Source organism: Sorex araneus, chromosome 1 (assembly GCF_027595985.1).
Source record: "Sorex araneus isolate mSorAra2 chromosome 1, mSorAra2.pri, whole genome shotgun sequence".
Taxonomy (NCBI): domain Eukaryota; kingdom Metazoa; phylum Chordata; class Mammalia; order Eulipotyphla; family Soricidae; genus Sorex; species Sorex araneus.
The window spans coordinates 139064151-139136239 of record NC_073302.1 but is presented as its reverse complement, the minus strand read 5'-3'; the positions used below and the strand labels follow the sequence as shown (position 1 = coordinate 139136239).

Below are 72089 nucleotides of genomic sequence, written 5' to 3'. Positions count from 1 at the left end.
ATGTCCTTTATATTTGCCCTTGCTCAGGTGCTTCAAGATATTCTTGATCTCCTGGAACAAAGAGACTGAAAATAGCTTCTAGGCCTTTCCTCTGCCAGCCCCTGGGGGAGACTGACTTTGTCATTAGCGGTCCCTTTAAATGAGTTGGCCTTCCCACTGAATTGAAGCTGTCATAGATATTTTCTCTCCTCCATCTCCCTCTTTCCCTCATCCCTAATGTCCTGTTGGTCATGTTTAATTTTTTTCTTATCAGATAATTAAGTTAAAAGTGTATATAGCCTAAACAAATTCTGCCAGATGAGGCCATATGACAAAGGACTACAATTTTGAGAAATAATGACCAGAAGAGGACACGTCCTGCACACTTCACTTTTGATTGATCGCCTTCATTATTGAGCTCAAGCCATGAAAAAGCCACAAGCACGAAGCAATCTGTGTATGCTGCTCTGTTAGGACTACCTTTGTTAAACATTTGAACAATTGGCATCGTTTTCAGTTGTAGAGAAGAGAATATGCAGAAAAAATAAAATAGAGATAAAGCAAGACTCGTTTTGCAGAAAGGGAGATTCAAAGGGGCGCTTTGAAGAAATACTTAGATTTTAAAAAAATAAACAACCTTGTGATGGTAGTTCAGCAAACTTGGCATTGGCCTTGCATGGCCAGTTTAGTTTGGATCCGCACACCATATGGTTAACTGAACACTGCCAGCTCCCAGACATGATTTCTGAACACAGAGTCAGGAGTAAGCCCGGAGTATTAATGGGTGTGGCCACCAAACAAACAACAAAAAATATGTTTAAATTTAAAAATAATCCCAGGGTTTTTATTGGTAAAGTGCCTCACATGTGGGAGACTAAGTTTCAAATCTTGGCACAGCAACAGAAGCAAGAAAATAATAAACTTTATATTGTTACTTTTAATAAGAAAGGCAAAATAAGGTGTAGATCACAATAAAAAAAGGACAAGATACAATAAAGTGTACAGAGTTCTGATCTTGGTAAACCATCGATTTACTATGACCTTAGGGAAACTGCATAATATTTCTGAGATTCATTGTTCTTCATTTCAAGATATGGGAGTCTCTTGAGATGATCTATAGTAAAACAATCTTAACAAGACTCTGGTTTCAGAATAACCAAGTTTAGATATCACCTCAATTTTATTATTGACTCTTAAAATCTTTGATTAAAATTTAACTTTATGATATGTTTATATCATATGTTCATCTGTAAAATAAAATTGCAACAGCCTTCTGTATCATGAGGTGGCAGCTGAATTAAGAAAGAAAACTGAGGCTATGAGGTAGCTCAAAGGGCTTGTAAGGAGCGGATTTATTCCTGACACCTTGAGGGATTCACTTCCAGCACCAACAAGTGTGACCTAAAATACAAAACAAGCAAAAAAAGAAAATGAACCGAAAACCTGATTGTGAAATCTAGGTTCAGAGGTGCCCCAATGCAATAACGGATTCTAGTCTTCTCAAAACACCTGGGAAGAAAAAAAAAGCAAATTTGTATGTACTTGCTGGATGAACTTCAGATCTCCTCACTTAATATCCAGGAAGCATATGAATAGGTAAAGCTATGAAATATATTCCTTTTCCTAAATTTGAAGTGTGACAATTGATATGCCAGTGTAGACTAGAGTGAAGCCGAGCCTGAGGCAACAGCTCCACACTTCCTTCAGCTTCCTCTTCCTGCCTTTGACAGCTTCTGGGCTTCTGAAGAGGGCCCCTCAGACCCAGCCTGCCATTGTCTCTATCACTAACAGGAATTTAGAAAACATGCGGCAATGGATCCCTAATTTTGCAGTCTTAACTATTCACTAAAGCCAATCTATCCTTCAGAAGGGAAAGCACTACAGGACGACGGGGCTTTGGTTTCCATGGCAACAGCATAGGTCAATAGCGGCACTCACACCTTCTCTAGTCCTGATTACATCTGGCAATTTACCATCCTTAAAGATTCCTTTTGTTTGAGCCTCTCTCATTTGCGTAATTCACATCTCTATTGGGAGAATCACAAAATAAAAAAAAAAAACTACAGGAGCTGAATTTAAATTACATGCTATGAAAGCCTTATTTAAAAAACAGTATAGGGGCTGGAGAGATAGCATAGCGGTAGGGCGTTTGCCTTGCACGCGGCCGACCCGGGTTCTAATCCCAGCATCCCATATGGTCCCCTGAGCACCGCCAGGAGTAATTCCTGAGTGAAGAGCCAGGAGTAACCCCTGTGCATCGCCAGGTGTGACCCAAAAACCAAAAAAAAAAAAAAAAAAAAAAAAAAACAACAACAAAAAAAAACAGTATAGGTCATTTTATGACTCATAGAAATGAGTTTCTGGAATTCACGTCCTGTGATTTGAATCTTGGAATATTGTTTCTCGCATCTTGTTGGAATTTAGAAATTATTTTGTCTGTAAGACATTTTGTTTGTGAAAGATCAGTATCATTTCTGTTTCTCAGATCATATTTTGATATGACAGTTGCCAGCTCAATTAAGATAAAAAATCCAAATTCCGCAACCTGTCACATGAAGTCCTGTCATCTTTGCTCCTAAGTACTGTGTTCATTGGTCCTTCTCCAATACAAGCTACACTATTTTTTTTTTTGTCATACCTGGATGTTCTCAAGGCTTACTCCTGGCTCTGTGCTTAGGGATTATTCTTGCTGTGGTTTGGGGACCACATGAGGTTCTGGTGATTGAACTTGTTCAATCCATGGGCAGCCATGTTCAAGGCAAGTGCCCTACACACTGTACTGCTGCTCCAGCGCACAAATCTTCTTCTCAGTTCTTTAATGCACCCTTTTTCAGCCCCCACATACGCTGACCTTTCATTTTAGAAAATTATTTCCTCAGCCTCTTTATCTGATTTTCTCCTTCTTGTCTTTTAAGTCTGTTTAGCTGTAACTTTCTTCAAGAAAACTTTCTTAAACCTTAACCCAAGAGTTAACCCAACTCTGATTACTATTCTATTACACTGTGCTTCCTTGTTACATCATATCTTAATACAGTTCAGGAGCTTGTATTCTCACCAGAACTCCTTTGTACTGTCAGCTTACGGTGGTCAGGTCTGGGTCTACTCCCTCCACACACTAACCTATCCCCTGCATTCCCTGTATAATCTCAGTGCTTGACACATCACAGGCACTTGACAAATACTTGCTATATGACAGAAATCACTTAACCCTATTAGATTATTAATGTTTCTTGCTATGGGATCCAGAAAATGTATCAGTGACTTAAGGCACTTGCTTGGAAAGCACAAAGTCTTAAGTTCAAACCCTAGTGCTATTTATGCTTTAAGATGACAGGGCAGTTTTGCAACTTGTGATCCTTGGTGACAAGGGACCCAGAAGATGGCTCGAAGATTGTGGAAATAGGGCAAGCATGAGTAGGGTAACCCTAGTATGACACATGTACTGAGGCAATCCTGGTCACCTTAAGGTCTGGGGTCTCCAGTGAGGGAAGAAAGAAAAGTTACTTATGCTCTACATCACTAATCATCAGGGAGATGCAGATCAAAATAACCATGAGATACCACCTCACACCACAGAGACTAGCACACATCCAAAAGAACAAAAGCAACCACTGCTGGAGAGGATGTGGGGAGAAAGGGACCCTTCTACACTGCTGGTGGGAATGCCGACTGGTTCGGCCCTTTTGGAAAACAATGTGGACGATTCTCAAGAAATTAGAAGTTGAGCTCCCATTTGACCCAGCAATACCACTTCTGGGAATATATCCCAGGGAAGCAAAAAAGTATAGTAGAAATGACATCTGCACTTATATGTTCATCGCAGCACTGTTTACAATAGCCAGAATCTGGAAAAAACCCGAGTGCCCTAGAACAGATGACTGGTTGAAGAAACTTTGGTACATCTATACAAAGGAACACTATGCAGCTGTTAGGAAAAAATGAGGTCATGAATTTTGCATATAAGTGGATCAGCATGGAAAGTATCATGCTAAGTGAAATGAGTCAGAAAGAGAGAGACAGACATAGAAAGATTGCACTCATCTGTGGAATATAGAATAACAGAGTAGGAGGGTAACACCCAAGAATGGTAGAAATAAGTTCCAGGAGCTTGATTCCATGGCTTGGAGGCTGGCCTCACATTCTGGGGAGAGGGCAACTCAGAGAAAGGAACACCAAGTAAAAAGTGGTCAGAGGCCATGCGTGGGAAGGGTGATACTTGCTGAATGTAGACTAGAGACCAAACACAATGGCCACTCAACACCCTTATTGCAGACCACACCACCTAATTAGAGAGAGAGAACAAAAGGGAATACCCTGCCACAGTGGCAGGGTGGGGTGGGGGGGAGATGGGACTGGGGAGGTGGGAGGGATGCTGGGTTTACTGGTGGTGGAGAATGGGCACTGGTGAAGGGATGGGTTCTCGAACTTTGTATGAGGGAAACATGAGCACAAAAATGTATAAATCTGTAACTGTACCCTCACGGTGATTCACTAATTAAAAATAAATTAATTAATTAAAAAAAGAAAAGTTATTTATAAAATGTATGACCGTGATACTCTGTCTACATGTAGATGTGTTGATATACTAATATGTATTTAAGTACCTTCTAAAAGGTGCTTTTATTTACTATATATTTGAATCTTCCCATTTTTCACAGGGATAGAAGAGCAAAGGTGATACCACTTGACATCTGTGACTAGGGACCACAAAGACTAATTTTGAGTTAGACATGGGTATTAACACAATCATTCAGCACATGATACGCTGATCCCATGATAGTTTGATGCTGATCATTCTGACAATGTGACATTTCAAACTGTCAGCTTTTTAAGTATGCATGCTATGATTCACTCCCTTCATCTCTGACTTTTGTCTAATTGTTAACTTCTGGGTTCTTGTGAATTGAGTGTAATATTAACACACCAACCACCATAAGTCTTCAATTCTGAGTTATTTCAACAACTCTATTTCACAGCACATGTGGGTATATCTATGCAGGGTGCAAAAACTTCTGTGCATATCTGTGCATCAGAGACAGCATGGGACATGTTCTATATTGCTGAAGTTTTGATAATTTGCCCCCTACTACTTCTTGTGTAACACTATGCCAAAACTAATTCCATTTCTATTACTGAATGCCACCAGATATTGAAATTGTTTTTTAAAATTTCTCACGGAGGGGTTGGAGCAATAGTACAGCGGGAAGGATATTTGCCTTGCATGCAGCCACCCGAGTTTGATCCCCAGCATCCTGTATCGTGCCTTGAGCACTGTCTGGAGTGATTCCTGAATGCAGAGCCATGAGTAATCCCTGAGAATTGCCTAGTATGGCCCCAAAACTGTAAAAAAAGAATTTTCTTAAAGAAAATTCCAGACTCTAATGTGGTCTCACTGCTGTATTCTACTAAACACTTATGAAAGGGAGAAATGATATTGATTCTATATTACCTCTCTGTTCTTTTTGAGTTAGTAGAGATAAGTTTTCGCAAACAGTAGTCTTAAAAATGAAAGACAGTTCATACTTGTTCCGTTTTGCAGTACTCATGTCTCAAGAGCAGCAAAAATAGACACTGTAATTTTACAACAAATTTATTTTCACCAAAAGAGCAAAACACCATCCTGAATTTGTTCTAGAATTCACCATTCATCGCAGAAAATTTATAGGGCAAGACACATTTTAAAATAGTTATCATTCATCTTCTAGAGAAGAAAAGGATTTATTTTGCTCACAGCTTCTTGATTGGTCCTAGAAGCTGAGAGGATGACTAAAAAAAAAAAAAGCATCCTTTATTTAATCCCCCATTCCCTTAATTGTTTTTCTTGTTGAGGAAGGTACAATCTGGCTGTGGCATGTACAAATTTATCTGTGGTGCTTGCCAGGGACCTCTAATCCATTGGTAGTGCTCCCATGCTCAGCGACGATGCTCCCCAAAAGTTATTTCTCTGTTGCCTTGGTGCTCACAGGGCCTGCACTTCCTAGTTGTGGTGCTTGCACAACACTGAATGGTGCTTGTTCATGGTTCTCATACCCCTTTTATTTGTGGTGTTCACGTGTACCTGCTATAGTGTGTCTGGAAAGGAACCATTTTGGTGCCAGGGATCAGAGACAGCAGTGCTGCCAGGGACAGAGAACAGAGTTGCCTTGCGCATGTGTGATGCCTTTGCTACCATCAGGGGCTGGAACTGACCTTTTGCTTGCAAGGTATATAATGTAAGTCAATTATTACCCCAGGCCCAGATGGTTATACTTTAAGGCTTAAAATACAAAAGTTATTTTTTGTGTGATAAAAATATACATGCAGATATTTCCTACAGATAACCAAGCATAAGCATTGAAAGGATTCTGGTAGATATACTACCAAAGCCTATATATTGGCGGGATCCTGTAAACCAGACTAGAGCAAAGAAAGCAATTAACTCAGAACAGGTGAAGTGGTATTATCTACGGGAAGAGAGATTTACCATTGATGTGATGAGCCAGAGGATGGAAAGAGGGATATGGCAGTAACTGCAAGCTGATAAAACAAGGCTTCAATGAACTAAGCAGAGCCCATTCGCAGTGGAGATCAATAATAGATTGAGGCATTGCACCCTACTCTTATTATCCTTATATTGAGTAAAGATCCGATTAAAGTGAAATAGCTCAATTTTAAGACTGAGCTCAAGGTCAAGACACCAGGTATTTATTATTGTAGGATGTTGGCCTTGGAGTCTTAACAGAGTAGTAAGAAGTCAAAGGATGTTAAATTGCCTATATTTCTATGAATATACACAAAGACACAGTCATTAGATTTGATAAAGCACCTCCTTTCCTCCACCCTCCACATCCTTCTTCTTTTGATTGTGGTACATGTGGTTAATTTTGCTATTAAAATAACATGGAGAGCTATAAACTGCCGCCCCCAACAGGTATAGACAAATTTCACTATATCTATCTCTCAAGGACAATGCTTTTGAGGTTTTTAAAAAGAAAGATAAACATTATAAAAAAGGACACATGTAGGAGACCAGAATATAATGCTAGGGTAGGGAGAAGGAGAAGGAGGGAGAAGAGGATAAATGAGGGAGAAAAGAAGATATAAGAGAAGAGAGAAAGGTAATAGGACATGGAGGAGAATAAAGAATGGAGATCGATGGGGGCTGGAGAGATAGTACAGCAGGTCAGGCCCTTGACTTGCTCTAGCCAGAGCCAAATTTAGTCCCAGGCTCCCCATTTTGTTTCCCAAGCCAATCAGCAGTGGTCCCTGAGCACTTTGTGTGTGTACCTCCCCCCTGCAAAAAACTAGATAAATAAATAAAATAAGGAGTATATACACAGAAAAAGTAAAGTGGGACAACAATTTCCTTTATTTATCTCTGACCCTCCTCTCTCACAAACTAAGAACTGCTGTTCAGGTAACTAGGAAAACATTTTCAAGTGACCAAGAACAAAGAATTTTTATTTCATCTTAATTTTTTAGCAGGTACCAGGAATCGAATCTAGGACTTCACGTATGTAAATGTAAGTGCTATATTCCCAACCCTGAAGAACTAACTTAAAAACATAAAGTCAAATTAAGAACTAGAAGGTGTCAGGGAATTATCTTATGCCTCCCCAGGAAGTCAGCTGAGCAGCGCTACTCTCCTGCTGAGCAGAGTTAGAGGGGCATGACAGGTATACCCGGTTAGTGTCCCCATTTCTTTACCTTGTCCTCTGAAAAAACAAATCAGGTGAAGGATGATTGAACTAAATGTCTCTACATAGCTTTGGAAAATCTTTTCTGATCAAAAATAACAATAAGCAAAGTGCACATATTCATCATGATTAATGATAAAGGTAAATATATCAACCATTATCAACCACTCAAGTTCATAGGAGAATTTACCTCTCTTTTCATTGGCCACTCTTTCTCAATCTGCTGGATTCTCCATAATGAAATGTTGCAATGGCTTGGGGCGGAGCTTGGGGTGAAAAAGGACTTCTGAATTCCTCCCCTTCTATCTCTCTTGGTTCCCAATAGTCTCTTCCCACTTGGGTGTTAATATATATATATATTTATACATATGTATATATGTATTTGTATATATATACATATATGTAAGTACCACATATATATGTACTATTTAATGCTTCACTGTATCACTGTCATCCCATTGTTCATAGATTTGCTTGAGTGGGAGCCAGTAACGTCTCTATTCGTCCCTGTTGACTGTTAGTGTAGCCTGATGGCATATTGGGGGCTCTGTCAGGATTGGGGGAATGAGGACTGTTGTTTTTACTGTTTTCGGCATATTGAGTACACCATGGGTAGCTTGCCAGGCTCTGCCATGTGGGCGGGATACTCTCAATAGCTTGCTGGGCACTCTGAGAGGGATGGAGGCTTTTGAGGAGGCCTCTAATCACCTTTAAAGGTGTTCCAGTTTACCGAATGTAAGCATTCAATGCTTATGGAGTTCAAATTCATATACTCATCTAGGATTGCTTCTCTCAAAATCCAAACTAAATATTTCTACTTGGGTCTCAGGACTTGTCAAGATAAATTTTCAGAACTGATTTTTATCCTTCTAGTAAGTGCTATAGTTTGATTTAACTAAATTCTAGTTACAACAGCCCTTTTCATATGCCTTTCTTTCAATAAGGCTGTCAAAAGTAAAAATCAATGTCCTATTATTCATACTGGCAGTATCCATGTGATACATTTTCGGACAGTTAGACATAGTTACCTCTTGACCTTGTCTTTTCCTCTACAAACATGGATAAAATTCTTGGAGGTTCAGCAATCACAACGTGGCTGTGAGTTAATACAATTGAGAATAAAAGCTATGAGACTGGGTGTCAGAGAGAGTACAGTGGATGGGGTCTTGCAATGCATATATATGGCCAACCCGAGTTCAATCCCCAGATCCATCCAAGAAAGGATTGTATTTAGCAGAAAATCCAAGAAAGGATTGCATTTAACAGAAAAAAATTATATAGAATTATCCTCTCCCCACAACCCCCGCCCCAACAACCTTAGACTAAAAAGACCAAAGAAAACATTTAGGTACCATGGTGATAAATCTACAGAAATCAGCCACTGTACCTAGGATGGGATTATAAAAACCGAGAAGATAATTTATAAACTGGCACTTGAGAGGGTCATTTGTCTTCTGTCAGTTTCTTAGAAGCTTGGAGGAGGGCTCTGGGGAACCAATTTTCAGATTCTAAGAGGCAACTGCCTAGCTGGTATGAAGATCTCTATCTGGTAGCAATGAAGCTGGTTCTTCAAGTTATGGAAGAAATAGCAACCTACCAGAACTGCTGGTGTAAGTTGCATTTCAAAAGTGCCTGCTGAAACCTGCTGAGGACAAGGAGAATGAGCCCCTAAATCCCCCATCCCTCTTTAATACCCTCTGCTGGCATTACTTAACATGGGTATACCTGGTAAAGGGAAAATATAATTTGCAGAGTTCTAGCCCCCAGAAATTTAAAGCTACATTATTCAAGGGTTAAGAGAAACATTGTTGGGTTTAGGGAAAACACTGTTTAATAATAAATAAAGCATTTACTCGTTTGTTTATGGTCTTATTTTTAAAAGTTATTTATTTTTTGCTTTTTGGGTCATACCGAGCGATGCACAGGGCTAACTCCTAGCTCTACACTCAGGAATTACTTCTGACGGTGCCTGGGGGACCATATTGGATGCTGGGAATTGAACCCGGGTCAACTGCGTGCAAGGCAAATACCCTACCCGCTGTGTTATCGCTCCAGCCCCATGGTCTTATTTCTTATCGTACAGTACCTGGTTTACTTGGGCTGGAACAATAGCACAGCGGGTAGGGCGTTTGCCTTGCACGCGGCTGACCCGGTTCAATTCCTTTGCCCCTCTTGGAGAGCCTGGCAAGCTACCAAAAGTATCACACCCGCACGGCAGAGCCTGGCAAGCTACCCGTGGCGTACATGATATGCCAAAAAAGTAACAACAAGTCTCACATTGGAGATGTTACTTGTGCCTCTCGAGCAAATCGATGAGCAATGGGGTACAGTGATCTGGTTTACTCATTTTGTAATACTATTTTACCCATCTCCATATGCAAAATACAATAAAAATTAGGTACTCAAAAATATTACTTGGATGAATGAACTTATTAGATTTTTCTCCACACTACTTAGCAAGATATGCAACTTCTTGTTACTTGAAACTTACTGAGTTTCTCATATGATGGTCCAGGCTTTGAGTTAAAATATGAACCAGAGGCACTTCTTAACTATTTAGCAAGAAATGTAAGGCATTTTCAGATGAAATTAAGTCACAAAATGCCCCAGAAAACATTCATACACTTAAATGACCCTAGAATTAACCAGAGAGCAAATTTATAAAGGAAAAATTTATTTGGAATGATACAAAAGATTTACAGACAAAGTTACCATAGGAAGTATGAGAGGGGACAGACAAACTAAGCTGTGGGAAGCAGAATTTTGGATAGATTTAGAGATGATTCCAATACAACCAGAAAGGTGAGTAATTAAGCTGAAGTAATTGGAAAGTAAATTGGAATCAACTGTGAAAAATTGTAAATTCTGTCTGAAGTCAGAATTATGAGTATTTTGCAAAGGGGATGTTTTAGATAAATTTGTTTGTTTTCAATGAAAATATTTGAAGGTTTTAAGCAAAGGAGTGATGTGACTTTTGGGAATACTTTCTGAATATCAATCTGTAAGAATCATGGAGAAATCGTTGAGTAGGTAGAAACTGAAGTTTGAAAGATTAGTTTAGTAATGTGACAATAACCCTGAGTCAGAAAAAGATGATGAAGATAGAAATAAAAGAAGATAGATCAATATAACATAAAGTAGGTTCACTACAGAGACATGAGGGCTGCCCAAATTTAATAGATTGAAAAACACAGAGAATACAACCCATCTTCAAAAGGTGAAGGTAGCAATCCATTGAGTTTTATCAGGGTAACTTGAGTAATAATGATATTAGTACAATAAGGAGCCAGTGACTATTTCCTGTTAGATAGTTAACTTCAGTATTAGGCATCTAATACTTATCAGGAAGAATATATATGTCTTCATCTTGGCAGTCTTCAGAAGCACCGGACTTCTGGGAGTTATTATAATCAAATGGTGCCTCATTTCCATAGATGTGGTCCTCAAAATTGGACTGCTGAGAGTTCTCATAAAGTTTATCATCCTTTCCTTCTTCAGTATTAAGAGGACCCATCTTCAAATTTTCATAGCATACCTCTATCTTAGACTCTCCACCCGCAAATATGTAGTCTTCAGTTTGAACTGGTGGTTTCTGACTTTGGTGTGTAATCTTGGAAGTAGAAGAGAGTTTTCTGCTTCTTCCTATTTTCAAAATACTTGGTAGGGTAAATTTTCTTATACTGCAGCGTTTCCGGTGCCAAAAGCATCCAATTACACACATCACCAACAATATAAAAAGAGAAATTCCTATATAAATGGTCACTGAAGTGTTTTCATAGCTTCTTATCATTTTAGCACAAGCAGTGTTATTGAATGATATATTCCTTAATTAATTCAGATATAGATCAATGAAATTCCCTGTATAATATGGTTCAAAGTTGATTTTGAGATTTTTTTACATATTTATTTTTCAACAGTTAGAAGATCATCTGGCAAAGTGCTGATACAATTAGAGGTGAGATTGGGTAGGTTTAGTTTTGGAAGGTGGAGGGGGTCCTCACTCTCTTTGAATGTGACGCTTTTTACTAAATAATCTTCGAAGTATAATTGTACTGTCTCAGGGTGATGTTATTTAATTCCACTTCCTTTGCAACTGTTGAATCACAAAATGAAGCAGCAGTGAGTTAGTAGAAGATCAAAACAGAGTAGAAAACAAAGCAGTATGGAAGACAAGAAAGGTTAAATGATCTGCCATCCAGATACCTGCTTTAAATGGAAAGCATTTTACTTTATACATCTTGTATGCCATAAAACAAGTTTTCTTTTCTACACATTTCTATTCATTCACTAAACAAAAACTATAAGAGAAAAGGGCCAACTACATGCATGAATAATTATTTATATTGTCTAGCCCTCTTCTGTAAAGAGCTGTCCATTCTATTTTGGAATGGTCAGAGATCACGTCTTTAATCACTCCTTCTACTGTGTTTTCATACTAGTGAATCATTCTCTATTATACTATAATAATCCAAATTACATGAACTTGGATGTATTCTTACCTAGCTAAATAGTGATCTGGAATTAGGTGTTTTCATCTTTGTATTTCTGGACAATAACATAATACCCCAGGAAATGTACTAAGTCAATCAATATTTGCTGGCTAAATTATAAATTAAATAATATTTTAAGCCTCAGAATTGAACTGCTTAAGTCAATAGTTTAAAACTCAAGATAACTTCTAAAGTATATGGTTTATACCTGAAAGGAGAGGACATTGACATAATAAAATATCTAAAAGTAAAGTATCTAAAAGAAAATTTCAAAGATTTCCCATTATCATTATTTTTACAACTCCCAGCTTATAACTTTCATTCAATTAAGATAATTTTATGTTTTCTGTAACAATAGTCCAAAATGGAAAAGAGAGGGGAACTAGAAAATATTAAGCTAGACAGAATATTGCATTATGATTTTATCAATAAAACACTACTGTGATTTGAGCCTAGACATGAGAAGTTACAAGCAATATTATCTTGTTATTATCATTAATTCAATTGAGATGTAACTGACATGTGGTATTGCATCAGTTAAAAGTAAATAATATAATGTTTAATATATAGAGACTAAAATGATTTGAGTTAGCAATTTTTTGTTATGAGAATTTTTTACATCTTAGCACCTTTCACAAATAGTATACAGTATTGTCAACAGTTTGATAGTGTTTGTGGAATGATTACTATCTATTGAATAGTAGATGAATGGTATTGATAATTGATTAAAAGACATTTGGGGGCTGGAGCAATAGTACAGTTGGTAGAGTGTTTGCCTTGCACACAGCCAAGCTGGGTTCTATTCCTGGCATCCCACATGGTTCCCCTGAGTACTGCCAGGAGTAATTCCTGAGTGCAAAGCCAGAAGTAACCCCTGTGCATCGCAGGATGTGACCCAAAAAGAAAAAAAAAGAGAAAGACATTTGGGCAAAGAAATATACAGTATCAAACAATGTAAAGCCTTTGGTTTTGGATTACAAATCTTGGATTTAAAAAGTGGGAGTTAGGGCAAGAAAAGAGAAAAGGTAGGATGAAGATCAGAGATGATATTGAGACAGCAGTGGTTGCTGGTCATGGAACCTTTGGTGGTGGTCTTTCGTGTAATAACTTTAATACCATAAACCTTAACAGTACTGGAAACATAGCACATCAACCATAACTAAAACATTTTAAAGGATGCTTTTAGTCAGCTTCTAGTTATTTTTGTATACATGATCTCATTTCTAGATACCTTACCTCATTTAATCCTCAGCTTCCTTATGAAGTATATTCTAAGGTAATATTCATTTTGTAAATTAAAAATTAATTCAAGAGATTAAGGACTTCTTTAACATCTAAGAAGTCCTTGAATTATGAATCAAATAAAGTTTTTTCCACAACGTTATTCTTATATTAGCACTGTACCACTGCTGTCCCCACTGTTCGATTTGCTCTAGTGGACATTACTGAAGCAGCTGTAATGTCTCCATTGTGAGACTTGTTGTTACTGTTTTTGGCATATTAAATACTCTTGGTAGTTTGCTGGACTCTCCAAGAGGGACAGAGGAATCAAATCCGGGTCGACCGTGTGCAAGGCAAATGCCCTACCCGGTGTGCTGTCGCTCCAGTTCTTACATTAACTTCTGTAAATGTATTTCAAACATATCCATCACTCAATTTTATGGCTATTCTTGTTCTGTGAAACTTGAGGAGAATAATACTTTATTTATCTGTATCTTATCAGCATCAGTACCAGAAATATAATATCAAATTTGTTAAATATTTTTCATAAATTAAACTGGAATTAAGATAACAATAACAACAATAATCTCTTCCCCAATAAAAAAATATTAAGGTTATCTGCTTTCACTAAGTATTTCTGCAGCATAGTAAACCTTTTGTTTGTTCAAAGCAACAATATGTTATTGCAATTTTTAATTGGAATTTTATATTGAAAAAAATATTTACTATGACATGCAGTTAATGTATATATTTATTGAATATAGACACCCCTGAACTAGACATATGTTAATTTTTTTGGAACTTTTGTAGGAACCCTTCTGTACAAAGCCAGATACAATGCTTGTGTTCAAGAAAGCTTAGCAAATGACTCTACTGGAATTCCATTTCATTTCTGAAACAGAAATGAAATAATTATACGAAAGAAATTTTATGAGATTATTTCAGCAATTATTTGTCAGCATGTTTTGAATTAAATTTCAGTTAAAATTAATCAGTTATTTTTTAAATTGCAGGGCTTACGATAGAAGTGGAGTTGATTATTGTTCCCTGAGGATAATAAATTGTTCTCTGTTTCAAGGAGAATTTACTTTTACTATCTCTGCTGTTATCTGTAAAATATGTGTTCCAGTATTCAAAATATTAAAGCTTTCAACAAGAAGTACTCACCGACATAAAGACAATGTTTTCATAGAAAAATAAATGTGAACTTCTCTTTCTCAAACAATAGGAAAGACCTTAAGAATCATAAACAATGAACTACCAAAATGAAAAACTTGTATGAAGCAGCAGTTCTTCAAAATCAATTTAATATATAATCAAGTTTCACTTTGCCAATTTGGAAAAGGCTGCTTTTATTTTGGAAAACAATTCACAGTTCCTATAGATTGTATAGGAATAATTAGTTGTCTAAAAACGACAAATTGTTGTCAAACTTCTAGAATTTTCAAAATCAGATATGCCCTTCTATTTTAAAATAATAACAAAACACACTCATATTTGTGAACATATGTCCAGTAAAGGACATCAGCATCATCCAGTTTATAAATTGCATCGTATGCTCTATTGTCACCTAAAAGCTGTTTGGAATAAGCAAGTCTTTGACTATTAAAAATAAAATTGCTCTTTCTTACAGTTTTTCTTTTATTATCAATATACCTTAAATCAGATTCTTACCTTGAAATCGGTATGCCAAGTCTTCCTTTGTTATTTTGGCTATGCTTTAAGTATGGCTTACTTTAAATTTTTTTGCGCTTTTTTCAGTTTGGTCAGTTACTTCCCTGACCTCCTTCTTTCATGTCCTTTCATAATTGAAATGTTTGCTAACTCTATCTAAAGGAAATTCTTATCAGATATAGCAGAATTTAGATAAATGATCCAAGTTTTTGAATAAGGAAGTGAGTCCTTACATCTTCATTGAGCAACATTTCTCCAGTGATAACATTAACTAATGTATGATTTCTAGTTCATGCTTTCTTTTTTAAACTCTTGGGGTTTTAGGGCGGCACCCCACGGTGGTTAGGGGCTTCTGCCCTTCTGTGCTCCTGGAACCAGGTGGTGCCAGAGACCAAATTACAGTCAGCTGCATGGAAGGCTTTAACCCTTGTATTATTTTTCTAGCCTCTAGAAGGTTTCTCATTTGGTAATAGTTAAGGTCCTTACATTAAAATAAATAAAACTCATTTTGTTTACATTTCAAGAATGTTAAAGGGTATTTCTAATGATGCATAGGTATTATTTATTTGTTTTGTTGATTTATTCGTTTGCCTATATAACGGCAAGAATGTTTCATGCACAATTCCCTAACACCCCAAGTTACACCTATAATATTAAATTTGTTCCCCAAATTTGTCCAGAAGATGTAACTATACTTTTAAATTGATAACATAGAATTTAACTAAGAATATACATACATGTATATTTTAATATGCACATATACATATATAATATGCATATATAGTTGAATATGTATATATGCACACAATTTTGAATATATATGCCCATATATTTATGTTTTAGGGCAACACCTGGTGATGTACAGGGCTTATTCAAGGCTCTGTGCTTAGGGATTACTCCTGGAAGGTCTCAGGGGACCACATATGTGATGCCAAAAGATCAAACCCAAGTCATCTGCGGGCAAAGCCAATACCTGCTACTCTCTCTGGGCCTTCCCCAAGAATATTTTGAATTGCAACCAGTTCTAGGATATTTCTAGTAAGACTTCCATTGGGGAAATTTGGGAAATGCCTCTTACTTTGAGATTTATGTACATTCAGCATATTAATTGCTGTAAGAAATCTAGCAAGCATGCAAAAAAACAAAATATGAACATCATTTTAAGTTCATTAACTAATGGTAGCCAGAAAAATTCTGAGCACTTATAGTGTATTCTAAAGTCTTTATGCATTATTCAGTAAATCCTGTCAACCTGATTGTTGAAGACTTCTAGCCATCATTTTTCACAGAAGAGAAAATGGAATCTGAGTGCAAGTAATTGTTCCTCAAAAATGGTCAGCCTATATGCAACTGTATACTAAGGGTGTGGGGAGATAATGCAGGGTTCATGGTGCTTGCCTTGAGTGCGACTGACCCTCATTTAATCTGTGGTACAGCACATGATCCCGTGAGCACTTTCCGGAGTGATCCCTGAGTATGGAGTCAGGAATAAGCCCTGAGCATCTCTAGGTGTCGCTCCAAAACCAAAACTAGCAAACAATTAAAATGAAATAAACCATATGCTAGCTATCTTGGTAGGTGGAATAACACATTTTCACACAGAACTGCTTAACTTATCACACAGACTTCCCTGTGCAACAGTAAATGGAAAATGCTGAATTAAACATATGAAATGACAAGGTAATGAAAAATTTGCCTTTTAAATTGTATGAGAACTTTTAATATCACAGAGGATTAATTCTGAATGTAAGTCAGAATTAATTAATTAATTAATTAAGGTTTAAAAGAGTGCTAATGAAATACCAAATAGTAATCAAACAATAATGACCATATAGATTGGCACTGAAGTTGTGCTAGGAGCTGTGCTAACCAGTGAGTATGCAATAATAAATCTGCGTATTGTACCTAAAACCTACCGTAAGAAGCTGCCATCTAAGTAAATCCCTTCAGATACAGGTGATTAGGGCTAAGAGAGACATGGTTATGCAGAGTAGGGTGGGGCTCAGAAAGATCCATTTAGCTGAGGGTGATGAGAGAAAAGAAGACACATTTTCCTAATTAATAACACATTCACACCCACAATCTATTGTGTAATTAGTAAAAACAGTATATATATATACTGTTTTTATATATATATGTTACTGTTATATATACATAAAAACAGTAAATATCCCGTTGCTCATCGATTTGTTTGAGCGGGCACAAGTAACGTCTCTTATTGAGAGACTCTTATTGTTACTGTTTTTGGCATATCCAATACACACGGGTAGCTTGCCAGGCTCTGCCGTTCGGGCTCAATACTCTCGGTAGCTTGCCGGGCTCTCCGAGAGGGTCGGAGGAATCGAACTTGAAAGGTGAACGCCCAACCGCTGTGCTATCGCTCCAGCCCCAAAACAGTAAATATACTATTTTTATATATATACAACTTATATATATAAGTTGTTATACTCTAGAAGTCAGAACAAATAGATGCTTATAAAGATTTAACTTTCAAACTTAGAAAAATTATTTAAGTCTTTATCACTAGTTTGGAAAATGAATTTTTCTTGGCCCTAGTCTCTAGTTAAAAAGAAATGACATATATTTTCATTCTCTGAGGTCATATGAGAAATTCTGTACATATTCAAAATGTATTATTGCAGTTATCACTTGTATAGATCAGATATTATGTCTTGAGTTCTATGTTCTCCTGCTTCCCTATCTTTGGCTTAGCAAGAGACATTTTTGTCTTCTCATAATTCTCTTTTGAATCATTAGATATGATTTTCTTTTCCTGCTTTTCCTTTTCCTTTGTGTTTAGGGTAACCAGAGGTTTTGGAGGCAGTCTATTTTTCTTGGTTGTAATTTAGATCAGATGGTTTAAGGAATGGAGGAATGGGAGATTGAACAAACTCTGGAGGCAGATAGAGTTTGGGTTATTTTTTAAAATATGATGTATTATTGGTTTGTTTGTTTTTTTTATTTAGGCACTGTGATTTACAACATTGTTAAAATAGTGTTTCAGGCATACAATGCCCAAAGTAACAGTGTCTATACACTAATATCTCAAGTTCACCACACACCTCTCACCACCATGTACATGTCAAACTTAGTTCTGGAGGCCAACTCTCAGGATCTATTGCAGCTGGCCAATTGTTATTCCCATATATATTTTCTTTTTACCCACATATAAGAGATATCATTCTTTATTTCTTCCTTTCTCTCTCACTAAATGACACATTACCCTCCAATTCCATCTATAGAGGAGAATTTTTTAAAATGAGTCAATTAAAAAAAATTAAGCCAAATAGTATTACATTCAACAAGCTATCCATTTGATCCTTTATTCTGGAGAGATAGTAAAGCGAGTAATGATCCTGCCTTGTATGCAACTGAGAGAGGTTTGATCCTAGACATCCCATATGATCCCTTGAGACCACCAACAATGATCCCCCAGTGCAGACCCAGGAATATACCCTGAGCACAGCAGGGCATGATCCTCCCGCCCACCTCCCCCTAAAAATTGAGTCCATTTTGCGAATTGCTTATTAATTAAAAATAATTTGGGAATAAGTGATAAGATAGTTCTTTTAACAGTTATAAAAATGGGATAACTGACTTATTTTTTGTTCATTCAGATGACAATCTTCTTTGATAAACAGGTTAACTAACGGGTAGAGAAGTACATGATCAAATTGTAGGCAGAATTTGAGTTGGATGGATCATAAATTTCTCTGTAGCTTCTGAATCTGCAGATTGATATAACTGATGGAAAGATATTAGGGTGCTATTAATCAACCTTGAGGTTCCACCCAGTCAAAGCGGGGTGTGGGGGTTCTACTTTTCTATGATTAAGGGGTTCTATTGATGCAATTTGTCTTAAGGAATGTATTGCTATCAAATCATGTTCAACCTGAAAACATATGGGCATAAAACAATGTTACCAAAAATAAATAGTTCTGGCGCCCTGGGCAAGTACCACAGCTTCTAAATCTTGTTTTCTTGTCTGTAAGGCAAAAAATGGATTGGGTGATCCAAGGATTATTTCAAATTCTGCCAAGAACAAATGAATAATATGAAAATATTCATTATGTACAAAAGAGGTTGTTTAAATAGGTTATCAAGGTTAATATATACTTCCTCTTAGCCCAACTCCCTTTTTTTCATCATAAGTATTTCTTAATTGTTACACAGATCAGATAACAGGACTTGAAGTTGCTTCAGCTTCAGTTAAACAACACTGCTTCTCCTTTTTCCATTCTTTCCCCTTTTCTTCCTTCAGATTGAATTAAATTATCTTTAAGAAACTTAGTCATCAAAAAATGCGAAAATAGTGGAAGAAATTTTATTTTATGAATAAAATTGAAACCTCCTAATTATCATTCCTATGGAGGATATAACATTTATCTTAGACTGTTTATACAATTTCATAAATCAGATCATTGATATTTCAAAAATTATTTTACTCATTTGAAGTGAAAAGTACTATAAATTAAGATTAAAAATAGAGACCAAATGAATCAGTTTGAGTCTGACAGCTTTTCCAGCAAATATTGGGAAGCATGATTACTATTACTATTTCAAATCTAGCAGAGAACAGAGAGTAGGGGAACTAACACAACTAAAGAAAGTACTATTTTAAGCCCTTTGTTTTAAACTCATGCTTGATCTCAGTTGTACACTGATTCTGAATATATAATTAGGGCAGGTAGACAATAATAACTGTCTTTGATTTGCTTTGTTTCTGAAGCAAATATTGATATTTCAAAAATTATATTATTCATTTGAAGTGAAAAGTACTATAAATTAAGATTAAAAATGGAGACCAAATGAATCAGTTTGAGTCTGACAGCTTTTCCAGCAAATATTGAGAAGCATGATTACTATTACTATTTCAAAGAGCAACCTGTGAAACTATTTCTAGAAGGTATAGTTAAGGGTGAGAAAAAGAAACACTAATAGAGTTAGTAGGGCAGAGGACTAGTCTACAAGTGTCATGTTAACTAGTGTCCCCTTTTCTCTCTGTGGAAATATAATATACTTTAGAGCCTATTCATCTTCAGATGAACACTGGACATTTACCCAGAAGTTGAAGGCATTGGGTGGGAGACATAAATGTTTACTGCTGCCAGTAATCAGGATGATTCTCCAATTACACCTGGTTCACTGAAAACCGCTTTTGGTGCTTCCCTACAGACTGTACCACCTTTTCTTCAGTTGCACTAATAGTACATGAAGCTAAAGTCACATTTTCTTTTTTTTTCCTCTAAAGACACTTAAGTATGACTATGATGTGTAATTTTTATTAGTTGATTTACCAGAGTTTTATTACATTTTATTTTTTGTGTTTGGGTCACACTCAGTGCTGCTTAGGATTTACTCTTGGCTCTACACTCAGAGATCACTCCCGTGGGCTCAAGATGGCCGTATTTGCAAGGCAAGTGCCCTGCCTGCTGTATCATTTCTCTGGCCCCAATTTACCAGAATTGTGAAACTATCTCTGACTTTTCTTAAAAATATATCCCTATCTCTAATATTAACTACTTGGGCCAGTCATTATTTGAGGTGAGCCTTCAATTTCTTAAACTATAAAATGAATTTTAATTGGTTAAGTGTTCTTAAATCTAGTTCATCAACAAAATATCCTGAGGAGCTTTTAAAAATGATGATTTGTGGATTTCATGTCACAAAAATTAAAGCAAAACTTTTGAGGGTACAATGTATATTATCAGCTTTGTAGTTTTTTGTATACTGAAAAATCTCCAGCAAGCTATGATTGCCTGGATTTTTAACTAATCCTCTATTTTAGAATTTTGTGTCTATACTCTATGATTTTTAAGTAAATTAACTCTTTTCTTCAGCATTTTTACCCAAAAAGGGAATGTTACAGATAACATCTCAAACAAAAATATTCTGCAAAATGCTTAGGCTCATCAGAGAAATATGTTATCAAAACAGGAAATTTCATGCTAGCTAAAATGACACTAAAAATTTACATCAAGGGCTAGAAAGATAGTTCAATGAGCTGAAGGTCTCGGTTTGATTCTTGCTTGCATGATTCCCCAAGCATCCTGGGAGCACCTGTAAGCACAGAACTAGGAGTAGCCCCTGAGCACTGTTGAATGTAGCCTAGAAGCAAAACAAAAATTTCATACTGATGACACTCTTGAAACTGTATCAGACTATTCTTGAATACTCTCTATAGATTCACTTCTTATTTATATACATAGGTAGGGACAGATATTATTCATTAGTTGGGGATGAGGAAAAAGACAAAGACATTAATTAATCTTTTTGAGCCTGTTAATTGTCAATCGAACAGAAAAAATCATATAGCTTTAGCCAGAGCTTCAATAAAAAACTCAGACCCTATATGTCTTGAATCTAGAGTTGGTGGTTTAAACTTCCATAAGACTACAAACTATCTCCTCTTTAATTATGCAACTGAATTCCTGTGATATTGTAATAATTTGTTTTATTACAAAAGTAAAGTCATACCTCTATAGCAGAATATCTGACCTAAGTTAAAGATGGAGGCCCTGACATTGAGGAGTTGGTAGGTTCAGAGAGTAGGGAAAGAACTCTAGCTTTGATTTTAACTAATTATAAGGTTTTGGGGTAAGTGATGAAGATGTAATAAAAATGTGAGTTTGAGAATTAAAATGCAAAATCATGAAGGCCATGATTAAGATTCATTCCTCTGTATTATTCATGAAAGAAAGTGAGGTGCTTAAAATAGGCCTAAGTAAGGTGACCCCTGTGACTATTCTGGAGAATGATGGAAATGAAGTCCTGTTTAGCTCAGACTGGGCTTAGCAAGCTGTTCCAAATGGAATCTTCCCACTTTTCTTTCTATTTGAGGACACACTTTTATTTCAGAACACAATACATCTCTTGTCTAAAAATCATTATTATTCATCCTAGCCTAGTAATACTGAAATACAAAGCTGATGGAGTGATATTTATTAAATATCAGTAAATATCTGTAACATACCATCTGGCCCTCCTTTGATCTTATAGGGATTATGGGTAGAGCACTTGCCTTACATAGGTGATATCCTAAGTTCAAGTCCACATGGTTTGGAATTGTCACCAGATGGTTTCACAAGCACTATTAGTTATGATCCCTAAGCACTGAATGGGAAATAACCTCAGAGCACTGCTAGGTGTGGTCTCAAAATAAAAAGCAAACAAAAAGTTCCTTGAGTGGCACCCTGTATTCATAGAATTTAACCTCAAACTTCACTGTGAGTGATAAGGCCTTTCACAATCTGACTCCTGCTCTTGCAATAATCTCCTACACCCTCCCCTCTCATTATCTACACCACAGACACATTTGCTTCTGTTTTGTCCTTTAACTCATCCAGTTTTATTTTTCCTCCTTTGTGACCTTACACTGGTGCTTTATTTAACAGTGTTCTCTAAGATCTTCCAATGCATTCAGCTCATTCTTTCCCCTTCTTACACTCTCCCTCTTGCCCACTGCTCTGATTTATTTGCATGATAATGTGCTTTAGTGTCTAATAATTCCCTGCATGTTTTATATTCATATCCTCCACCTGCAAAGTCAATTTTATAGACCATGCCTTTCTTGTTCACTGCTCTAGTTCTGTTCATGTTTGCCACATCATATGGACTGGCTTCAACATGTGTTGACTGAACAAATGAAAGAGGAATTATTTTTTTTGGAGAATACTGGGTTAAAACAAGGTATTTTTGGAATTAAAATATATACACATAAAACATATACATAATGGGAAACAAGCGCAGGCTCATATATTACATTTACAGCAAGACCCTCTTGTGAAATGAAGCTCTCAGAAGTGGTCAGGCAGTGACATGAGAATACGCAGCTTGCTATCAGGGAGCTGAACGGGCAAGACTCAGACATGCACGGCTAGTCTAAGACAAGGTCAGAGCCAGGTGATGCTTAGGATTTTCTGCTTATAAGGCATGGCTTTTCAGGGTGCAATCAGGAGCAGTTCTGTGGAGTAAGAGGCAGCGTATTTTCAAGATAGCCAAGTGCAAGAAAGTATCAGGAAATTCACTATCAGGATCAAATTTCTCTCTTAGACTTAGAAAAGGGCACCAAGTTTGGGAAGTTTCCTATAAAACCCAAGTACTGCTAATGTAGAATCCAAAAATCACATTTCTTGTTATCCAGTGGAGTTGAAAGCTCTTTTTTCACACAGAATCATGCACAATGATGTGAATAGCACCCCCTACCCCCAATTACGAAAACTTTAAAGAAACTAGTGCACAAATTGTGGAACATACACAATGGAATATTACTCAGTGATAAAAAGAACTATAAACCAGCAAGACATAAATGTACATAGGAAACTTAAATGTCTATAGACTAGGTGAGAAAGAAGCCAGTTTGAAAAGCAGCATTGTGTATAATTTCAACTGTATAGCATTCTAGAAAAGGCAAAACTATGGAGCTGGCTTCAAAGATCAGTAGATTCCAGGGGTTTGAAGTTGGAAGAAGGGAATAAGCAAGGAGAGCAGAGAGGATGTTTTTATTGAATCACTGTGAGATACAGTTACAAACTTTCATATTTGAGTTACAATCATACAATGACCAAACACACATTCCTCCACCAGTACACATTCTCCACCACCAATGTGCCCAGTATACCGTCCCCCTTTTCCACCCTCCCCTGCCTCCTTGGCAGACAATATTCCCTATACTTTCTCTCTACTTTTGGGCATTATGGTTTGCAATACAGATACTAAGAGGTTATCATGTTTGGTCCTTTATCTACTTTCAGCACACATCTCCCATCTTGATCCATCCCTCCAATCAGAATTCTCTCAGTGATCCCTCCTTTATTCCAGCTGCTTTATCCCCTAGTTCATGAGGCAGGCTTCCAACTATGGGGCAATAATCCTGGCCCTTGTGTCCACTGTCCTTTGGTGTCAGTCTCATGTCATTTTATATTCCACAAATGAGTGCAGACCTTCTATGTCTGTCCCTCTCTTTCTGACTCATTTCACTTTGCATGATACTCTCCATGTCTATCCATTTATAAGCAAATTTCATGACTTTACCTCGCAGGGAGGTTTTTTATGGTAGTAAAAATTAAAAGTGCCATATTTGATGCTGTAACCATGAAAAGGGACTGGAGTGATAGCACAGCAGGTAGGGCACTTGCCTTGCATGTGGCCCATCCAGATTCAATTCCTCTGTCCCTCTCAGAGAGCCTGGCAAGTTACCGAGAGTACCCCACCTGCACGGCAGAGCCTGGCAAGCCGCCCGTCGCATATTGATATGCCAAAAACAGTAACAACAAGTCTCACAATGGAGATGTTACTGGTGCCTGCTCGAGCAAATCAATGAACAATAGGATGACAGTGCTAACAGTGCTGACCATGAAAAGATGTTTTAATGTGATCGTTTTTAAATTCACAGTACAACACTAAAAGTCAACAGTGAAGAGCAAGATGCTTACAGTGAATGATGGAATTGTATTGTGTGTGTGTGTTGGGGAGATATTTTTGTACTTTCCCTCATTTATTTATATTTATATTTTTATTTATTCATATTTATATTTATTTATATTTATATTTTATTTATATTTTAAACTTTTATTGAATATCCATAAGATATGCCATTACAAAGCTATTGATGATTGGGTTTCAGTCATAAAATGATCCAACACTATACTTTAGCCAGTGTACATTTCCCTCCACCAGTGCATTCTGTTTCCCTCCCACCATATCCACACCCCCCAATCCCCATCAGCCTGCCTCTATGGCAGGCACTTTTCTCCCTTTTCTCTCTCTTTTGAGCATTATGGTTTACAATACAGGAACTAAGAGGTCATCATGTTCGTTCAGGGCATTCAGTATTTTTATCAAGAAGGTAAGATGGAAGTAGATTTTTTAACTGGGAGGCAGTTTTGAGGTGTGGATATGACTGCTGAGGCTTCCAGAAGGACAGGGAGGTAGGAGGAGGCAGTCCATTCTGACCCTGAGAAAGCCTAGAGATTTCAGTCACAAACTCCTCATATTCAAATTTTCAGCAGATTATATCTTGGTAGGTCCATCCTGAGATGGTAGAATCTGGCCAAGGGCATGGTGGCGATTTTGGGTTTGGGGAGCAAGCGGCTGCCGGGGGCTCTGCTTGTGGGGGCACCAGGCTGACCGGCCCCCTCCTCCAATTTGCCCCAGTCTGTTCAGTCTTGCACAGTTCAAGATTAACTGCGGCTTTTGATGTCTTTCAAGATTTATTTATGGGTCTCTGAAGCAAGGCCTATAAATGTGCTTGTATACCTGAACTGGAGGTGGTTTGTGGGAATAGCTCCTACATACCTAACTTTTGATTTCTTGGGAAAGTTGGTCTCCAGTTGTTGGGGTATGGCCAGAGACACAGCAGCAATTTGGGGGTATTAAGAAGCCTGAAGACACCATCAGGCTGCTGATGCACTCGCTCACGGTACAAATTGACCCGCAGGCAGCACCACACCCCCTGTACTTTCCCTTTAATTTTCCTGTAACACTAAATGTACTCTTAACAACAAAATCTTAATTAAAAAGATATAAATTAGATTAAACCGTATACATTACTTGAAATCAAAACTGTTATTGATACATACGTAAATATAAAAAAATTAATTATTTTAGTGTGACCTTAGGTCAGACTTTATTGGATATGTACAGATTCAATTGGAACATTTTTTTTGTTTGCAGAGCAGAGAATCAGAAATCAAATCCACAAACATGAACTTACTGACCTACATAAGTCAAGAAGCTATCGATTTAATTTTATTGGCAATCACACTATCTGGTGGTACATGGGTATATGTGAATAAATACTGAATTAGTTTTCATACCTTTTTATAGTCCATAAAATAAACTAAAACAAATATGAAGAGAATGGATTCAAGAGATTCGAGAAATGCTGTCAATACTGACCTCTCCTCTTGATTGGATCCCTTTTTGCCCTTTCCCAGGTGGGAACTCTGAGAAGGATTGATCAGATGTTGGGGACGGGCCTAGGCACCCCCTGCCTCTGTCCCTGTAAACAGGGATTGGGTGAGGAGGGGGCCTAGGCACTCCCTACCTTAGTTCCTATAAACGGGAATGAGTATGGAGAAACGTGGCATGAGGGCGAGTCATCCTCTGACAGCTGACCTTGACGGGAGGCCGAAGGGCCACCATGCTCTGGCGGCCAGCCTGGAAAGGGGGTCGAAGGGCCACCATGCTCTGGCGACCTGCCTCGTGAGTAAAGTTGAAGGGCCACCATGCTCTGGCAGCTGGACTCGAGAGGAGGCTGAAGGAAGGATTGGCTTGTGTCTGCCATGGCCATGCTCAAGGCCACATCTGCTTTCCCATGTTTCTCAAGGCTGAGAGAAGGAACCGAAAAACAACTAAGATTGGCAAAAATAAAGTTGCCTGGGGCTGGAGCGATAGCACAGCGGGTAGGGCGTTTGCCTTGCACGCAGCCGACCCGGGTTCGAATCCCAGCATCCCATATGGTCCCCTGAGCACTGCCAGGGGTAATTCCTGAGTGAAGAGCCAGGAATAACCCCTGTGCATCGTTGGGTGTGACCCCCCCCCAAAAAAAAGTTGCCGGCACCGCTTGGTTAATAATGTTTATGCCACTTATGTAACCTGCTGATTGTTGCTAAAATTAGACTATATAAACCCGCTTGGATTTCAATAAACTTGCTGTATGCCGCATATTGCATGCAGTTCTCCCTAGCCCACTCAACTCTCATTCCCTCTCTCCGGCCGAGGTTCAAGTTGGCCGTGCGGGCCGCGGCAATCAGTCATCAATTCCGCCTACTGAACAGTTTCAGAAGCCCCAGAACAGATTGTTGACTAGAGCCAGGTTTCAAGGCAGTCTTAGAAAAACCACTTGTCTAGAAGTCTGTGGTGTTCTGATGAGTGAGGGAAGACTCACATGCTAAAACTTAGACTTTTAAGCACCTCTCCACCTCTGAGATGCCATGGTTTGCCAAAGGATACATTGATATTCTGATTAGAAAGAGAGGAATATGTAAGCTGGGCAGAAGAAACCTAAGATACCACTTTGGTTCCTAAGGTTAAAGTAACTAAAATAATCATCCAGAGATAGCTGTTTGCTGAGTTATTTCTCAAATTCTACTGAGCTACTATAGCACATTTGCTTTAATAGTCATTGACAAGCACTAACACTGTCCTTTTGGTGAGAGATTTGTGATTTTGTCAATAAAATGAATACTAATCCCTTCTGCTGTGACAAAGATTCTCTCCTTAGCCAAACTCGAATCAGTTCTTGATAAGGCTTCAACATTGGTCAATAAAGACTAGACCAAACACTAACATAGTATCTAATCACTCCTTTTTTATGACATACCTAAGTGACTCTTTTGTGTTTATTTGGGTTTTTGCGGGTCACACCAGGCAGTGCTCAGGGGTTACTTACCTGGCTCTGAAATAAGGCCCTACCCACTATAGAATCACACCGGCCCCCAAATGACTCTTTTTTTTTTTAAATTTATTTATTTTTAATTAGTGAATCACCATGAGGGTACAGTTACAGATTTATACATTTTTGTGCTCATGTTTCCCTCATACAAAGTTTGAGAACCCATCCCTTCACCAGTGCCCATTCTCCACCACCAGTAAACCCAACATCCCTCCTACCCTCCCCATTCCCATCTCCCCCCACCCCACCCTGCCACTGTGGCAGGGCATTTCCTTTTGTTCTCTCTCTCTCATTAGGTGTTGTGGTTCGCAATAGAGGTGTTGAGTGGCCACTGTGTTCAGTCACTAGACCACATTCAGCCCACATCACCTTTCCCCCGCATGGCCTCCGACCGCATTATACTTGGTGATCCCTTTTCTAAGTTGCCCTCTCCCCAGAATGTAAGGCCAGCTTCCAAGCCATGGAGTCAACCTCCTGGTACTTATTTCTACTATTCTTCTATTCTTGGGTGCCCAAATGACTCTTTTAAAAGTACCTTCTTGGAATGCCCTGCCACAGTGGCAGGGCGGGGTGGGGGGAGATGGGATCGGGGAGGGTGGGAGGGATGCTGGGTTTACTGGTGGTGGAGAATGGGCACTGGTGAAGGGATGGGTTCCCGAACTTTGTATGAGGGAAGCATAAGCACAAAAGTGTATAAATCTGTAAATGTGCCCTCATGATGATTCATGAATTAAAAATGAATAAATTAATTAAAAAAAAAAAAATAAAAGTACCTTCTTGAGAAAACTTAATGCTTCCAGAATAATTCAGTGTTTGTTCCAGCCAGCACATGCAGCTAAGGTCTCTTTTCACTCCGTTTCTGAAGGAAGGTAGGTAAGAGACTAACTTTTAATAGTCTCTAGTCAACAATCCCAGGTGGGTTTCAACATCTGACCAGACCCACCCCTTTCAAGGTTTTCTAACTTTTCGCTTTTCTGAATTGAGTACTCACTCTGTACTCCCTAACCACCTTATTCTCCAGGCAACCTTCCCAGTGACCTGTGCATTAAAAAAGAAACTGAGTTCATATTGCACTCCTTTCACAATTGAAATAGTTACAAATTAAGATCTGCAATTTCTACTTTACCTGGTGCCTTTCTCTACTTTTCTTGAATATCTGTATCACTGATAATCAGAAAAAAAAAATTATCAGCGGTAAAGGATTGGTATGTGTCAGGACAAATGAACAAAAACCTAGAGACAACTGCCCTCTGCTGTCTCTTAAAAAGAAAACAACTTTATTTGGCAATGAGCTCTTTTTTCTCTCTTGTGGCCTAACTCGGACACACTTGTGAGGTTTTCACTATTATAGGCACATTTGCAACTGGGCATTAGAAACTACCATCCTCAGGTCTGGAATGAAGCAGTGGAAAAGCACTTCTCTAGCAGAAAAAAAATACTCTTGACCAAACAAAACAATAAAAATAATTCTCTCAAACAACATGGATCAATTTATCACTAGAGAGTGTCTGCTCAGTTTGTAAACTTGAATTTTGAAAGCTAATCACTCCTGATATTGGCATAATAGGAAAAAGGAAGTAGGAACTTCTGCTTCTGCTTAGACAAAGGAGGTCTTGATGACACAACAAAAATGAAAGGACAAGCAGAGGGCAGGCCTGTGAGATCCCACCAAGGAGGCCAAGATTCACTTAGACATGAGACTGGAAGCTCTGATTGGATTCTGAATGTTGGAAATTTGGGTGTTCATGTGGTTGCAGTTGAAGTTTTCCTCCCAGAGTTCCCAGGCCTTCAGTGAGGTGGGAAGCCTCGAAGTCTCAGCCTCAGGCTAAATTTCCCCTATCCCAGTGGAGGGGGTTATTTTGGTTGTGTTTTGTGAACCCAGCAGGGAATGCTCCCTGGACATCAAGGCCACATGAATCTCTGGGACCTTGGGAAATTTCCTTCACGGTGTAGAAAAGGAACCAAGTGGCTTCAAAGTTCTGTGGTTAGATACTGACCCAGTGATGACAGCAGACCAGAGGAGTCTGACAGAGCTGGAAGGAGCAGTCTCCATCTTCTGTCCAATCGCGGATGGATAGCTGCAACCGTCAGTCTTAGATGAAAAAATCCTAGTCGGTGGCCCAGGACCTGGAGAGAGGGGGCGGGGGGGGAGAAGAAAGTTTGGAAAGCTGACGGAACAGGCCCACTTTACCAGAAACTCAGCCGAGTCTTTCTCCAAGTATTCCAACAGTAACTGCAAGTCTGTGATGAGGCCTTGCAGAGACGAATACTGAGCTCAGACAGAGAACTGGTCTGCTCGTTAGAGGATCGAGAAAAACAAAAGAATTAGTATGCAGGTTGGCTCTGGATGGTAATTAAAAGACATCTCAACTAGGTGACCCTTTAGAATGACCCCCATGCAGCTTAAATCCAGAGGTATAATGAATAAGAAAGAAATCTTTTCAGAAATAAACCTGTGTGTCATGGAAATAGAGAAACCTACCAATTATTTTTAAATGACTTTTTTTTTGTTCATTTATTTACTTAAAAAATTTTTTTAAATTAATGAATCACCATGAGGGTACAGTTACAGATTTACATATTCTCGTTCTTGTGTTTCAGTCATACACAGCTTGAGTACCCATCCCTCCACCAGTGCCGGTTCTCCACTGATGACCTTATCATCCCTACTGCCACCACACCCCATCCCCCCCACCCCTGTGGCAAGGCATTCCCTTTTGTTCTCTCTCTCCTTTTGGGTGTTGTGGTTAGCAATAGAAGTGTTGGGTGGCCATCATGTTAGGTCTACAGTCTGCTTTGAGCACGCCTCTCCCATCCCAAGCGGGTCCTCCCACTACATTTTACTCGGTGTTCTCTTCTCTATCTGATCTGCCTTTTTCCCCAGCATGTGAGGCTGGCTTCCAAGCCATGGAGCAAATCTGGTACTTATTTCTGCTATTCTTGGGTGTTAGTCTTCAATTCTGTTGTTTTATATTCCGCAGATGAGTGCAATTCTTCTATATCTGTCTCTCCGGCTCATTTCACTTAGCATGATAATTTCTTTCTTTTTTGTTTTTTGGAGGCAAACCTAGGCTAGAAAATTTTTATTTATTTATTTTTTAATTTTTTTATCACCATGTGGAAAGTTACAAAGTTCTCAGGTTTATGTCTCAGTTATACAATATTCAAACACCATCCCTTCACCAGTGCCCATATTCCACCACCAAAATCCCCAGTATACGACCCGCCCCCGCCACCCACCCCCAACTGTATAACCCACCCCCAACTGTATAACTGATGAATTTCACTTCATTTTCTCTTTACCTTGATTACGTTCCATATTTCAACACAAAACTCACTATTGTTGTTGGAGTTTCCCCCTAAGAAAGACAACCCTACTAAGGAAGCATTTGATAATTAGTTTTGCATTAAAAGATTGTATGTTTTCAGTTTTTAGAAAAGGATGTGTCCCAGTCCCGCATCCCGGAGCCGTGTTAGTTGCTGCTCAGTGTTGCCAGGGCTCCATCTGGAGAAGGTGTGGTGGCTGCACCTCCTCCATCTGGATCCCCGGTATTGCTGGCCCGGTTTCGGGTCCAGATCATTGTCTGGCCGCGTTGCTCACCAAAACGCCTGGCTTCTTCTCTGTTGAATGTCTTAGCATGATACTTTCCATGTTGATCCACTTATATGCAAAGTTCATAACTTCGTCTTTTCTGACAGCTGCATAGTATTCCATTGTGTAGATGTACCAAAGTTTCTTTACCAGTCATCTGTTCTCAGACACTCAGGTTTTTTTCCAAATCCTGGCTATTGTAAACAGTGCTGCAATGAACATATAAGTGCAAATGTCATTTCGACTATACCTTTTTGACTCTCTGGGATATATTCCCAGAAGTGGTATTGCTGGGTCAAATGGGAGCTCAATTTCTTATTTGTTGAGGAGAGACCATATTGTTTTCCAGAAGGGTTGAACCAGTCGGCATTCCCACCAGCAGTGTAGGAGGGTCCCTTTCTCCCCACATTCACGCCAACAGCAGTTGCTTCTGTTCTTTTGGATGTGTGCAAGTCTCTGTGGTGTGAGGTGGTATCTCATAGTTGTTTTGATCTGCAACTCCCTGATGACTAGTGATGAAGAGCACTTTTTTCATGTGCCTTTTGGCCATTTGTATTTCTTCCTTGAGAAAGTTTCTGTTCATTTCTTCACCCCATTTTCTGATGGGATTGGATGTTTTCTTCTTGTAGAGTTCAACCAGTGCCTTTTATACCCTTGATCAACCCCTATCAGATGGGTATTGGGTGAATATCCTTTCCCATTCTGTAGATTGTCTTTGTATTCTGGTCACTGTGTCTTTTGCGGAGCAGGAGCTTCTTAGTTTAATATAGTCCCATTTGTTTATCTCTGTTTCTACTTGATTGCTTAGTTGCGTGTCATCTTTGAAGATACCTTTAGCTTCAATATCATGGAGGGTTTTTCCGATCTTGTCTTTAATGTACCTTACGGATTGTGGTCTAATGTTGAGGTCTTTAATCCATTTTGATCTGACTTTTGTGCATGGTGTTAGGTCAAGTTCTAAGCCCATTATTTTGCATGTGGTTGTCAAGTTATGCCAGCCAGCACCATTTGTTAAAGAGGCTTTCCTTGCTCCACTTCACATTTCTTGCTCACTTATCAAAGATTAGATGTTCATACAATTGCAGTGGTTTGTAGGGATAATCCACCCTGTTCCATTGGTCTGCGGCTCTGCCTTTGTTCCAGTTCCATGCTGTTCTAGTTGTTACAGCTTTGTAGTAGAGTTTATGGTTGGGGAGGGTGATGTCTCCCATCGTCTTTTCCCCAAGAATTGCTTTAGCTATTCGAGAGGTTTGTTGTTCCATATGAATTTCAGGATTGCTTAATCAATTTCTTTGAAGAATTTCATGGGTATCCTTATAGGGGATCGCATTGAATCTGTATAGTGCTTTAGGGAGTTTTGCCATTTTGAAAATGTTAAGTCTTCCTACCCATGAGCAGGGAATATGTTTCCATTTCCTCGTGTCTTCTTTTATTTCATGGAGTAGTTTTGTAGTTTTCTTTGTACAGATCCTTAATCTTTTTAGTTAAGCTGATTCCAAGGTACTTGATTTTCTGGGGCACAATTGTGAATGGCATTGTTTTTTTTTATGTCCCTTTCCTCTGTCTCATTATTTGCATATAGGAAGGCCATGGATTTTTGTGTATTGATTTTATAGCCTGCAACTTTACTGTACATGTCTATTGTTTCTAGAAGTTTCTTAGTAGAGGTTTTAGGATTCTCTAGGTATAGAATCATGTCATCTGCGAATAGTGAGAGCTTGATTTTTTCCTTTCCTATCTGGATGCCCTTAATGTCTTTTTCTTGCCTAATTGTTATTGCAAGTAATTCCAGTACTATGTTGAACAGAAGTGGTGAGAGTGAGCATCCTTGTCTTGTCCCTGATCTTAGAGGAAAGGCCCTTAGTTTTTCTCCACTGAGGGTAATGCTTGCCACAGGTTTGTTGTAGATGGCTTTGGCTATCTTGAGGAAAGTTCCTTCTAAATCCATTTTGGCAAGAGTTTTCATCATAAATTGATGTTGGATCTTGTCAAATGCTTTCTCTGCATCTACTGAAATGATCATATCCTTTTTATTTTTACCTTTGTTGATGTGATGGATTATGTTGATTGATTTCCAAATGTTAAACCATCCTTGCATCCCAGGGATGAATCCGACTTCATCGTGATGTATGATCTTTTTGATGAGTTGCTGGATTCTATTTGCTAGTATTTTGTTGAGGATCTTCGCATCGGTGTTCATCAGGGATATTGGCCTGTAGTTTTCCTTGTTAGAGTGTCTTTATTTGCTTTTGGTATTAGGCAGATATGTGCTTCATAAAAACTCTTTGGGAGAGTTCCTGATTTTTCATTTTCCTGGAAAAGCTTGAGGAGAACTCGCAACAGGTCCTCTTTAAATGTTTGGAAGAATTCGCTAGTGAAACCATCTGGGCCTAGGCTTTTGTTTTTGGGAAGACTTTTGATTACAGTTTCAATTTCCTTGATATTAATGGGTCTGTTCAGGTATTCTAAGTCTTCTTGGTTCAGTCTTGGAAGATTGTAGGAATCAAGGAATTTATCCATTTCTCTTAGGTTCTCTTGTTTTGTGGCATACAGACTTTCAAAGTAGTCTCTGATGATGTTTTGAATTTGATTGGTTTCTGTTGTGATGTCCCCTTTTCATTTCTGATTCAGTTTATTAAGATCTTCTCTCTATTTGTGAGTCTTGATAGTGGTTTATCAATCTTATTCATTTTCTTGAAGAACCAACTCTTTATTTCATTGATCTTTCAGATTGCTTTTTGGGTTTCCATGTCATTAATTTCTGCTCTAAGTTTTATTATTTCTTTCCTTCGATCTGGTTTGGGTTCCTTTTGCTGGTCCTTTTCTAAGATCGTGAGCTGTGAAGTCAAACTATCTATGTAGGCCCTGCCTTCCTTCCTGAGGAATGCTTGCAGGGCTATAAATATTCCCCTTAACACAGTTTTTGCTGTGTACCATAGGTTCTGGTAACTTGTATCTTCATTCTCATTTGTTTTGAGATATCTTTTGATTTCTCCCTTGATTTCCTTCATGACCCACTCATTGTTCAATAATGAGTTGTTTAATTTCCAGGTGTTTGATTTGGTTCTCCTCGTGTGTGTGATTAACTTATATCTTTAGCGCATCATGGTCTGAAAACATAGTTGATAAAATTTCTATCTTCCCGATTCTATTGAGGTATGTTTTGTAACCCAGAACATGGTCTATTTTGGAAAATGTTCTGTGTGCACTGGAAAAGAATGTGTATTCTTTCTTTTGGGGGTGTAAAGCCCTGTATAGGTCTATTAGCCCTGTCTCCTCCATTACTTCCTTCAGAGCCATTGTTTCTTTGCTGAGTTTTGTTCTTGTTGATCTATCCAGAGGTGATAGGCAGTGTTGAAGTCTCCAACTACTATCGTGGCACTAGTGATGTCCCCCTTAAATTCTGTTAGGAGTTGTTTTAAGTATTTAGCTGGTCGCTCATTAGGTGCATATACATGTAAGAGTGTGATTTCTTCCTGTTGTACATATCTCTTGATATAGAAAATGATCTTCGCTGTCCCTTCTAATCTTTTTCAGCCTAAAATCTATGTTGTCAGATACTAGTATGGCCACCCCAGCTTTTTTGAGGGAGTTGCTTGCTTGTAGGATTGTTTTCCATCCTTTTACTTTGAGCCTGTGTTGGCTCTGACTGTTCAAGTGTGTTTCTTGTAGACAGCAGAAAGTTGGGTTTAATTTTCGAATTCATTTTGCCACTCTGTGCTTCTTGATTGGTGAATTTAGACCGTTGACATTAAGAGAGATTATTGTCATGGGATTATGTGCCATCTTTCTGTAGGTCTTGTTGTTCTTGTTGGGTTTTTCCTTGTCTTATAGTAGCCCCTTTAGTCCTTTTTTTAAGTTTGGTTCTGAGTCTATGAAGTTCCTGAGCTGTTGTTTATCCATGAAATAGTGTATGGTTCCTTCAAGTTTAAGTGAGAGTCTAGCCAGATAGAGTATTCTTGGTGAGACGTTCATTTCATTGAGTTTTTTCACTATTTCCCACCATTGTCTTCGGGCTTTGGAGGGTTTCCTCTGATAGGTCTGCTGTAAATCTAAGGGGTGCCCATTTGTATGTGATTTCCTTCTTTGATCTTGCTGCTTGCAATATTGTGTCTCTATCCACGGCATCCATCACTCTGACTATGATATGCCTTGGGGATTTTTTATTTAGGTCCCTTTCAGATGGCACTCTTCAGGCTCCTTGGATCTGGATGCCCGCATTCTCTAGCTCTGGGAATTTCTTAGTAATAATGTCTTTAACTGTGGTTTTTTCATTGGGATTGGTTCTCTGTGCTTCTGGTACTCCAATAATTCTTATGTTGTTTCTCTTGAGGTCATCCCCTAGGACTCTGATTCGCTCTAGAACCAGTTTTAGGTCTTTAGCCATTATTTTTTGTTGCCTATATGCTTTCTGCAGCTCATCTTCAAGCTCGCTGATTCTGTCTTTGGCTGTAGTCATTCTACTGTTGAGGACTACTACTGACTACTACTGAGTTTTTTATTTCATCTGCCAATTCCTTTATTTGTGTGACTTCTGTTCATAGCTTTGAAATTTCTGCTCTCATTTCTTCCTGCATTATCTTGGTGGTCTGTTCCAATACTGCGTTCATATCCTCCCTTAATTTATTGGATGTTTGTTTCATAGTTGCTTTGAGTTCGTCAACCATCTTCACGATTTCCTCTCTGAATTCTTTATCTGAGAGGAGGTTGGATTTGTGGGTAGTCCCTGTTGAGGCTTCTGAGATCTTTTCTTCATTCTCTCCTGGTGGTGGGGATTTTCGCTGTTTCTTCATGTTATGGGCCTTACTCTCAGGCACTCTTCCTAGCTTATGTAGGGCCTCTATTGAAGATGTGAGGCTATGATTGCTTTATAAAGGGCTTTTTGTGCAGCTTCTTCTGTTCACTGACAGTTTTTGTGAAATTAGGATAGGATAGGCTACTTGACTATTAGCATATAGTGACTAAGATGGCGAGGGTCTTCTTCAAAGGAATAGGTTATACAGATTGTGACCTAAGTGCGCAATGCAGGGAAGGGGAGAAATAACTGCGGAGGAAGGAGGCCACACTCCTTTGGAGACCACGCCCCCTGACATAAGGACACGCCCCCAAGAACCTAGTGGAGAAGCAGGGCGGAAACCTGGGCGGTTCAGGACAGATACCTGGGCAAGAGGAGGGGGTCAGGGCAGCGCATAGAGATAACTGACTGACGTTGTCAACGTGGGGGTGGGGGGATTCAGAAGCCCCAGGGGGGAGGGGGAAGGGGGGCGCGACTGGAGGGCTCTTTTGCTGGGTGGGGGGTACTGAAGTAAATGACTGTTTTGAAGGGAATAACTAAAATACATAATATGCACAGTAACAAAGAAAAACATTTAATAAATTAAAAGAAAAGAAAAGAAAAGGAATAAATGAATCATTGCAGCAGTTCTTCCCCAGAGGTTGAAGCTTTTTTTTTTTTAAGAAAAGAGATGTTAGATATAAGAACATATAAAACCCCCAAAAATGAAATTAAAAACTGCGGAAAACATAACAAGCTCAATCTCATGGGAGAATGAATAAGTGAAACTGAAGAAAAAATTCTGGTAGAAATTCAAATGGAAGAGGAAAGAGAATTAAAAGACATGGGGGGGGGGGGAAATGAAGACGTCCTCTGAGAAATATCAAACTCCATTAGCAGAGGTAAAATTAGGATAATGGAAATACCAGAAGTGAGGGAAAAGGAGATGGAGGATTTGGTCAATAAAATAATAGCTGAGATTTCCCCAAACCTAAAGAAAGGACTAAACATTCTGTCCAGGAATCTGACAGAACACCCACATTTGTAAATATGCAAAGGTATAAGCCAAGACACTTAATTGTTAGAAAATCAGAAGTCAATGATAAAGAAAAAGTATTAAAGGCTGCTAGAGAAAGAAAAAAAAATGAATACACAAAAGTAGCCCAACTAGGCCATCATATTTCTTGGCAGAAAGCAAACAGACTAAGGGTGAGTAGAATATTAAATTCATAATTTCAAAAGAGAAAAACTTCCTGCTAAGAAAAAGAAAGTAATAAAGTGTATCAGCACCATACCTACATGGCAAGCTGACCAATTCATACTTGCAGGACAAACCGATAACCTCACACCAGCTAGAATGGCCTATATTAAAAAGGCCAGAAACAATAGCAAAGTACTAGAGAAATTGTGGCAAAAAGGAATCCTCAGTTCAGTGCTGGTGGGAGCACTATTTACTGCTGTATCTTTTATAGGGTCCAGTTGATTTGAAATATGGCTATAGGCCTAGGCAAGATTTGCCATAAGGTTTTTGGAGATTTAGCAGGGGAACTTTTGTGTTGTTCTTCATCATCATCATTATCATCCCGTTGATCATCAATTTTCTTGAGCACTCTCAGTAACGTCTCCATTCGTTCTAAGCCCTGAGATTTTATTTTATTTTATTTTTTAATAAAAATTTTATTTTATTGAATCACCATGTGGAAAATTACAATGCTTTCAGGCTTAAGTCTCAGTTATACAATGCTGAAACAACCATCCCTTCACCAGTGCCCATATCCCACCACCAAAAAAAAAACAAAAAAAAAAACCCACACAGTAAACCTCTCATCCCGCCCCCCCGCCTTGTAACTGATAACTTTCACTTTACTTTCTGTTTACTTTGGTTACATTCAATATTTCAACACAAACCTCATTATTATTGTTAGGAGTAACCTACTAGAGTCAGACCTGTTGTGAAGAGATATGAGGTTTTGGATTTCTGTACTTTAACAACTAAGTCCAGGGAGATTTCCTCCAGATATTGGATCATTGTAAGCTTGTAAACCCCATCTGTGGTCGGCATAATATGGCGGTCACCACGCCCTTCATCCCCGGAAAGGAAGAGGCGAGAGAGAGAAATACCTTTCCCCTCCTGGGCGGACATGGGGCCGAGGCTTAGTTCTCAGTCTGGAGACATTCTGCGAGGAGCTGCCCATGCCGAAAGTAGTTTAGCTGGGTCTGGATTCACGCTCGTGCAGCTGCGGAGAGGCCGCATACACATCCGGCCCCCGGGATCGCATCTCGGCGGCAGGAGGGGAGCCCTGAGATTTTAGAAGCCTCTCTTTCCTCATCTTTCCCAATGCTGCCACATTGGAGGCTCTTTCAGCATCAGGGGAATGAGACCCATCATTGTTACTAGTTTTGGCATATGAATATGCCACAGGCTCTCCCAATTTGTGTTGTTATTTCAGAAAAATGAACGTTAAGTGTATAGAGTTCACTAAACTTTGGAAATTTGCTACTTTGGGGCTTTGATACATATTAGGCTTCCTGGGAGTTAGGGTGCGGGTTAGAATTGGGTCTTCTAGGGTTAGGGTGAGGAATGTGGAAAGTTAACTTATTTTCAGGGAAATGAGATATTATCTCACACCAGAGATAATGGCATACATTCACAAAGAACAAAACTAATCAGTGTTGGCATGGATTTGAGGAGAAAGGAACTCTTATTCACTGTTGATGAGAATATTGGCTGGCCCAGCCTTTGTGGAAAACAATATGGACACCTCAAAAAATTAGAAGCTATGCTTCCATCTGACCCAGCAATTCCACTTCTTGGCATCTACCCCAAGGGCCAAAAATCTCCATTCAGAAAAGACACTTGCTCTCCAATATTCATTGAAGTACTATGCATAATAACCAAAATCTGGAAACAAACCAATTGTCTAAAAACAGACGACTGGATAAAGAAACAGTGGCATGTATAAAAAACTGAGTATTACTTGGCTATAAGAAAAGATGAAGTGATGTAATTTGATACTAGTTGGATGGATCTGGAGATTATTTTATCAACTGAAGTTAGTCAGAAGGAGAGGGAAATACACAGAATAATCTCTCTCAGACACGGAATATAAAGAAACAGTAGGGGAATACCAAATGCACAAAGATGACAGAAACTGAGAACTGATTTTCAGTAATGGAGGAAAGCAGATACTCAGTAAAGAGTGTGGTGCTGAAATATTTTAGATATGAAATTCTACCATTAACAGTTTTGTAAACCACAGTGCCTAAAATAATTTTTGTCACTTGTCACTTGTCATCCCTTTGACCTTCGATTGCTTGAGCGGGTGCCAGTAACGTCACCATTCGTCCCTGTCGTGTGCTAATGTAGCCCAGTGATATCTACTCATTCCAGGAACACGAAGAGCCTCAAACCATTCACTCAGGGTTTTGACAAAGTTTGACCACCTTGTAGGTGGGTGGCCATGTGGTCTTTTGACATCTTATAGAATCCAGTCAATAACAGCTCTAGTTCAGCGGTTATCTCTAAATTGCATTACATGTCCGGCCCACCTGATTTTTGACGCCTTGGCAAATGAGAAAGTGTCCCTGATCCTTGATCATCGACGGAGGTCAGAACCCTGTATTCCTTCTCTCAATTGAGTAAAATGTGATATTTCAAGCATAGCTCTTTGGGATATTCCTCTTTGGGATACCCGAGTAGTGTTTTTGTACTGTTTTCATAGGGCCCAGGTCTCTGAGGTGTATGTTAGTGCGGGAAGAACCAGTGGAGTTGAAAAGATGTGCCTGGAACTGGAAGTTCTTTGTCCTCTTAACAATTTCTTCGACACTCTTGAAGGTATTCCCTGCTGCTCTCTTCCTCCTGTGCAGTTCTGGGTGCCAAGTCATTCCTCATGTTGATTTCTCGACCCAGGAACACATAGCTGCTGCATTTGGAGATGTTTATTCGGTTTAGGGCAAATGGAACATCAGGGACTAGTTCATTTTCATGAACATTGTCTTGGTGAGATTCAGTGTAGTCCGATCTTTCCACAGTCACGGTCGAAGCTGGTCAGCATTTGTGCAGCTTGGCTAATGTTTGGTGTTATTAGAACGATGTCATCAGGGAAGCGGAGGTGGTGTAGTTGCCGACCGTCTATCTTCATTCCGATTCCTTCCCATTCCAGTCATTGCATGATGTTCTCGAGGATGGCACTGAGGAGTTTTGGTGTAATGGTATTACCCTGCCAAACCCCTCTCTTTACGTTGATGATCATTTCCTTGTAGAATGGTGAGATTCTGGTGGTGAATCCATAATACAGCTCACAGAGGATCTTGATGTACTGAGTTTGAACACCCTGTTTGGCTTGGGTTTTGAAGACTGCTTCAGTCTCAACAGAATCAAAGGCCTTCTTAAAATCACTGAACGTTAGACAGAGTGGCATCTTGAACTCTTGCAAAACTTCAATGATCTTGGTCACCATGTGGATATTGTCGATTGTGCTGAATCCTTTTTGGAACCCAGCTTGCTTGCATGGTTGTCCTTAGTCTAGTGTTCTGCCTATTCTATTCAGGAGGACTTGAGTGAGCAACTTGTAGACAACGGACAACAGGCAGATCGGGCGCTAGTTGTTGATGTCATGGATGTCTCCCTTCTTATACAACAAAACATTCCTGTTGGTTTTCCATTGGGATGGAACCTTGCATTTGGACAGGTGGCATGTGAAGAACCGAGTCAGTGTATTGATGAGTACTGGTGGCAGATTCTTCAGGTGTTGGGGTCTGACCTTGTCTGGACCAGGTGCTATACACATCTTTACTGACGAAATGGCTTGTCGGATTTCTGAAGGGAGGACATTGGGAATGACATATCCATCCTGTGGAATTTGGTATGTGGGCAGGTGGATGAGGCTGTAGAAGATATCTGAGTAGAAGTCATGAATAATCCTCTCATTGTCCTTCTGGAAGATGTGATAGATCCATCAGGACATAGGAGGGCAGTCAGTTTGCTCTTGTAGTTGGCGAAGGACAGGCGAGTGTTATGCATACTTTTCTAGGCTTCCGGCACATCACTGCTGCTCTTCTCTCTTTGCTGTCTTCCTTTATTGCTTCTCTGCACATCTTTGTGAGCTCGAACGTTAGCTTGTGATTGCCTGAGGCTCGTGCCAAACCATGTTGGCGAATGAGCTCATGAGTTTCCGAAGACAGGCGTCTGCTTGTGGCTTACCCACTCTTGGCATTCCTCGAGCAGTCATGGAGACCTATCATATTCCTCATCGATGTTGTCAATGATGTCATCTTTCCACATTGCCACAATAGTACCAAAGAGGTCCCAGTTGGTCGTCATTCTGGGAGTTCTCTTCTTAAACTTAAACTTTGCAGTCCTTTATCCCCACTCTGTGAAGCAGAATTTTGCACGAAGGAGACAGTGTTCCGATCCCGTTTGGAATTTGGGAACAACAGTGACATCAGTCAGGCAAAACCTTCAATTGAATATGATGTAGTCAATTTCATTGTGGAACTGTCCACTGGGAGACTCCCATGTCCAACCTTTAGATTCAGCCTTCTGGAACTGTGAGTTACCATGGATGGTCTTGGTTGACATGATGAACTCAGACGGTCTCTCACTCTGTTTGTTCTATTCTAGGCCATGGGTCCCAATGTGGCATTCTTCGGACAACCTTCTCGGTCCTATCTTGGCATTAAAATCCCCAACAATGATCTTATAGAAGGTGTGGTCTTCTTTATAGAACTTCTCCATGTAGAATTTCTCAATTTCTTCTTCATTGTAGTTGGATGTTGATGCATAGACAATGAAGATAGACACTGCCGGCAGTCAGCTGCATCTCTTCAAGTAATCATCTGATTCGGGTTGTTAGGCATTTGAATGAATCAATGCTCATGGCCAAGTTCATGTTGACAAGGACACCGACTCCACTGATGCCTCTGTTGTCACATGTTCTGAGGAATAGTTCTTCTCCAGTGTCAAAAATGGCATGATATGATCAATGCCTTCTTGTCTCGGTCAGGCCAATGATGTCGTACTTGATCTGCACTTACAGCATCAGGTCCCTGATGGATGCTCCTGATGCCAGCATACGCACATTGAAATTACAGACAATCATTTTAGTCCTTTTTTGTTTTGGCAGTCTTGTTCATACCTGAGATTTTATCAGCCTCTCCTTGATCATCCTTCTTAATGTTGCCATACTGGGGGCTCTTTCAGTGTCAGGGAAATGAGGTCCCATTGTTGTTACTGTTTTTGGCATATCGAATACACCACAGGCAGCTTGCCTGGATCTGCCGTGCGGGCAAGGTACTCTCAGTATCTTGCCAGTCTCTCCCAGAGGGATAGAGGCTTTTAGGGCAGCCTCTAATCGGTCTTACAGGTGTTCTCATGGTTCACACCATATTTGAATCTCATCAAATATGGTGCAGTAATTGTGGAAAATGGGTATTAAGTATCTTATCATGTGTCACGTGGCCGGTCCGGCAAGCGGCCTGGAGCGTGGTGATGGCATGGTAGTGGAGGTACTTTTAAAAGAAAAATAAAAAAGCAGAAATAAAAATTTAATAAAACAAAAAAAGCAGGGGCTGTAGCGATAGCACAGCGGGTATGGTGTTTGTCTTGCACACGGCTGACCCAGGTTCGATTCTCAGCATCCCATATGGTCCCCTGAGCACCGCCAGGAGTAATTCCTGAGTGCAGAGCCAGAAGTAACCCCTTTGCATTGCTGGGTATGGCCCCAAAAGAAAAAAGCAAAACGAAGCAACCGAAAAAGCAGTTCATCAACACTGTGTTTACAAAGTCTTATACCATGTATATAAATTACCAACCTCAAGCCCAAGGAACTAGAAAATGAAAAAGAAAAAGAACCAAAAATCAGCAGAACAAAAAATAAAATTAGAAGAGAAATGAGTAAAAATTAGAGTACCAAAAAGCTAATTAAAAAAATCAGTAAAACCCAAGACCTGATTCCCCCAAATTTTAATAAAATTGACATACACCTCAATATACTTATCAAGAGAAAAGAAAAACATGATTGAAAAATAATATGACCAAAAAAATAAATGAGAGGTAAAATTACAGCATTGTCTATTCCAGCATTACACTGTCTGTTGATTATAGCTTTATCTACCAGCAGAGGGAGCTCTAAGTCCACTGCAACAAACTCGTTGATTCTTGTGCTGCAGTGAATGGGGGAAAAATTGCTTTCAAATACTGTCTATATTGAGTCCAGAAAATAAGTGATAAGAGAAGTAGGTAGGTAAGTGAAAAAATAAGAACTTTATTAAATATTTTGATTAATGTCTGATATAAATTTTCATCACAGTTTACCGACAGAATTTGCTGATGATTTTATTATTTGCAGAAGACCAATCTGAGCAGAATATAAACAATATCTAATATTTACATTTAAATCTTAAAATTAGTCATTTCTTAACTTGTCATTTATTTTTCAAACAGTTTAAAAAATAAGTGCCAAATAAATTAAATATATTGTGGTGAATATAAAATGAGATTTGGCCTTTTTTACCTGGCAATTGAAACCTTACATGTCCGGAATCTTTTGACTTATTGCTAACATGTCCAGACAGAGTCTGCAGCCTCTTAGTAATGCACATATATTTTTGCAGTTACGGGGAACACATTTGGAAAAGCTGGACTCTGCTGAATGACTTGGAGTCCCTCCCAGTAAGGGTTCCTGAAGGACCATACTGTCCTGGGAATCAAACCCGAGCTTCCCTCATGCAAAGCATGAAGCTATTACTCCAAACAAAAATGGTTGCTCTCACTTGGACCTAAGGTATATAGAATTGAATTATCCATATGCCTTGGCTTGTGGCATTGTTTTCAATGGCTTTGCACGCATGCTGCTTCTACATGTTCTCAGAATCCAACCCAAGAACTAAATCACTGATATTTCATCATGTTAACGTCTACATTTTCTTCCTTCTCATACCTCTTTCTACTTTCACCAGGTAACACATTTGCTTAAATTTTTAAAAAATAATTTGGGGGTCAGAAGGATAGTACAGCAGGTAGGGCAATTGTAGTGTACGTGGCCTACCTGGGTTTGATCTTTGGCATCTCATATGGTTCCCTGAGCACTGCCAGGAATCATTCCTGAGTGCAGAGGCAGAGGTAGCTTCTGAGTATTTCCAGGTGTGGCCCCCAAACAAAAGAACAGAATAAAAAAAAACTCCCTCCATAATTTAAATCTAAATATTTAGGTTTAGCTCTTGAATTTTTCAAAAGTATAACCATTGATTTGTCTCTTAGAATGCAAAATTAAAATGTATTAATGTTGAGATGGATATATGTAATTCACTGATATTCATATAATGTCTTATGATGGATATTATGGGACATAAGAATTTTTCTTGCTGGGTAGTAGGATATGCAAATAATTTGTTTACTTTCCAGGCATAATTATATATGCAAAATTTTAGACTACATTTTTCTACAGGATTTGGTATTTTTAGGATCCATAATTTTTACCAATAGAATCAATTCATATGATATTGATTATGTTGGTTGACATTTCCTTGATTATTACTGAGTCCGAGTCTCTTCTTGTCTGTAAGAAGACATTCCCTTTCTCAGGGCTGGAGCAATAGTACAATGGGTAAGATGCTTGCCTTGCACACAGCTGACTGGGCCAGATCTACACATTCCATATGAACCCAGAGCTTGCCAGGAATAATTCCTGGCCACAAATTCAAGTGTAAGTCCTGATCACTGTTGTGTGTGGTCCCCAAACCACAACAACACCCCCAAGAAAAAGTTCCTTTTCTATGAAAAGCTTGCTTGTGATTTTCATTTTCCCTTGTAGTCTTTTTTTTAACTGTAAATTGTATTGTTGTAGTTGTATAATTGTTAACTATTATCTATTATTATATAAATTTTTTGTTGAATATCTCTGTAAAGTTTTATGCATCTATCCATTCACACCTTGAATTTTAATTTTGAAGTATGTTTTAATGAATAACATTATCACATTCACAAATTTAATTTAGTGAGATAGTGTTTTTTTTCATGCCAAAGAAGTTTCTTTGTTGAACAAATCTACTTTCTCCACTGCTTATGTTGGATAATGAGCAGTGCTGAGAAAACTGGACAGCTGTATGCAAAAAACACACAGAAGTCTTGCACCATGTACGAAAATCAATTAAAATGGACTCAAATTTTAAATGTGTAACTTAAAGTCTTGTAGGTCTTAAAAGACAAGACATTGGTAAGCTTCTTTAAACATCAGTTTATGGAATGATTCTTTTAAAAACTAACAAAAACAGAGGAAACAAAAGCAAAAATTAAAAAGTGAACTGTATCAAACTGAAAAGCTCAATATAGCAAAGAAAATGAAAAGCAACCTACACAACAGGAGAAAATATTCCTGCAATCATACATCTGATAAGGTTCATATGATGAGAATTCAAACAACTCAATTAAAAATGAGTGGAGGATCTGAATAAACATTTTCCTAAAATATACAAAGAACAACAGGAACATGAAAAAAATGGACATCACCAATCATCAGGAAAAAGCAAATTAAAACTATAATGCTGTATCACTTCACACTAATTAGAACAGCAATTATCCAAAGATAAGAACTAGTGAGTATTGGTGAGGATCTGGTGAGGATCTGGAGGAAGCAAACTGTTGTGCTCCGCTGGGGGTTATTATGAATTGGTTCAGCCATGGTAGGATATAGTGTGGTGATTCCTCAAAAAATTAAAACTTTACAATGCATAACGCTATTTCTGGGTACTTCTCCAAAAGGAATGAAAACACCTAATTTAAAAAAGTTGCATTTTCATGTTTGTTGCAGCATTATTCATAATATACAAGACATTAAAACAAATGTAGATCAGTAAATGAATAGATAAAGAAAATGTGTGTCTTGTCCACGTGTCTTGAATGTTTATGTGCCTACACACATTTGCACATTATTCAACCATTAAAAAGGAAATCATCTCATTTGCAACTAAATGGCTGGAACTTGAGAGTATGCTAAATAAGCCAGAGAGATACAAATACTGTATAATTTCACAAATATGGAATTACAAAAAGAAATCAGACTTACGAAGAACAGTCTGGAAATTATCAGAGGAGAGAGGTGGGGTAGATGAAATAGGAGGCCAAAAGATTCAAACCTCTTTTGGACTAGGAGATGGTTCAATGACTACAGCGCCTGCCTTACAAACATGAGGCCATGAGTTCAATACCCAGTTCCCCCAACATATACTGAAAGAAAACTTTGCAGCTCCCTGGTATAGAGAGATTTCCAGTCACAGGGTAGTCAGGTGTGTGCAGTGTCACAACTAAAGGCTGCAACCTCCAGCAAGCACCACCACTAAGAGAGACAGGCAAACGCTACAGCCAAGAGTCAAGAGTGCAATCTCCCCTTTAGTTATGGTGTTCCACAACTAAAGGATTGTATCAGCAAACCTCAGCAAGCACCAGGACAAGGTGTGTGAGCCCTGCAACTCCTGCAACTTGATGTGTGACAGCACCACCACCAAAGTGTGCGAGCACCACAGACAAGTGTGTGTGTATGTGTGATCCTGTGATCATAGCATCAAACAAGAGAAAGGAAAGAGGATGGTAAGTAACATCTCCAGTTTTCAGGTAAACTACTAGAGATACTTGGTACAGAATTGTATATACAATGAACAAAACTGTCATATGTTTGAATATTACTATGAAAGTAAATCTTAGAAAGGTCTCATCCCAAGGGGAAAATTATTTTTAACTCTGTGATGAGCATCTCCATTCCTCACTGACCTATCTATCTTGTATCAACATTTGGCACACATATGAATCTATTTCTAGGCTATTCTACTTTCTTTCCTTGTGGCAGAATAGATTCAAATTTTCTTTAACTTTCTTTCTTCGTTTTTGGATGGGAGGTTGCAGGGGGTGGGGAAGGTGGGGGGGGGTGTTTTGCAAGGATTCCTCAGGGAAGTTTCATTGCTCTGGTTCAACATGATGCTGCTTGGGGTGGCTGTGTTGGGGGTCACCAGGGATTCATGTGGGAGTTTCGTGCTCCAGGATCAAAATGTGGATCATGTGCGGCCTCTCCGTAGCTGCACGAGCATGACTCCAGACGCCAGCTAAATTTTTCGGCATGGGCAGCTCCTCGCAGAATGTCTCCAGACTGAGAACTAAGCCGAGGCCCCATACCTGCCCAGGAGGGGAAAGGTATTTCTCTCTCTCTCTCTCTGTCTCTCTCTCTCTCTGTCTCTCTCTCTGTCTCTCTCTCTCTCTCTCTCTCTCTCTCTGTCTCTCTCTCTCTCGCCTCTTCCTTGAGGGGAATGAAGGGCGTGGTGACCGCCATATTATGCCAACCACAGATAGGGTTTACAAGCTTGCAATGATTCAATATCTGCAAGAAATCTCCCTGGACTTAGTGGCTAAAGTACAGAAATCCAAAACCTCATTTCTCTTCACAACAGGTCTGACTCTAGTGGGGTACTCCTAACAATAATAGTGAGGTTTGTGTTGAAATATTGAATGTAACCAAAGTAAATAGAAAGTAAAGTGAAATTTATCAGTTACAAGGCGGGTGGGGGGTGTGGGGGGGTGCAGGATGGGAGGTATACTGTGGGTTTTTTTTTTTTTTTTGGTGGTGGGATACGGGCACTGGTAAAGGGATGGTTGTTTCATCATTGTATAACTGAGACTTAAGCCTGAAAGCATTGTAATTTTCCACATGGTGATTCAATAAAAAAATAAAAATTAAAAAAAAAGTGGATCAAACTGTTCAAGGCACACACAAATTGCCATCCTTTGGAGTCCTCTCACCTCCCAGAAGCAAGCTTTCTTGAGTGCTACAAACTCATTATGAACCCCGACAAACCATAGACAGACTTTCTTCCCCCTTTTTGTTCATGTACAGAACTGCTATTTTTTATCCCCTCTACTTTTCTATAAAGTGGATCAGGTGGTTCCTGGCACAGGAGGGTTGAAATATCCTCTGGCTCTAACATGGAATTTCCGCTCTTGGCTAAGTATCCCCTGCATGGCCCCAGGTTCCCTGAGCACTGCTTAGGAGACCAGCTCCCCTGTCCTCTCTCAAAGTTTGTAATCAGCTTTCCAAGTTTCACTGAAAATCCTATTAGGATTTATTTCTATTTGCATTACCTATACAAAACTACAAAGAAATGTTTTATAATAAAAGATTTCTTTCCATTACAAAGATTCTTTTATTTCCTTTTATTTTACATGAACTATGTTTTTGTTTCTCTCCACATGGTGGCACCACAAACTTATTAATCAGATTTTCACAGTTGGAAAGAAGAAACCTTAACACATGACCATCTTAATACTTTTAAAGGGAACACCAAGTAGAGGACGTTGGGAGGACCCATTCGGGCTGAAAGATGCATGCCGAAAGTAGACTATAGACCGAACATGATGGCCACTCAATCTCTATTGCAAACTGTAACACCCAAAAGGAGAGAGAACAAAAGGGAATGCCCTGCTGCAGAGGCAGGATGGGGTGGTGGGGGATGGGGTGGGAGTGGTGGGAGGGCTACTGGGAACATTGGTGGAAGAGAATGGGCACTGGTGGAGGGATGGTAAAGGATCACTGTATGACTGAAATACTAACACAAAAGTTCATAGGTTTGTAACTGTACCTCACAGTGATTCACTAAAAAAAAATTTTAAATAAATTTAAAATACACGCTTTGAGAGATAGGTCAGAGTTTCATATGTAATGTTCAGTAGTCTCTCAAATGTTGAATTACTTTTGTTAAAAGTACATACAGCAACATTTGATAATCAACTAAATGATAATGGGAAAAAAATCAATTTATTCTTCAATCAGCTAAGTTTAGGAGGCCATAAAGAAATACCTAGCTAACAAGCTACATCTATCTATCTATCTCTCTACCTATGTCATTCGTTGTTAACCAATAAAATACATGGTGTAGTGTTAATTCTAGATATAAGGTAGTGTATCCCAAATTAGCAAACCTACTCAGGCTAGTGAATTGGTTTGCAGAGTTAAAGACAAGGTTACTCCCAGGTTTACTGAATAAAGGGGAGGATTATGTAACTCTTTATATCCACTTCCAGCCCACCCCTTATTCCAGCCCTAGGTCAAGTCTATTTTCCCTCACCAGAAACATGTCTGGACTTGCCCTGAACTGTTTAAAGAATGAAGAGGAAAGGGAGACTTTTCCTTTCTCTTCTGTGCTGCCAATAAAAGTTTTCGCACTATGCTTGAAGGGTTTGAGACAGAATGTCTTTTGTAAATGTTTGTTTAATTGATACCATGCAGCTCTTAATTTGATATTTATTATTCTGGAATTCTAAATAGCATCGGAATTTAGTATCAAAACACTAATACGTCCTGTTAAAGTAGCTAAAAATACCTGTGTAATACAAAGTAACAATCTGCAGAGTCCAATAAAATGTAGAGAACAGTTAAAATATTCAAGCCCCGATTTTCTTATTGTAAAATGTTGACAATTTCTAACTCGAGCTTTTTGTAGGATTAAATAAGGCATTTAAGTATGCTAAAATGACGCCCGCCACATAAACATCACAGTATTGTGACCATAAATAGGTTTTTTAAAAAAAAGTGTTTCTAGGTTAACAATTCGAGTAGTATTATCGGGAAGAAGAGAAATAATTAGGTAATTCACGCGCCTATGGCAGCCACCGAGGATTACCGAGTGTTTTACTGACATGTGCTCTGCACAAACCGTTTGGAGGCGTGAAGGAAGAGTTCAATTGTTAACCCATTAATGAGCGCCAGAAGCACTTTTACCATCCCGGTCAGAGAAGGCCAGGGTAGTCCTAACCACTGCCCACTGTGACCGCCAACGTGCTTCTGGAACATTCCGCGAGATGGCACCCTTGCTTCCCCAGCTGCGCCCGCTCGGCGCCTTTCGCAACATGCCAGCTCTCGCTCCAAGGTGACGGGCCTGACGGCGGACACGGGATGCTTGCTCGCTCGGGGTGATGGGCTGGGACCACCGCGCCCGGCCCGAGAGGGGCACGTCACCGTTCGCGGTTCGTGCAGACCCCGTCTCTTGTGGCAGTGCGCCCGGACACCCAGCGCCGGTGACGAGCACCACCTCCCCACGTGGTGCCCCCGAGACCCGGGCGAGCGGGGAGGCAACGAGGGTGCAGGGGAGCCGGCCGGGCGCGCTCGGGACTCGACACTGGGAGGGGGGAGGGGGGCGCGGGGTGGTGGGGGCGGTCCGGAGTAGGAACACTGTGCGGGAGCAGCGGGGCGCGGGGATCGGACAGAAGTCGGGGTCCGAGTAACCCTTCCCGCGCCGCCGGGGTGGAGGCGGGGGGCGGCACCTGGGTGATGCGCGACCCCTCCCGGGTCCGAGGGGGAGACTAGGCTGGGGCGGGTCGAGGGCCGACGGACCCGGGCAGCCGAGCGGGTCGCCCCGGGGCCAGCGCTGCCCTGGGCGGCCGGCGGGGGGGCGGGCCCATGACGTCGCATCCCGTCGGAGACCCCGCCCCCGCCCGCGAGGCTATAAGGCTCGGCCGCGCGCTCGCACTCGCACAAGTGGACGGAGACTGCGTCGGGCTCGGGTGCGGGGAGGTGCGGGCTCGAGGGTCGAGGCCGGCTCGGAGCGGGCGGGCTGAGCGCGGGCGACCATGGAGCTCTTGCGGACTATCACCTACCAGCCGGCCGCCGGCACCAAGATGTGCGAACCCGCCTTGGGCAAGGCTGGCGGCGGGGACTCGAAGAAGAAGCGGGCGCAGCAGCCCCCCGAAGACGCGCAGCCGCCGGCGCCGGGACACGCGGGGGCCCCCCATCACCACCACCACCACTCGCACCCGGGCGCCGAGATCTCGCGGATCATCGTCGATCCCAGCACCGGGAAGCGCTACTGCCGGGGCAAAGTGCTGGGCAAGGTGACGAGCGGCGGGCACCGGGCGGCCCGCGCGGAGGGAGGGACGTCAGCCCCGGAGCCCCCCGACAGCCCCCGACAGCCCCCGACTCAGGCTGGATCCTTCTCGGGGGACCCGGCGCGTCGGGGGCTGCTCACCTGCCCCTGCGCTGGCTTTTGTGCTCGCTGACAGCGCTGGGCATTTCCATCCTGAGCAGCAGCTGGCAGCCTCCTGCCTTCCCCCCCCCCCTACCACCTCTACCCAGAAAAATGGATCTGGAGGCCCGACGCCACGCGAGGGTTTTCTAAATCATTCCTCGCTCCTTCCACCTGCTCCCCGGAAAATTATTTCTTGACAAGTCTCTTCTGGTTTCTTATCAACCCGACCCCAGTCGCCCCTTCCGAGCACAGAGCTCCTCTTGCATCAGGGAGAATGGAAATTTGTATTGACTGTTTTCAGGAATGCTTTTTCCCTTTCCTAAAGGAGCATTTTAAAAAAAAATTAAATTTTTTTAAAGCAGATGTCACCCCACCGCTTCGCTGTCCCCGTCTCATATTTGGATATTTTGGACACAGCCCTCCCCGTCACACCCCCACCCTGGTTTTTAATTTTGTTTTTTAAATACAGGCGGTCCTTTTCTTTTTTTCTGTCCTACTCAATTTCGTCACGGCTTTTGTTTCCTTTCAGGGTGGCTTTGCAAAATGTTATGAGATGACAGATTTGACAAACAACAAAGTCTATGCTGCAAAAATTATTCCTCACAGCCGAGTAGCTAAACCTCATCAAAGGGAAAAGGTGTGTATGACTACTGAGTAAAGTATTTTCTTTGTGTGCAGGGATGGCCCTTCCCTGTTAAGAGAATGTCTTCTGCATGTGTAAGCACCTGTTTTTTAGAGGGTGAAGATAAGCTAAAAAGCCTTCTCTTGGGTTTTCTTTTAGATTGATAAAGAAATAGAGCTTCATAGAATTCTTCATCATAAGCATGTTGTGCAGTTCTACCACTACTTTGAGGACAAAGAAAACATTTATATTCTCTTGGAGTACTGCAGTAGAAGGGTAAGAGTTCACTGTTATTCCTGCACTGCTACCCCCATCCCCTACCAAAAAAAAAAGAATCCTGCAGGTATTCAAATTGCATTTTATCTGGTATTTAGTTGTGGAGCTGTGCATTAGCCTGCAATCTTAACTTTCACTCATAATGCAAATGAAAACCGCTGCTTTTGATCACTGTTGTGACAGATTTTCTTTTCCTCTTCCTCTCCTAGTCCATGGCTCATATTTTGAAAGCAAGAAAGGTGTTGACAGAGCCTGAAGTCCGATACTACCTCAGGCAGATTGTGTCTGGACTGAAGTACCTTCACGAACAAGAAATCTTGCACAGAGATCTCAAGCTAGGTAAACCCTTATCTCCAAAGACTTTTGTATTATACTGGGAATTTTTTTTTTTAACTTTAACTCTTTTTACATATTCTTAGCATGTAAATATGCTGAGAATGTTTAGCTTCTAAATACGGGATCTAGCTGATGCAATCTCACTTTTGAATGGGTAACCTTATTATTAAACAAGTGACTGCCTTTTTTTCAAATTGAATGTGCATATACTTGGTTCGAATACCTTTTCCATGAGATTCAGGTTTTGCTTTGTTTTATCTTCCAGGGAACTTTTTTATTAATGAAGCCATGGAACTCAAAGTTGGGGACTTTGGTTTGGCAGCCAGGCTGGAACCCTTGGAACACAGAAGGAGGTAAGCATCAGATATATATGCTACAAGAGTTTTGTGGAGCTCAAATGTGTCCTTAAGATTTTCCAATTAGTGTTTAGAGACAATTGATAATAAAATGTTTAAGTCATAATCGTGTTCACTTAAGGAAATATATAGTGCCCTCTATGGACTAGACAGAGTATGTTACAGCTAAAACTTGATTATAAAAGAATCTATCTTATATTTGCCTGAAATGTATTAAAATGCCTTAATGTGGCTGGTCCTAGTTAAGCATACTATCCTATGGGCTGAAAACCTTGTATATGCATTTAATACATTTTCCAAGTCATTTGGTTAAATATCAGTTGTTCAGAATCCAAAATCAAGATATTCCAAATAGCAGTCCAACATTGTACTTTTCCAGGATTTTCCCAGAGAACTAAATCTAAAAAAAAAAAAAAGAAGAAAGAAAAATTCCTAATGAGATGTCATATTTTGTCTTTCAGAACAATATGTGGTACCCCAAATTATCTCTCTCCTGAAGTCCTCAACAAACAAGGACATGGCTGTGAATCAGACATTTGGGCTTTAGGTTGTGTAATGTAAGTACATGCTTTAAATGATCAAAAAGAAAATTTGGATTTAGATTTTACCACTGGAAAGGAGTTGTTTTATGATCACTCATAATGAAGTGTTTTCTTGCATGCAGGTATACAATGTTACTAGGAAGACCTCCCTTTGAAACTACAAATCTGAAAGAAACCTATAGGTGCATTAGGGAAGCAAGGTATACAATGCCATCATCATTGGTAGCTCCGGCGAAGCACTTAATAGCTAGCATGCTGTCCAAAAACCCAGAGGATCGTCCCAGTTTGGATGACATCATTCGGCATGATTTTTTTTTGCAGGTTGGTGTGTTTCTTGCTAGTGTGCTTTTATAATTTAAATTTATCTTTTATTAAAATGCAGTTATCCAGCAGTTTACTCAGAGTGTTTTCTGATATTCCACAGGGCTTCACTCCAGACAGACTTTCTTCTAGTTGTTGCCATACAGTACCAGATTTCCACTTGTCAAGTCCAGCTAAGAATTTCTTTAAGAAGGCGGCTGCTGCTCTTTTTGGTGGCAAAAAAGACAAAGCAAGATATATTGACACACATAGTAAGTTATATGACTTCTTCACCTTTTCTGTATCCAGTATTATATTTAAATTTGAGAAGTTAGAAGACATATTTCACATGGGCATAAATTAGCTAGGTGTGCTTGTATACTATTGACCTTTTTATAGCCTAGTAAATCTAGACTCTGACTGTTAGCATTTTGTTTCATGTGCATTGAAGTGTGCTTATCGCATAATTGCCACTGATGGCAATGATAAAAATGCTGTTTTTACGTTGGATGTTCATAAGTGGCTTGTTAATGTAAAAGGAGGAAATATGACTAGCTCTATTCCTATCTTGTTAGGTTAGAATAATGCTCATAATTCTTCTCTTTGATTTGCAGATAGAGTGCCTAAAGAAGATGAAGAAATTTACAAGCTTAGACATGATTTGAAAAAGACTTCAATAACTCAGCAACCGAGCAAACACAGGACAGATGAGGTATGCTGGAAATGAAGAGAATAGAAGCACTTTACATCAATTCTATCCTTTGTTAATTACCTCTTGGCCTATGACCATCACAATTCAAGTGTGATGTCTTTAATTCTTCCCCACACTACCCCAACTCCTTAAAAAAGGAGAGAAGATTTTCTATAAACAATGCATGCAATTGAGTTACTCAATATTTTTCACCTGGCTTGTGGCCTTTGGTTTCTGATACACTTTCCCAGCAAGTGCCACAATCTCATCTTAACCTGCAATTCTCTGCCTTGAATAAATCTTAGATGATTGACTCCTTGCCTTGCTCTTCTCTCTTCTAGGAGCTGCAGCCACCTAGCACTACAGTTACCAAATCTGGAACACCTGCAGTAGAAAACAAGCAGCAGATTGGAGATGCGATTCGGATGATAGTCAGAGGGACTCTTGGCAGCTGCAGCAGTAGCAGTGAATGTAAGTGTTTGTCAGTTGTGTTTTACATCTTAAATTATAAATGCCAGTGTTCAATACTGAATTATTGAAATCAGTTTAGCATTTTAATGAAGAAAAAGGAAAATTAGAAGAATTGGAAAAAGACAGGGAAGAATTTGAATTCTTAGTGTAGAATCAGTAGCAGAAATTTAGTGTCTTCTAAAGTTTATGGTTTAATTATAAATTTATAATGTTTTATAACCTTCTTTGACTTTTCAGGCCTTGAAGACAGTACCATGGGAAGTGTTGCAGACACAGTAGCAAGAGTCCTTCGAGGATGTCTAGAAAACATGCCCGAAGCCGATAGCATTCCCAAAGAGCAGCTGAGCACTTCCTTTCAGTGGGTCACCAAATGGGTCGATTACTCTAACAAATATGGCTTTGGGTACCAGCTCTCAGACCACACCGTCGGGGTCCTTTTCAACAACGGTGCTCACATGAGCCTCCTTCCTGACAAAAAGTACGTGTATCCAATTGATAACTTCTTGTCATTTTGTTAGTCTAGCACAAAAGAAATCTGGAAACACTGACTAATTGCTTTTTTTCCTCCTCTCTTTCTGTTTTTAGAACAGTTCACTATTATGCAGAGCTTGGCCAATGCTCTGTTTTCCCAGCAACAGATGCCCCCGAACAATTCATCAGTCAAGTGACGGTGCTGAAGTATTTCTCCCACTACATGGAAGAGAACCTCATGGATGTAAGTACTGCAGCCCATGAGCAGGGATATTTAAAGTGTAGTCTACACGCAAGTGACAGCTGCACAATATTTAAGCCTTTTAGAAATGTGCAGCCACTTATGTCCTAGGCCAGATTCAGAACCTGAGGGAGACGGGACAGAAAACTCTAGAACTTTTTGAAGCTTCCTTAAAAATGAGAGGCATACCACAAAATCTTTGTGGATACTAACTCTCATTCTCTTCCAGGGTGGAGATCTGCCTAGTGTTACTGATATTCGAAGACCTCGGCTCTACCTCCTCCAGTGGCTAAAATCTGATAAGGCCTTAATGATGCTCTTCAATGATGGCACCTTTCAGGTAAATGGTCCCTTTATGTTTAGACCATAAAAGTAATTTTTTTTATCAAGTTAATTATTGACAACATTTAAAAATTCTTGCGTATTTTGGGAGACCTAATGTCTGTGATTACTTTTTTAAAGGTGAATTTCTACCATGACCATACGAAAATCATCATCTGTAACCAAAATGAAGAATACCTTCTCACTTACATCAATGAGGACAGAATATCTACAACGTTCAGACTGACAACCCTGCTTATGTCTGGCTGTTCATTAGAATTAAAAAACCGAATGGAATATGCTCTGAACATGCTCTTACAAAGGTGTAACTAAAGACTTTTGAACGGACCCTATGGGACTCCTCTTTTCCACTGTGAGATCTACAGGGAAGCCAGTAGAATGATCTACAGCATGTTGAAGAAGATGGGCAGGTGGTGGTACGAAAACAATGAAAACAATTCCTCTGTGGCCTGCTGACTGGACAGAACCGGAGCAGACTAAGGCATACAGTTTTTGATGTTGGACAATCCTAGAGTGAACCAGAATGCAGTTTGCCTTTGTGTACCTGTTTTTCAAGGTTTTTCAGACATTTTTGCAGAAAGTTGCATTGACTCTTAACTTCTCTCTGTTGAGAGCATTTCAGACAGAGGACATGGAACTGTGAATATACTTCCTGAAGGGGAGGGAGAAGGGAGGAAGCTCCCATGTTGTGTAATTAGAGCAGCTTTTGGCTGCGTAACTGTGAACTATGGCCATATATAATTTTTTTTTTTGGTTAATTTTTAAAGACACTTGTGGCTGGAAAAGTGCATTCCTTGTTAATAAACTTTTTATTTATTACAGCCCAAAGAGCAGTATTTATTATCAAGTTTTTTTTTATGTTGACCATTTTAAACTGTTGGCAATAAAGAGTATGGAAAACCCAAACTGGCGGTCTCTTGTCTGGCATCACATATCAACAAACTTGATCTGAATTCTTGGCACTTTTTGGCATGGCATTGAGTATAGGATCATTCCGGAAAATTAGATCTTTGCATTTTCTAATAATAGCTTCTAGGAAATCATTCTTTAATACCTGAAATATAATCATACTAGGTAGGTCTAGTTTAAGAAGCAAATACAGCAACAGTAGTAACTCTTGTTATAGCTGAAATATAGGTCTCCTATTGAACCCCAAACCTTCCCTCTGTCATATTTCCTCAAAACTCATTTGGCTTGTATCTTGAAGTATAATATAGTGTAAACCATACCTGTGTTCTAAAGTGTCAGTAGGTACAGGAAGTTATTTTTAACATGGAAAAATCTCTGTAATGCATCACCTAAATGTATTCCTCAACTTAAACCTTCTTCAACATTTCTAGTGCTTCTAACAGTACTTGCATATAATGCCAGTAGAGAGAAGCACAAGTGATAAGTCATTTTCCTTTTGGACATGGTAGACTTAAGAGTGGTAGAGCTTTAAGTTCATCTCAACCTGTCAAATTATCCAAGAGGTAAATTAAAGGTTTTCTTTTTTGGGTGGGTTTATCCCAATATACAAAAGGTTTCTTTTTGGGTAGGTTTATCCCAAGATACAAAAAGCTGCTCATGCTGAGTCTTTGTTCCATGGTTTAAGGCAGATTTTTTTCTGCATGTTTGTATTTTAGGCCACACTCAGCAATGCTCAGTGCTTACTTCTGGCTTTACACTAAGGGATCCTTCCTGGTGGGGCTTGTGCTGCAAGTGATTGGATCTGGGTCAGCTATGTGCAAGGCAAGCACCCACTTGTACTACCTCACTGGCCCCCTTAAGACAGTATCTTAAGAAAACTAGATAATTACCTTACCTAGTATGTTACATACCTGAATATGCAAGAGTAATATCCACTTTAAGAGGAGACAAAAGGTTTCCAAAGCAAATAAATACCAGAACCCCAACATTTTTGAGTTTTGCCTTATAGAATGATCTATCCCATCCTCATTTCAAAAATACATGTTTATGCATTTTTACATATATCAAGTTAGTGTGTTCCACATTCAGGACCTGGCATGAAGTTTACAGAATGAACCCTAGCCTCTCCCTACCCTCAAGGAAGTTATAGGAGTGGAGGTGACAGTACATTTGCTTATTAGTCTTATGGGTGCTATGATACTATGATAAAGGTATGCATTGGGTGTTGTGGGAACCTCGAATAGGAATCATAACGAAGGAGCCCCAGGCATAGGGTGCTTAGAGAACAGATTCCAGAGAAGGAAGTTCCTTTTCATAGTATCTTGAAAATTAGGGTGAGGGAATGTGAAAAATAAATAGAAGTGTGACTTGGGGACGGGTGTTAAAGGCAATGGGGATAATCCAAACAGATGTCTGCTTAAGGGTGAGTTTGTTGTCAAAGTGGGCCTGAGAGTCTGAAGTAAAATAGGTAAAATTGGAAGGAACAGCTGTACTGTGTCCTATTATATGCCATTCCAAAGCATTTAGGCTGCATTGAAGGCATTTAGGTTGCACTGGAGGCATTTAACTGCACTGTAGTTCCCAATGGAGTTTATGAGTAAACTAGAGTTTCAATTGTACAACACTCATTTGGGGACATAGACAAAATGGATGGGGGATAAAATGGAGAAAGACAACATAAACAGTAAAGAGATTAATACTGTGATCTAGGTGAGAAAAAACTTTAATGAAAACATTAGCAGAGTTAGACATTATCTCCTTGGATAATGTCTGCTTCATTTTAACACCCCCAGAGGCCTGGTACATGGTGATTGGGTATTGAGTGAATGAATAATGTTGGTAGGTTGGGAGGAACTTAGAAAGTTTATGTTAGCAGGATCTGGTACCTGACTGAAAATGGAACCTGAGGAGATAAAAAAAAAAATCTGGCGCAGTTAATGAAAGGAAATGTTATACTTTGTGGATTATTAGCTGAAAGAAGTTGAAAGCATAGGTGGAATAGCTTGATATTCATGGAAATACAGTGAAGTCAGGCCATGTTTAATCTGACCTGTATGAGAATACCAAATAGATCCTGAAAGCCCTATACATGCCAACATTTCTAGAAAGAGCAAGATCTGGGAGTAACCAGTTTTTGTATAATATAATAGGGTGCAGGATTGACATGTCATGCCTTTTCCAGCTACTGAGCACATCCCTATAAAATATAACAGTGTTGTTAGGGCCAGTCAAAGAAGGACACTAAAATAAATTTTTCTCACAAACCTGAATTCCATAAAAACTACTCCAAACTAGCAAAAAAAAAAATAGTGTGTTTGTGTATATGGTGCTAAGATTGAAACCTAGGGCCTCATTCATGCAGGCATATGTTTCACCACTGAGCCTCATCCATGGCCCCTGTATATGTATTTTTAATTAATACTTTTTATTATAAAGACTCTTATGATCCATCCTAAATCCTGGGATATAAAACTCAATTTTAAAAGATAGACTTTTTTCCAGGTATAAAAATGGCTGTACTTGTTAAACTGATTGCAATAAATCAGATTCCAGGTTTATTAATAATGATTACTTTTTTATCTTATTTCATTCAGTTGTTCAGGAATGATTTGCAAATGCAACCTTTGTTTCTCAGAGAAAAATATATCCAGTAGAAAAGCTTTGAAATCAGTACTGAGTTCAAATTCCAGTTCCACCATGTAGTAACAATGTGATCTCAGTAAATTCCTATCTCAGGTTCAGTTTCCTCATCCTGTGAAGATTAAATGATAATGAAACACTTGCACACCAAAGGCGCTCAATCAATATTTGCTCTCTTGCCTGCTGTTTCCACGCCTCCTTTCACACCCATAAAAACAGTTACCTTGGTTACCTAGCAAAGAGAAAGCTGAGTCATTCTCCCCTTCCGCTCTCCCTTCTGTGTCATAGTCCAGTCAGGAATGCAAACATCACTTTGGATATTCAAAGAGAAGGAATTTAATGGAAATTATTGGTTATAAAGATGACAGATGAACTCAGAATGAAGGCATTTTATAGCAGTTTTATACATGAGTGTCATGATATTTCTAAGGTTTGAAATAAATTCTTCTACTAACCTATAGTTTCTATTTTGTTTTTCTTTGACTTGTACGAGATTCTAGTCTACATATGCTTAGATTCGTGTTTTATTCCGGTGCTTCTGTATGCCTCATTAACTTTAGTAATGGGAAGTATATCTTTTGCCTGAAATGCTATCTTTTGATTATATTAGAGAATTAAAATAAAAAAACTCACACATGTAGTGTTGTAGTGTTGGAATTGAATACCATGGTTCATGAATGTTCAGAATTCAGTTGAATAGAGTATAGCTTTTGCCCCATGATTATCATTATAACACATATACATATAAACTAGGATGATATTTAATGATTGAGGTAAAATAACCATTTCTAAGTTAAGATAAAAATTAATAAATTTACTCAGCTATTTCTGCTATGAAATGTTTGATTGATTTCCATGATCCCAGCCATGCAGGAATTGATTGATATTTTAACCCAACCATGCAAGAATAACTCAAGAATACAAAAAAAGAATCAGACAATAAGCCTCAATAAAATAAAATCAACAGTCACTCCTTGTACTGATTTGAAATCAATGAAAGCAAAATGACCTTCAGAGTTGTAATCCTAGACTGAATATTCCCTAAGAGTTTTTCTGGAGTATTGATTGAATATCTGATCCGAATGGTCCTTCTACTATACAGGAAGCATTTGAAAAATGTAGATTATGTGAGTTTAAATTTAATGTGTAAATTTTGTCTTGTGGTATGGATATACCTGGCAGTGTTTGGGGGACCATACCAGTTGATGAAATTTGAATCAGAGCCGTGGTTGCAGCTGCATGCTAGGCAAGTGTACATTTTTTGTTGTTGTTTTTGACCCATACCTGGCAGTGCTCAGGGATTACTTCTGGCTCTGTGCTCAAGGATCTGTGCTCTGTTCTCTGAACGCCTAGTGGGCTTGAGGGGTTATATGGGGAGCAGGGGATTGAAATTTAGTCAGCTATGTGTAAGGTAAGTGCTTTCCCACCTGGACTATCTCTCCAGCCCCAAGTATCTTAACCTCTGCATCATCTTTCTGGCTTTTTAAAATGTGTTTAATTTCATTTAAAAATTTTGGTTAAAATGTTATGTGAACTTTAGTGAACATTACATTTATATATAAGATGGTTAAATATCTCAAAAACTGAAAAAAAAAAAGAAAATCCTAACAAGTAATATATCCACATAGAATAGAATGCAGAGAAGTTAATTTGTGGTCAACTGGGAAATGTTTAACAACCAGTTCTTTGGATGTATGGAGAAACTCAATTTGTTGCATTTGAAGATCTATGTTGTAAATACTTTCGGCACAGCTGATTTGAAGCTACCAGTATGATGTCACTAAATGTGTAGTTGGAAAAAATTACATGGGAACTCACATTCATGTGTATGTCCACATACCAATACAATAGATATAAATAGCTTCAAGAAATAAGTAATAGTATAATGTAGCAAAACAATTAGTGCGGAGATCTGAGTACTCATTGCGTTTGTTATTAATATAACTGACTTAATTGTAAGTTTTATACTCTAATTTTTAATAATGGCCGTGTTTAATGACCAATTAGCTTACACAAATTTTGAAAATTTAACTGCCATTTATTACTAACTTGGGTAGACTGACTCCATAACAGCAATGGTAATTACTCAACATAGGGATATGAACTTTACAGGCCTGGAGAACTAGAAGATTAATCCATGTTATGAATAATTAATGGAGTTTGATAAATTTCTTCAACATACCAGAAAAATATCTTGGTACATTGCTCTGTTTGTATATGAAAACTCTTTCAGCCTAAGCCACAAATAAAATTGTTTAGATGTCATAATAGTCTCTCTAGTGGTAAAGAATATTTATCACTATTGAGCATATAAATATTTAAAACAACCAAAAGCATAAAATTAAAATTTTCTGTTAACGAATCTCTACGTATTACACTTAATATTAAAACTACATGTTGCTACTTCAAATATACTAGAGCATTAGTACTATAATCCAAGTGAAAAAGTGAAATTTTAGTAAATTAAGTTGATTTAGAACTTCAAGATGAATGATGAATTGCTCATATATTTATATGTACTGGCCTAAGGAGCCCAGGTTGTTTATGTTTATTAAGATCCTACTACATATTATGTGCTTTTTCACTAAGTATGTTTGTTTAGACCACTAGACAATAGTGTTATAAAGTACTAACGAAAGTCAGTGACTCAGGTACCATCTGGAAAATGAGGATGAAAGCAGCATTGAGGAAGTATTGAGGAAGGGTAGAATCACTTGTATTTTACAGACTGTAACTCATAATCAATTGCTTGTCATTTTTACTTGGAAGTATATGGTTTTGCTAAACAGTGACATGATTTCATCTTGCCTTCAAAGAGAAAGGACTTAAACAGAACTACAGTTTTTTGAGTCAGATAAAAGTGATTTCCTCCAATTCAGGTAAAGCAAATTAGATAAATAATTGACAGGAAAATGAACGAATTTGAAAAGTGCTCTAAGAATTATCCGTTGCTCATCAATTTGTTTGAGTGGGCACCAGTAACGTCTCTCATTGAGAGACTTATTGTTACTGTTTTTAGCATATCCAATACGCACGGGTAGCTTGCCAAGCTCTGCCTCGAGGGCTCGATACTCTCGGTAGCTTGCCGGGCTCTCCGAGAGGGGCGGAGGAATTGAACTCAGGTTGGCTGCGTGAAAGGCGAACTCCCAACCTCTGTGCTATCGCTCCAGCCCCCTGAGAATTATAGATCTCACAATTTAAAACCACTTAAAGTATTCTGTGGAATCTAGTGAGACTCCTTTGGATATGAAAGTTTAAACATGTCCATAACTTGTTGGGTCAATATTAACTGAAATGCCAACACTATGTAAACATGCAAAGATGTCATTCCTATTTATCTAGGAAAGGAAGTTATAAAACAATCTTCTGAGTTGCTAGGTCAATCAAGGAGTTTTATCTTGAACTTATGAACACAGTCATTTTACTGATGCATATAGAATAGCAATCATATTGATATATTTTATCGGATTAGGTAAGAATATAAAGTAAGAGTACATATGTCAGGCATGTGACAGCTGGTTTTCTTTAGTGATGCAAATATCACACTATATAGTGATATAAAATTTCCATTGAGATTCACAGAGCTTTCCTCATAACATTTGTTGGGTAAGAATGAAAATTGATGCTTTGAAGCTCTCTACTAATACTAATGGAAAGAAGAACAAAAGCAGGGATGACATTTGGGAGCCATAATAACAAAAAAGAAAACTTTTATTATATTAGTCGAATATTTCTAGGAATTTGTAGTCAAAAAAGGTTTTTTGTTTGTTTGTTTTTGGCTTACACCTAGCAATACACAGGGCTTACTCCTGTCTCTGTACTCAAGAATTATTCCTGGCAGTTCTTGGAGAACTAATGGGATGCCAAGGATTGAACCTGGGTAAGTCTCATACAGTTCAGTGTGTAAGCATTTTACACACTGAACTGTCTTTCTAGCACAAACAAAAAGTATGTTTTAAGTCTGTCTTAAATCAATCTTTTTATTGAAAACCTGAAATGTGGCCTGGAGCAATAGTACAGCAAGTAGGGCTTTTGCCTTGCATGTGGCTGACCTGAGTTCAATCCACGGCATCCTATATGGTCTCCTGAGCACCGCCAGCAGTAATTCCTGAGTGCAGAGCAGAAATAAGCCCTGGGCACTGCCAGGTGTGACCCAAAAAAGCCAAAAAAACATTTTAAAAATTAAATAAGACCTGAAATGTTATTTGGAAAATATTGATATTGCATATGTGAGGCCCGTGGTTTGATCCCTGATACCACTCCAAAAACTATTACTTAGCCTCGATTTTCCCACCCAACTAGTTCAGCATCAAAATGATCTAGTAATACATTTTTTCAACATAATTTATTTCTAGTTACACATATATGATATTAAATTCTTTGTGTTCTGGTAACTTTTTTATTCAAGGAAGCTTCATATGCTTTTCAGAAGACATTAGATATATTGGCATTATTTACATACCATTGTTGCCCCAGGACTAGTCTGTAATGCAGCGTATTAAGTGTCTGGAGGGGCAAGTCCCTTGTCAACATGAAGTGATTTTAGGTCAATAAAGTAGAAAGAATTTTGAAGTTGGTTATTTTCCAGTCTACAGACTTTGTTGAAGTTATTGTGGATTGTTTCCAAATGTATGCTTGTTTTAAGAGGGCATGAATATAAATAAAAGTATAGTTTCCTGACAAGTTAATGAAAGAACACTGCAAAGCAACCAAAACCCACATTCCAAATCAAAGTGTCTAAAGGCACCAAGAGAAAGGGTAAACATTTTTGAGTACTTCAAGTTAGAACTCCCTTTAATTAAAAAATAAATAAATAAAACCTTATGAACTGTTTTGTTTGATTATTAGCCTGGTTTCTGTTAATCCAGAAAGGCATACATGATTCCTATTGAGGATAGGAATCACAATTCACTTGGATAACCTTGACAGTCAATAACTTCAAGTTCAATGTGTACATTATTGTGTTAGAACATAGATTATTATTATTACTGTTGTTACAGTTCTGATCTATAGTTAACTGTACCACAGCATCACCAAAATGATCCAGACACTTTACTAGTGTCTTTATGTTTTGTCTAGTCCATATCTTTCTTATTTTCATTCCATTCTCCTATTTGGTAATCTCGGTTTTGTAATCCAAGGCTAAGGTTTGTCATTGTTTGGTACCATCGATTCCCTTTTATTTCTCTCTGTGCCACAGGTAAGTGAGATCATCCAATGTTTGTCCTCTCTCTGACTTATTTTCCTAGCACAACACACTTCAATTCCAAACAAGTTCAGCAAATTACAAGACTTCATCTTTCTTATAGCTGAGTAGTATTCCATTAGGTACCACAACTTTTTAGCCATTCATCTGTTGAACATGTGGGTGTTTTCCATATCCTGGCTATTGTACTAACTGCTGCAATGAACATAGGTTTTCATGGGTCATTTCAAATTAATACTTTTGTGTTTTGTATGTAGATACCAATAAATGGAATTACTGGGTCATATGGGAGCTCTAGTCTTATTTTGTTGAGAAATATCCACACTATTTTCTGTAGATACTGAACCAGACAACAGTGAATGAGTTTCTAAATGAGACATCCCTTATCCCTGCCAGGAGTGGTTGTTTCCAATCTTTTAGATAATAGACCATTCTTACTGATGTGAGATGATATCTCGCTGTCATTCTGATTTGCTTTTCCTTCATAATAATTAACAATCACTTCTACGGTCTTTAACTTTCTTATTTTTTTAGGTGTAGATTTTATTTATTAGTGTGAAGTAGAAGATTTAGATAGTTTTTGTAAGATAGGTATATAAAAGGCAGGTATTTAAGTCTTTTAGAGGTAGATTAATTCATTGTCCTAGAAACAAGAAAAAGATACAAGGCTAATTGAACAAAAGATTTATTTTCTATGAAATGGTCAACAAGCATACTATTATTCATGAAAATCCTTATTTGTAAATTTCAGAAAAATGCTTTAGTGTCATTTCAAGGTTAATCTTGACAGTCAAACTTAACACCTTCATGGACCACATTTTGTTCAGGTGCTTTAGAATTCAACCCAGTGTGAAAGTTTGCCCTTCTTATCTAATAAATAAAGAAATAAATAAATAGGTCTTCTCAAGAATAAGCAAGACAGAACAAATTTTCAAGGCTTCGCTGTCCTCTTGCTTAATAGTTTTCACACTGGCCTGTTGAAGTAGAGTCATTCATTAAGAAGCTTCAGCTGTCTGGGTGCTTCACCTCAGGCTCTCTTTGGAGAGATTACATATCCTAGAGTTCCTCTGAGTGGGAGGCCTGCCAGCCTGACTAATGAAGACTGTCACTGATGCCAACAGTCTCAGAACCAGCAATACTGTTATGACTTTGCCGGGTTATGGAGCAGAGTGACACTTGAAATAAGTGTTGGAGCAAAGCCTGCTTTATCATCTTGTGCCTTTTTTTTTTTCTGAGCAAATGTCTAAAGATACCATTGTTATCTCCAGTGAGCAAAGAAAATGTCATCAATATCCTTAGTCTACAGAATCCAAGTAAAATGAAGACTCTGGTGGTGTGCAATGGTATCCAGCCTTCATCTGTGAGCTACGAACTGGGAGAATTTGCAAAATTTGGAAAACCCTTTTTACTACCTACACACTTAAACTGGAAAAAAATTAGTAATAATGAAGTGAATCATTGAATTCAGTGTAATAAGAATTTAAATGTTTCATTTAAAAATCACATTTGTGTGTATTCAATATATATTTCACATTTATAATTCTGGAGCCTCTCTTTAGCATCATCTTTCCTAGAGAACAAAGTACTTGCCTTGCAGGCAGCCAACTCTTCTTCAGTTTCCCCTGGCACTGCCAAGGATGATCCTTGAGCACAGAGCTGAAAGTAATCCTGAAAACTGTTGGGTATAGTCCCCAAACAAAATTAAAACAAGTTTTAAAAAAGTAAATAGTCACACACAGTAGTTTTGAAGCTATAGTTCCTTTATTCTGGCAATGTCACTGGGTAGAAAAATATCTTTTCCACTTGAGAAGCAAAAAAATGTTGATTGTGAGAGAAGTTAACAACTTGTTCATCATGTAGTGTCAGCGGTCAATGGAATCTGATGACACAGAGTACAAATATAATTTTTCTCATTTCTGTTGTGGAGTGGGATGGAGTGATAGCACAGTAAATAGGGCATTTGCCTTGCATGTGGCTAACCCGGGTTCGATTCCTTTGTCCCTCGTCCATCTTGGAGAGCCTGGCAAGCTACTGAGAGTATCCCGTCCGCACTGCAAAGCCTGGAAAGCTACCCATGGCATATTCAATTTGCCAAAAACAGTAACAACAAGTCTCACAATGGAGACATTACTGGTGCCCGGTTGAGCAAATCGATGAACAACAGGATGACAGTGATACAGTGTTTCTGTTGTGGGGTCTCGATCAAAAGACCACAGAATTTTTTTGTTTACCTTAATTAAGGGGAATCTTTAAGGATTATGCTCAAGGGTTCCTGATTCCACTCTTGGTGACACAATCTAGTGCTGCTTGGACCTAGTAATAGTCAGGATCCGCAGGCCACCCTGGTGGTCTCGGGGAACCTTCTAAGTCTGGAACTTAAACCTGTGTCCCTGCCCAACAGGCCTGCCCTCCGCTTCTTTCAGTTATCCCTTCAGCCGAATACCGCATACTTCCCCGAAGTTTGTTGCAATAAGCAAAACCTAAGGATGAATTGTCCTAGCAGACTTGGGAGTTTCTTTTTTCAGATTCTTGGACACAGATGGAAATAAAACAGGGATCTGTGACGAAAAGTCTCCTGAAACCAGTAGCATTGTCTTGGTTATTTACAGTTGTCTGATCTAGACCAATTCCTTTACTGAATTTGCATCCTTCTCTGCAAATCAAGCCTAGTACCAGTATATCTTAATAGCAGGGTCCCTGTGAGAATCATGCTAGGTAACAGATCTAAAATATCTTGTAGAATGTGAAGTAAGCTACCAAAATAATCACCAATCATTGTTATGGGTGTCATAAGCAGAACCATGATAAATGAACTTTTTTTTTTTTTTAATTGAGAGTCTGAGGGCTTGAGCGATAGCACAGTGGGTAGGGTATTTGCTTTGCACAAGGCCAACCCGGGTTCAGTTCCTCCACCTCTCTCAGAGAACCTGGAAAACTACCTAGAGTATCTTGCCCGCCACAGCAGAGCCCGGCAAGCTCCCGATGGCGTATTCGATATGCCAAAAAAAGTAACAATTCTCACAATGGAGACGTTACTGATGCCTGCTTGAGCAAATTGATGAGCAACGGGATGACCGTGATACAGTGATACAGTGATTTTGGGTCTCAAGAGGATACCAAGGATTCCCATGTGAAGCTATAACGTTCATACTTCCAATAAGGTCAAAGGAAGGTTGACTCCCTATTGATTATTCTAGTCTTATTGAGGGCCTTTCAGGTGGTATCGAAGGGTCCCAGCACCACTTTCACTCTCAGTGGCTGATAAGGTTTGATAGTTTAGTGCTAGAACCTACTGCTGCTGCTGCTGCAGGATGTTTGAATCCAGTTGTTCTCGAAGTTACCAAGCCACACGACATTGCCCTGGGGGATCATCAGGACTACACCTGGTGGTGTTGGGCATGTTTGATATTAGCAATTGAACTCAGGTCCTTGTGTATGCTTAGGATTCACCCCAGCTCAGCTTCTCAGGCAGTGCAAAACCCCAGTTCCTAGCTAACTAATCTATTAGTGGATCTATTAGCCTTGGCTTGATTCCTGAAAACTCAGAGGATGATCTTCTTTTTGATTCTCCTTTATTCCTTTTTCTTAGCTTCCTACTATGACATTTGACTTGGATACTTTTCATACCTAGCAAAGAAAACCGTCTATCCCTCTTTCAAGACATACAACCATATGCAGATATGGACCTGTATGTATGTTATAATTGTTTTCCTTGATTAATCCTGTCGAGTCTTTCTTCTGTTTGTCCTTCAGAATGCATATCTATACTTTCTTCTATTAGGAAGCATGAATCTTCAAAGAAGTTAAAACTTGTTCATTCATCATGGCACTCTTAGTGTTAAGCAGAATATGAAAACAAGGTGAAAATATCTGCCCTAGATGAAGTCCTGCTCTGAATCTGTATCCTGAGCAATGGTCATAAACATGAAGAAGAATAAAGTTTTCTCATCTACAGGTACCTAAAAAGGCTGCAAACCCATGACAAACAGCACAAAGTGATTAGGTTTATGTAGCAGCCCCTGTTCTAACCCCTTCCTGGCACCAAAGTGGCTGCTATTGTGTTACCTTGTTTTTTTTGGAATATTTCCTAAGCCTATGTATTAACTTTGAATGTAATTACAATGTCAATTTGCCTTTTCTGGAGGGGACCAGAGACAAATTATATGCTGTATTAAAGAGATAAACTTGGACCTTGCTAATCACAGTATGACATACTACTGATAAAGTAGAGCAAACCCACATATAATGAAACATGAAAATCAAAGATGCCAAAAGTAGAGTGAGAAATGTTTAAAATGCTATTTACAAAGGTTTGCATACAAAGGACATTGTCAAGGTACTAATTCAGTTTGTATTTTCTTAGACCACCCTTGCCTTGATAGTTGAACATGAAGTGAGATGAAGTTTTAAAGTTTGTTTTATAGACTTTCACTTCAACTTGTTATTGCAAAACCTTCAATTTCCTGTACAATTCTTTCCTCCCGTTACTTACGTATGGAATTCAGAGCTACTATCTCATTGCCATTTTTCTCCTAGTCCTTCTAGTTGCTCTAGCTAGAGGCCACTTTATTTTTCCTGTCCTTTGGAACTTCTAAAAATTTCCCACATTTCATCAGACCCAACACTGAGTGCTCCTAGATACTATCATAAAATTCAAATATGCTTGTGAAATCTCATCATAAGCAAGACTTGTTTTTGTACCCAAACCCTCTGATGCCAATATTGTACAATTTATATTTTTGGAAGCTTCAGATGCTAAATTCATGAGGTATAAGCTATGTACCTCCTCATTTTGCTTTGTGTTCTGTCATCAAAGTATTGCTGAATTGTGAGCATTTAGTAAAAATAATTTTAGGTTTTACTTACACTGCCTTTTTAACCTGGGATCAAGTCATGGTACAATGTGGCCAAAACTAAATGAAAATCTAAGTGGCAGAGATCTTGTTGAACTCCTCCTGCCACCTCCATGTGATTAAAGATTCTAGAATAACAATTGTGTCCAAGTCCTAGCTCTTTAAAAGTTAAATTGTGATTAGCCAAATTCATTGACTTATCTGTATGGACCTTTACCACATACCCTATAAATTGGCATACAATATATATCATATGTATATGACCCTTTGGAGAATTTTCTCAAATAATAAATGCCAATAGTTAACAGACTACAATATTTTAAATGAAAGTAATATCAACTATTATTTTCATTTAAAATATTCAAGGTCTGTGGAAATAAAATTCTCAATGTGAGAAATGGAGATAAATGAATATAAAATAAACGTGAAATAATGTTTATAGAAGAATTTAAAATTTATGTTGACATTATTGGATTTACTTATATCTTCAGAATGGAAAAGGAAGACTTCCTTCTCATCTCATGTCTATGATTTAATTCATGAATGGGCAAAAGCTAGGTCTGAAATTTTATGACAGAAACATTCATTTAGGACATTTTTACAAATATGTGTATTTTTAAAAGATTTTCTTTATAGTGCTGAATGTGTTAACTGAGTTCTTACTCCTGCTGCAGTTGTTTTTCTTCACAACTGGATTAGCTGTGCTGGTTAAAGTATTAAATTTTGTTTCTTTTTATTTTTTAATTTTTTATGGAGGTAGAGGTATAGGAGTTGGGGGTTGGATCATACACAGCTGTGCTCAGGAGTGACCCTTGGTGGTTCTTAAGAACCATATATGGTACTTGGGATATGAACCAGAGTCAGTGGAATGCAAACCAAGAGTCTTAACTCCTGTACTATTTCTTTGGCCCCAGGCAATAGATATTTTTGACACAGCATAAATCAAAGCCTTAATATATTTATCACTAATTTTCATAAGCAAAAGAAAATAAACATACAATGGCATAAAATATAATGAAAAATGACTAGCAAACTTTGAAATATTTTGAAATGGAAAGTGCTCTATAAACAATGATTTATGCTAATGTAACACTCAGAACCCCAGCTAACACCAGAAAAGAAGCATTTTCAAAAAATCAATATCATAGAGAGAGGAAATAACTATGTACAAAACAGATTTGATAGCTATTTTTTAAATTTTTTATTTTAATTTTCTTTTTTTTTTTGCTTTTTCGGTCACACCCAGGGATGTACAGGATTTACTCCTGGCTCTGCACTCAGGAATTACCCCTGGTGGTGCTCAGAGGACCATATGGGATGCTGAATCAAACCCGGATCGGCCACATGCAAGGCAAATGCCCTACCCGCTGTGTTATTGCTCCAGCCCCTTATTTTTTTCTTAATATTCCTAGGAAGATATATGAATTGCAGTCAGAATGAGAACCAAGCCATTTCTATTAGCATAAACAAAACCAGAAAGTGATGTTCATATCTTCTGAGTTGCAGCTATTGCATCTTCTTAAGAAGGAAATTTATAATATACAAAAAAATTTCAAAATAAAATCTTGTCTTTCTTTCACATAAATACTTTGAAGCATGAAGTTCAATTTCAAAAAGTGCCTTAGTAGGGAAAGGTTTTGGTTGAAGAAATAAACTTCTGTGCTATTAAAATTGCCTCAAAGGCTTTCATTGCATCAACATTCTTTTATTCATGAGTAATGAGTGCCAAAATTTATTTCAAAGTATAATGATGAATATGCTAATATAAATTTTGTTCTATCCCCAAGTAATTGAATATCTTACAAACAAGAACTTGCTTATTATCACAATGTGAGTGCTGAACTAAGTGAATTGTTACTTTTCTTGAACCCTTTTAGGTAAAGAAAATTTCAAAGAATCAAGTTGTGCTAATACATTTGTGCAGTGTATTTGTAAAATATTCCCTCCTTTTGGTCAGTTAAAATATTTGAACTTTTCTTTATATTTGGACTGGAGTGATATCACAGCAGGTAGGGCGTTTGCATTGCATCAGCGGACCTGGGTTCAATTTTTCCATCTCTCTTGGAGAGCCTGGCAAGGTACAAGAGTATCCCACCCTCATGGCAGAGCCTGGCAAGCTACCCAGGGTGTATTCAATATGCCAAACAAGTAACAAGTCTCACAATGGAGACATTACTGGTGCCTGCTCCAGCAAATCCATGAACAATGGGAAGACAGTGCTACAGTGCTACTATTTGAAAGGTATAGTTTATGGATCACTGTATCACTGTATTACTATCATCCCATTGCTCCTCGATTTGCTCGAACAGGTAGCAGTAACATCTCCATTGTGAGACTTGTTACTGTTTTGGGCATATTGAATATGCCATGGGTCGCTTGCCAGGCTCTGCCCTCCGGTTGAGATTCTCTCGGTAGCTTGCTGGGCTCTCCAAGAGGGGCAGAGGAATTGAACTAGGGTTGGCTGCATGCAAGACAAATGCCCTACCTGCTATGCTATTGCTTCGGTCCATAGTTTATGGATAAGGAATAAATACAATTGTTTTTGATAAATTTGGGAAGATTAAGAGATGTTAATGAAAACAACTAAGATCAAATAATGGACATCATAAATCAAATCAGGAATTGTACTATGTACCTAAAATCATTATTAGAATAAATAAAAGAGACAATATTTATACATTTATATATGAATGGCAAAATTCAAACTATTGTTAAAATGAGAAAATATTATGGTTAAAATGACATAAATTTTACATTATTTTATCTTTTATTGCATATTTCAGGTATAGCTCATGCTTCTAAGCTATCAAGTTTTAACGTCTTTCAAACCCTATGGTTAAAAAATCAGCATCAACTAAAGAATCAAAATTTAATTTTTAAGTATCAAGCTGTAGGAAATTATGCTGGTTAAATTTTATTAGAGCCAACTGATAGCCTAACAAATTTAAAGGGATTTTAGAAGTTATAATGTGATGAGCAAAGAAGATCTGTCTCTTGCTTGTGGGTGGTTTTAACTGAATCATAAGA

The 72089-nt window shown here is 38.8% G+C and overlaps 2 protein-coding genes across 2 annotated transcripts; one reads left to right on the top strand and one right to left on the bottom strand.

Moving 5' to 3' along the window:
- Positions 1–10986: 10986 nt before the first annotated feature.
- On the bottom strand, positions 10987–11445 carry GAPT (GRB2 binding adaptor protein, transmembrane). The gene has a single exon (XM_055143750.1). It carries the CDS (start codon positions 11443–11445, stop codon positions 10987–10989), a length of 459 nt encoding a protein of 152 aa, XP_054999725.1.
- A 38733-nt stretch (positions 11446–50178) lies between these two features.
- Positions 50179–56275, top strand: PLK2 (polo like kinase 2). Its single transcript, XM_055133589.1, has 14 exons — positions 50179–50672; positions 51336–51443; positions 51588–51704; positions 51914–52043; positions 52306–52393; positions 52858–52953; positions 53061–53259; positions 53363–53510; positions 53853–53950; positions 54271–54400; positions 54638–54878; positions 54986–55115; positions 55342–55452; positions 55575–56275. The coding sequence occupies exons 1-14, from the start codon at positions 50412–50414 to the stop codon at positions 55764–55766; spliced, it is 2049 nt and encodes a 682-aa protein (XP_054989564.1). The 5' UTR covers positions 50179–50411; the 3' UTR covers positions 55767–56275.
- Positions 56276–72089: the final 15814 nt, after the last annotated feature.

Bases quoted from the DNA above. Each gene is read 5' to 3' on its own strand.
- PLK2 (XM_055133589.1), top strand. From the start codon at position 50,412: ATGGAGCTCTTGCGGACTATCACCTACCAGCCGGCCGCCGGCACCAAG. The intron at 52,954-53,060 runs GTAAGTACATGC...TCTTGCATGCAG, and splicing joins TGGGCTTTAGGTTGTGTAAT to GTATACAATGTTACTAGGAA. The intron at 53,511-53,852 runs GTAAGTTATATG...TTTGATTTGCAG, and splicing joins AAGATATATTGACACACATA to ATAGAGTGCCTAAAGAAGAT.
- GAPT (XM_055143750.1), bottom strand. From the start codon at position 11,445: ATGATAAGAAGCTATGAAAACACTTCAGTGACCATTTATATAGGAATT.